The following is a 72,089-nucleotide window of genomic DNA, read 5'->3' on the forward strand; positions in this document are numbered from 1 at the left end:
TTTACGCGTATGCTTACACTTTCCAGTATATCAATTTTAATCATAACCCCTATTAAAGTTCAGTTCATATTTACCCTTAACCAGATGACATGTTTTCACAACATGAGTATGTGGGTGATCGATGGCTACATCAAAACCCAATGTTTGTAGTAGGACATTTTCGTTGAAGACCAAATCTTGAGCCTGTTCGATGTAGTAGGCATCCGTTGTAGAGGTAGTCGGCTGACTTAGGCACTTATTTGCCGCCCTTATGACATGCTCTAGTTTACGTGGCTGCTCCTCCACTTTGGCGGCCAAGAACAGGCTTGCGGCAGCAATACTATTGCGATGAAACTGTGTAAACGAATGAAATGCATAGAAACGATGCATATACACGATGGCAGTGTTGATGCACAATTGTGAGCTAAAGGTAAAAGAATCCTCAATTAACAATGGCCATTATGTTGTATGCGCGTAGGTCCTCGACAATACTTACACTTGCAGCCTTTGGCCCATATCCTGTATAAGATAAGCGGTCATCTGGCGATAAGACAATTCCTGATCGGGTGAGATGCCATTACGCCTGCTGGGCGAATTGGCCAAATCCTCTGCCGTAAAATACCACATGGAATCTTTGTCGCGGTCACCATTATTGCTGCGAACAGGTGACGGACTTGGCATTCCACTCATGTTTTATCACAACCAAGCAATTGGGGTATATAGGAGACTGGATGAGGAATAGCAAAGTGGTGGTGATGATGAGGGGGAAACTTCAAACAAAACACGGGGCAAAACAAACTTCAGCATTTAAACACTAAGCATCACTTTCCAATTTTATCTCTTAATTGTTGTTTTTGTTGCTTTTTTGTAATATTTTTTGCTATGCATACATTGGGAAGAGAAAAAAGTACAGGTATGCTACTATTACGACGACGACAACCACGACGACGCTTGCTCTGCTGACAATGAATGCCGACGCTTGTTATTGCTGTTTAGTTGCGTTGTTTTGATACGATTGCTGACGCTGCTATTTAGAGACGGCGTCGACGCTATGATCCGCTGCTGCTTCTTCTACTGCTGCCTGTGTTTTAATCTATACACACTACATGCATCCAAAATCGATCAGGAATGGTTATTTTCCCTTTGTCAAAACAGATGACAAATTTCTCGTAACCAAATTGACGGAATTTTTCGACACAATCTATAGTGTTTATTTCGGGAGGGGGTTTTCGTAGTTTCCACGAATCTCAAGGAACAAATTTTCCTTTTCAATTTGCCATGAAGAAGCCACGAGTATTTCAAAACACACACAAACACACGCGCATTTGTACGCGAACGTCTCTATATTATTTCTTTCTTCGTCGTTTTGTGAAATCACTTTTCACTCACTACCGCCACTGAAAACTCCGCAAATTATGCAATCGGAAGTTCAAACGCGGACGTATCGGCTGACAAATGTGGAAATACACATTTATTTTGTATTTGCGTGCAAAATATATGCACTAATTGCAATATTTTCCAGAATTTTTTGTAGAAATTAACCACTAGAAAAAATATATCGCCGACGACAAAGCACTTTAATCGCTACAGCAATACGGCAACGCTTGCCGCAGAAGTACGGCAACATTGACGAAAGTGGTTGACAAGGGAATTGGTAATAATATGGCGGTGGGTTCGCCTGTGTCGATATGTCTCACGACAACAATTTGAAGGCAAAATAGTTGTAAACAATAAGAAAAAAAATTCATTTATTTCAAATTATTATATTTTTCTATTTATTTTCCAACAAATATATTTTAAAAATGCGTTGAATCTTTATTTATTTCAATTATTTTCAAAATTATTTTCAAAAATGTTTTCTGAAATAATGAAACCAATTACTTTAGTCTTTGTTTGTAAACACTGCAACACTAAACACCGCGAAAGTCAGAAAACAATTAAATGTCATATTGGCATGACTGCAACAAAAAATAACAATATTTCGATAGCATCATTTCATGTCAAACAGATTTACCTGTATTTATGACTTATTGTTGATTATTTGTGTGCTGTTTAATTATGTGTTCAAGAAATTCTTAAGTATTCTGATTCGCTGAAAGTCATAAAGTAATGGTGTACAAAATATTGAAACTGGCAATTTTAAGAACAATAGTTTAAATCCTAAAAGTGGGAAATCCACTGTCCATATGTTGTAAATGAGCTATTGTTCTGAACGCATATGAGCATCTACCTGCTATTGAGAAACTGCAGGTAGAGTTAGGGAACATTTTGCATCCTTTCAACATTAAACAACGAAGTCAATTGAAAAATATTAGGAACGGCGTCGTTTAAAGAATATTTACAATTCAATTTCAATTTTCTTTATTGAGACTTCTTTTTATCAGATATTACAATTTTATATTTAGTAACAAACAATAGCATATGTTGATTTTAGTTCTGTAAACGTATTGAACTAATAAACTCTAACAGTGTTGACATCTTCAATTCGATACGAATTAATAGTTCTTTTAAAATACATTTAATGTAATATAGTGACAGTATAAAAAACAATGTTTGCTCACGACATTTACGGTGTTGTACAGAGCTTGGTCTGATATTAACAATATTAAGGGAAACAACCTAACAGAAAACAGGATAACAATAAATTTCCTGTAACAATAAAAACATGAAATTAACAATAATCGTTTTTTTTTTATAACAATGTAAATCGAAAGTACAATTACAGTATGTACATATACAAGTATAAACGGATAATAATCTTTATAATTGAGATTACGAAATTATAGCGTTCATATAATTGTATTATAAGCGTATATACAAAAAACATTAAAAACATATAATACTGGAGACGTAAGATTTTATCCTCGATGCGAACAAGGCACAGCCTTGATATAGAATTGAGGAGGTGAGGTTAGATTGACATTATTAAGATCTTCGTGAAGTATTCCTACTGACGATAGGTATGTAGACGAAGTCCATGTGGTATTGTGGTTTGCTTCAAAGATTTCGTTCATTAATGGATTTTCGTGATGCTCCAGTCTTTCGGCGAATTTTAGGTGTTGTTGCATCGCATAGTGACAGAGAGGTTTGATGGAAGCGTTGGTGTAAATGAATTCGTTCGAGTAACGTTTCGAAGGGCATTGGAAGTTTTTGTTCAAACATTTGCGTAAGACATTTCTCTCGAATATTTCCATGTTGTTGGCCACCACAGGAGAAATGGAGAACCAAATAGGGAAAGCGTAGATGAGCAGAGGTCGTATCGCTACCTTATAAATTAGAAGTTTTGTCTGTGATGGCATATATTTACTCTTGAGGATACCAGCATACATTCCAGCAACCTTTTTTGCTTTGGTGGTGATAAGCCGACCATGCTGATTAAATCGAAATAGGTAACTAAAGGTTACACCTAGATACTTTAATGATGTTTTGAATGGAATTTGGATACCATCAAGCGGAAGAGAGAGGTTTTTACTTTGCGGCACCACCAGTCTATGACATTTGCCACTTGCATTGCGAATGCAAATAGCTTCAGATTTTGTGGGGTTTATTTTAATGCCCCATTTTTTGTAAAAGTTGTTAATGATGTTGAGATGTGTGGCAACTGCGTTACGAGCTTCGTCTGGAAATTGGTTGTGCGAATAGATAAGACAATCATCTGCATACAGGATAGCTTGCGAGTTTAAGTGGCGGTGTGGGAAATCATAAAGATATAAATTGAATAAGAGGGGCGCTAGGACGCTCCCTTGCGGGACTCCGCTTCTTACTTCTCCAAAGTCCGAAATGGCATTTTGAATTTGGACACAAAATTTGCGGTCCTGAAAGTAGTTATGTAACAACTTAATGAGGAATGGATCAACATTAAGTTCAATTAGCTTGTAAATAATACCTTTATGCCAGGTCGAATCGAAGGCTTTCTGAATGTCTAATGATACTGCGACTGTTGAATTCTGCAATCTTAGGTTGTAGACAATATCCGAGTGTAGTTTAAGAAGTGCATGTTGCGTCGAATTTCCAGGCCTGAATCCAAACTGGTAGTATGAAAGAGGATTTATAACAAATTCATTTTCGATTTTTGATTTTAACACAGCTTCAAAAAGTTTTCCGATATTAGAGAGAAGTGAAATAGGTCTGAAATCAGCCACATTTTCTGAGGAGTTCTTTTTTTTAATGGGAATTATCTTTGAAATCTTCCACGATGGGGGGAAGTGCCCATTATTAAGACAGTTGTTGAAGACAATGACTAAGAGTTTTATGGCCGACTCAGGGATCTTTTTCAGTATGTAGTTCGAGATGTTATCAATGCTGCAGGATTTCTTGTTTTTAGAAGCGGCAATTATGCTTTTAACAGACTCCGAATTTGTGAAGTGGTAAAGGTCTTCATTATCGAGGGATGTGAAATCATCATTAAAGGTATAAATTTGACGAGGAAGGTTTTCCAAACAACGACCAATCCTGGAATCTATGTTTTCCACAGGGCTATCTGGGGCTTGCTCGCTGAAAACTGATCCATAATAATTGTGAAATAGGGTACATTTATCTTCATCAATTGTAGCCGATATGTTATTATATGTAATACAGTGGCTATGTAATGATTGTCTCTTACCGATGACTCTGTTAATCTGCTTAAAAGCCGATGGACCGGGGGTAATTTGTTGCAGGAACTTCCCAAACCTTTTAGCTTGCTCCAATCTGATTAAGTCATTGATAATTATTTTTAGCAAGGAGATCTGCTTTGACAGAATATTATATTCCGGAGAAGTTCGATTGCCATTCCGATGATAAATTCTCTTTAATTGTTTCTGCCACCTATGCTTTTGGCTTAGAAATAGTTTAATGTTTTCTTGCAGAGGCCAGTTGCCATTTTTTAGTTCGATTTTGGTGGAATGTCTATCAGCCATGTTTGCTAGGGTTTGAGAAAATTTGTCCACGATATTATCAATTTCGGGGTTGCTCAGATTCCTGTTGATAGGTGGCAAAAGGACTGATGAGGCTGCATCAAGATCTCTTTTAAAATGAGACCAATTGGTATTCTTAAACGATTGGAATGAATTAGATGGTATTACATTGAATTCAAGGTCAGCTAATCGCAATTGTAACTTTAGTGGGTAGTGATCTGAAAACGAAGCTAAAGATGAAATTTCGTAATTAGGCGGGTTAAAGGAGATAAGATGCCTGCTAATTAGGAAGTGATCAAGGTATGAGCTCCCATTTGGGAATGAGGGATTCACATCACAGATTCTGTGTACGTCACTTACGTTGTCCTGAAGCCAATTCCAAAGAGAAACTCCATTCGGGTTTTGGATACGATCTCCCCAATAAGGGTTTTTTGAGTTTAAATCACCTCCAACAATCATACCATCATAATTATTAGCAAGGTTGAAAATTTTATCAAGACCTGAAATTATGTCCAATCTGGGGAAATTTGAAGGGATGTATAAGGATCCAATCATGTACCTTTTCGCAGCACCGCCATGTTTAAGAATTATTTCGAGAAAAATTGTGTGAAACCGCACATCTTCCAATGCTACTCGTTTGAAAAAAGTGTTGTCCTTAATTAAAATTGCTACACCCAGAGGACTATCGTCAGAGATTAGTTTGTATCCTTTAATGTAAATTCGCCGTTTGTTTTTCAGATGAAGCTCTTGTAGGAGGCAAACATCAATTTTATTATAAAATAACATATTTTGTAATTCAATTTGCCGCATCTTGTCTACGAGCGAGCGCACGTTAAAAGTCATAATATTAAGAGCCTTATAGACCATTTTTAACTTTGTTTAAAATACGAAGAAACTCAGCCTTAGCTTCACTTTTTGGCATATGTCGGTATTCGTTCAAGAATCTCTCGATTTCTTGTTCTAAGGTCAGAACTTCGGGCTCCATAAAATATTTTGACAATTTTAAAAACTCGTCAATCAATGCATTTGATTGGGAAGTTGGTGGTGAAGAAAAACAACCGGAAAAGGACTTACCAGGAACAATCATTGCAGAAATCGACTTCTTAACTTGCTGGGCCGCTACCTCTCTCTGCTCTCTGGATTTTCTCAATAGATTTCTTCTATTTTCCATATATTTTTTATATGAGGAACAACCCCTCCAGCTGGCAGGATGACCGGCTTCACCGCAGTTTGAACACACAGGGACATTGGATTCGGCTTCTTTTAATGAGCAAGCACCTGGCTCATGACTGTCGCTGCACTTAACGCATTTAAACGGGTAATTACAATTTTTGGCAATGTGCCCCCAGTGTTGGCAGCGCCTGCACTGAATGACCTTTTCCTTGTTTTTGGGAACTTCCCAATAGACGGTTTGATGTAAAATTCTATTGATGTGAACAATATCGTTTTTGGTTTTGCTTGGGTGTAGCGTAACTAAAAAAAGCCCGGTGTCATAGTTGTTTTGTTTTGAGTGTTTTGTCACCAACTTCGAGACATGGGCTACAATGCCCGGCGCCTCAGAATCCAAAATGTCCTTAACCTCAATAACGGAGGAACCACAATGCAAACCACGCAGCACCAAGGAAATTTGTTTTAGTTCAGTAGGGGTAAAAGAGTATGATTTTACTTTATTTTCTCTAAGAATCGCCATCATTTCGCTATGCAGCGAAGCGTCGTTAAAGTACAGTTTACTTTTATGTTTGTTCACATTTTTTATTATGAAAGAGCCGGCTGGCACTCTCTCTTCCAGTTGCTTTGCCAACAAGTTTATATCTTGATCATAAATGAAGATGGGTGGACAAAACTTATTTTTTGGTTCCACGTTGTTGGGACTTTTCTTGGCGGGCCGTTCCTTACGGCTGTTGGCAGCTGGCTTACTTTCACTCAAATTGTTAGAATTACCTTGGCTAGATGTATCGACAAATTTAATTTTACTCAAAATTGAGAAGCGGTTTTGGTTGCTAACGTCATAGGAAGTCACATCAACCTCCTCGTCATCAAAAGCACGCCGTTTCCTTGAGTTGCAAGCGCCTAACAGGGCGTTGTCACTAATGATTGTTTCTTTCATCCTGGATTCCTGAAAATTACTTACAGCCATAAAAAAATGGCGTAAAAATTACCAGGAGGCACCACCGGTGAAAATTTCTTTTCAATTAAATTGAAAACTTTAATAAAATAAAACTTTGAAGCGGGACACGTGTATTCTTGTTCGTTGCCAATTCTAACCTCCAAAGAATATTTACAGATGCTGATTTAATATGGTAGTAGCATAAGCACAACTGTTGGTTACCAAATATGTCACTGTAAGGAAAACAAAAATAGAATTATTAACGGGTGTTTATGTCTATTTCCTAAACGTATATGTGTAAAAATAAACGAATCCGTTTGTTTTTATAAAATATATCTGACATTCCATTGTACTACGATAGCTGTTTTGTATTCGATTGTTTATGCTACTATCTTATTAAAGCGAATGACGAACATGAGAGAACACACTACCAAACAAGCACAAATTGTGCAAGAGTAACATTCAAAAATATTAGTGTGTACATCGCCTTAAGCGGTGTACACACTATCACTTTTGAATCACAGTTTTTTATCGATTACTGACTGTCCAACAACCATGAATATTTTTGTGGTTGCTTAATGAATGACAATCATGAGAGGCCACACTATCAAACAAGCAAAATTTGGGCAAGAGTGTCATTCAAAAATGATAGTGTGTACACCGCATTAATCTATCTTGATTATTATAAACATTAGTTATCGATAAACAAAACTGATATGTGATATATGCATTCCGTTAATAATTCTTTGGTAACCAACAGTTGTGCTTATGCTACTACCATGGCCTATAAATAAGGTCACCAAGGGAGACCAGCTGATTATCGATACCTCTCAAGTTTGCTGTCAAAATACATGAATTGACTTCCATTATGAAAACGTAAACAAAGTCGAAATTTTTGACATTAGACTTGAGAAAAAACAGCTGTTTTCCGATTTCGATTGTTATCTTGGTGACCTTATTAATAGATCTTAGTAATCGATTGTTTATGCTACTATCTTATTAAAGCGGTGTACACACTATAACCATTAATATTTTCGTGGTTGACGAACATGAGAGAACACACTACCAAACAAGCACAAATTGTGCAAGAGTAACATTCAAAAATATTAGTGTGTACATCGCCTTAATCTATCTTGATTATTTTAAAAATTAGTTATCGATAAACAAAACTGATATGTGATATATGCGTTCAGATTATAATCGTTTAATGGTGTGGACATTTGGTCTGTTCCCGTTTGATGGGCCAATACATAAAAGGAAAAAAATCTTAAAGGGAACATCGAAAACATTGTTTATTAGTAGAATATTCTCGTAGTTTCTGAAACAGTGCATCAGCTACAACTGAACGTTTTGCCAATATTTAAATTTTTTTTTATATTGATTCTATCAACTGACTCAAGTACGATTATAAGTCCTGATTTACATTAGGCGAGTTTACTAGCGGCAATTATTATCGTTCTCTTTTGAACTTGCTTCATGCGTTTATACAAGGCAATTCGGTTTCAAAAATATTTCTTTTTTGAAAATATTCTTGATTAGTATTTCAAATTATTGACACTACAAACAAAATACACAAAACGAATTGCCAGAAAATTGTCGGTACGAGCAATTTTTTTCAATTTCTATTCCCCTTGCCCCTCTCTCCAGCAAACAAAAACTTGCCGCAAGTAAACTCGCCTAATCTAAATTCAGACTAACCATTAAAATATTTAAAGAGAAAATCGAAAACATAAGAAATGGAGACTAATGTAAGAAGTATGTTTAAATTGTGCATGATATTGCCTAAGGGGGAAACACATTCAGTTGTTCAGTTGGCTTCGTATGAATTGTTAATTTATAAAGGAATATCAGAGTAAAATTTGAACTTGGACACCGTTCTCCTTTATTCTTTTACAATAAAAGAAGACAACTCAAAAGGGGGGAAACACATACGAGGATTCAGGTTTGGCCTGTTAAGTTGGCTTTGTATGAAATGTCAATTTATAAAGAAATATCAGAGTCAAACTTAATGTTTGATGAAGCCAACTTAACACGCTATTCCTGAAGTCCTGTTATGTGTTTCCCCCTAATACGTCCTCTCAAGTTTTTCCCCTTAAATCAAAATGTCAATAAAGGCGCGGTCACGAGCCTTCATATCTGAAAACTTGACACATCGTGTGCTCCTTAAGGGCTAAGCAGAATGTTCGCGTTGAGCGTTTTTTGTTATCGCGTTAATGCACGCAAAAAGTTAAAATATATTTAACTCCGAAGCGCAGCGCACATCAATTTCGAGCGTTTGTGTTATCGTTTGCTTGTGGTTGTTGTATTTTCCATAACATATAACGCGACGGATGGCTCAACGCGAGCATTCTGCTTAGCCCTTTATGAACAATTGCATCGCGTTACGCGTTAAATATAATAAGTTAAAATATATTTAACTCCGAAGTGCAACGCACATTAACATCATCCCTTATGCATTTAAGGATAAGCAGAATGAGTCCGCTGACCTATCCGTCGTATTATAAACTTTCGAATTTGAGATTATCCAGCTTTTCATTGAACCCTTCTGATAGTAAACAAACACAATATGTTTATGGTTTATTTTAAATATACATAAGTATAATTTTATTTTATTGTATTAATATTAAAGACATATAACAAAACTTATATAATATAATAATTTTCTAAACTTTTTGGTTTTTCAAATATTATTCTAGTTGTATTATTTTTTGTTTGCTTTGTGTTGTTTGGATGAATTTAAAAATACATATTTACTAAAATGCTGTATTATTATTTAATAAAGTTTCACTTGTGTTTTTTAATAAGTATTAAGACTAATGAGGTTCTTGGGGTCACGCATTGTTCATTCTTCCGTCGTCATTTATATATGTATCGTTGAAACCATTTTAAAACTATTCTGAGGAAAAAACAAATACATTTCTACTATAGAAAACTTATTTATACACATTTGCATATAAAATATTTATAAATGGTTTATGTTGGGGTTTTTTGTTCCAAAGGAGTGGCCATGTAAATGAGTGGGAGGGATCAGGAACATGGGTTAATAGATTTTATTTTCTTTTTCAAAAGTGCATTTCTTATGATCTTATTTGTATTTTAATATATTTTTCAAAATTTTGTTTTTTTAAAGTATGAGGTCCAAATGTTGTGTTTTTTTGCTTTCATATAGAATAGAATAATTTTCGTATTCTTGTCCCAATTATGCATTAGCAATTAATTATAAATTTTTAAGTGCATTCTTAAAAGTAATTGACTGAAATATGCATTTTGTTTTTGGTTTGAAACATATTAATGTTGTTGTTGTTGTTTTGTGGAATTTGTATTTGTTTTGAGGTTCTTTTAAGTGTGTGGTTCAAAGGTTATGTTCATAAGGTTTGATTAAGTGATCATTTGATATCGCTTTGTGGTAAATATAAATATATTTTTTTGTTCTTTTCTTATATAAAAATGTTTAATATATTTAGTATTTAATATAATTTTCTTTGCTTTTGTGATAAATGTTTCGTTGTACTTAATTTTGTTTTTGTTATTTTCATACTTTCGACTTCAAAGGTTGTACATTAATTTCCATTTTAAAGTTTTCATAAAGGGCGGGGGTGGGGACTTCCTATGGGATTTTGTGGGTTTGTGTTCTCTCTTTATTAATTTGATATAAAAATTATTTTGCTTATTTGAATATATGATGAAAATGTATTTTTCATATTCTCTAATGACGTGTGAATTATTAGAATAAATGCAAAGTTACTGTCTTAGACTTAGCTACATTATTTGCTGTGTACCTTGCCTTTTTCAATCAATGTTTAATCATTTGTTCTAAAGAATTTATTTAGCTACGTTAATAAAAACTTTATAAATATTATTTATAATGTTGTCGTTTTGCCATATACTTATATTTCAAATTAAATATCAATGAATCAATAACAATATCTAGAGGAAATAGATTTTAGGACTGATTTGTAAATGTTATTTAAGTATTATATGTATTACATGTAGAGCGAAAAACATATGTATGTAGTTGGAAATTAGGATAATCATGTAAACATATATATATATATATATATTATAATATATATATTATAAATAAATAAAATATATACAAAGTATAATTATATATTTACAATCAATAATGTTTGAATTTATACGATAAAATAAGTTCTGACCATAGAAAAATGTAAATGATGTATATAACATGTAAAGAAAGAACAAATATTCATTAATTTGAATATTAATTATACCCTCATTCCTTATGCCTAATGGGGTTACATTCCTACGGCTAAAATGTGTCTCGTCGAAAAATTAGGTTTAGATAGTGTATGCTTTGTTTAAATTTAAAAAAAAAAAAAAATATTCGATATTTAAAATATATTTGAGCATTCACATAATTCTAATTTTCTCTTATATATCGCAAGTTTATATATGTATTGTTAATATAGATTAAACTTTAGAATTTCTTTCAACCATTTGTGCAAATTTTATGAAAATCGGTTAAGTAGTTGCTGAATTATTTGCATTTGAATTCAACGGTGTTCCGAAACATACTTACTATTCCGTGCTGGGCGCCTATTACATGTAAATAAAAAAACCACACAAAAATGGATGTTTTAAAAACCGAAAATTTTTCTTTCACAATGGCTGGCTGATGGTTTGTTTGTAAAGAAAAATATTGCATACTTTTAGGCCAAACACAGTCTGTAAGTAGTCCGTTTTTTAAACATCGATTCTAATGTAAATAACTGAGCGACTACTTAACCGATTTTTTTTGCAAATTTTGCAAAAATGGTTTGTGGGGATTATACAATTTTATTACATATAAACATATACATATGTAAACATATATTTTATAAGAGAAAATTAGCATTATGTGAAAGTTCAGGGATATATAAAATATCGATATTCCTCACCTTCGAAATTGATATTAAATTTGGAGAAAATATTACAATGAATGTATTCTTTACACATGCATTTTCATTTCAAGTTTCTGGAGAAAAATGTTTATGAAAACATTGAAAAACTTATAAAATCATGTTCTGGAACAGAACTAAAATAGCATTTGCATTAGAACATTTTATCGGGTTAACCTATATTATGAGGATTTAGTTGACATATGACAATGGAATTGACAATTTAAACCCATTGGGTTAACGAAATCCGATACAATGTAAACATAGTATAAGTTTTGTCAAAACATATTCCCTTAACAAAATTAGCACTGCATTATGTTTGGGATTCTTTTAATAAACAAATTAACTTTTGTGTATATCCGAATATGTAAAAATTCCAAACTACGTCTGTAAAATATCAAAAATAAACAAAACAAATAATTGCAAATTTTGTAAAATAAAAATAATTTTATTTTTAAATAATATAAAGTACGTTTGTTGTTTTTTATTACACAATTAAAAATATATAAACATTTTCTGTTTTTCAATATTTGTTAAATATATAATATAAATGAAAAATAATAATAATAAAGAAGAAAATAAAAAGTAAAAGCAAAATACATAACCAAAGACGTATGAATCACAATAAAAAAAAAATATAAACAAAAAATTTTAAATTTTGAATAACAAAACAATTTTATTATTTTTAATTTATTTTCTTTATGAGAAATATAATAGTAGACTTAAAACGAAATATATAGAGAAACGAAAATAAAACATTAAAACAAAACTTATTAATTCTTAACAGATTGCACTTTACATTGTTTATAGGTTGTATGCTTTGTATTGAATCGAGTGTAAATTATAGGCAGTGTAGGGCAGTTGTTTCTCTTGTTCCCTTGCTAATTTCGGAATAAACAGTCAATGGGGCTATTTTATTCTTAGAAAGCTAGCAAAGGGATAAATGTACAAAAACTTGTTATTATATATATTATGTTATATTAAATAAAAATTAAAAAACAATTTACTATTAAAAAAAAACATTTACAAATATTATTGCATATAGTGTACAGATACATATTGAAAAAATAGGGAACAATGGAAAATATTTGTTTGTATATTCGAAAAAATTAAAGTCCAAAAAACAAGTACTTTGTTGTGGATATTCTATGGGCAGTGTTTGTTTTAGTGGTTAATAGAATTTTGCGTAAAAGAACAAAAATTCCCAACAGAAGTCTATTGTTTTTTATATAAATGTTAATGTTCATACATGGATATTTTCCGATAATGATCTTGAATAATTAATTGTTGGAGTTAAACACTCGATCATGATATATTTAACGTAAATTGCCATGTAGATACACCTAGTTATTTGTTAGAAAATAAACAATTTTTGTTTTTTGGAAACACAAAATGGTGGATTTTTCTGCACAGTTGTTGCAAAGTTAAATTTAGTATTGCCAAAAAGGTTAAATATATAGAAATTATTTTCAGTATATTGTCATAAGTTGATAACAAAAAGAGAATAAATTATCTTGGCTCTCCAATAGGTTATTTAACAAATAAGAATTTTTATTACAACTGGGATAGTCCTGACCCTGTAAAAATTTGACAATTTTAATGAAATAAAAATAATAAATTTGGAATAACATTTGTGTGAATGTTGAAAATTTGACATATTTTCAATCAAGTATAAAAACTGTCAAGTAAAAATCTAATGTTCAAAAATGGGTGGCCAAACGTTTTAATAACATGCCACAGAATGTTTTCAAAAATGATTTTGAAATAAAGTTATTTTTTGCTGTTTATTGATTGATTTGGGAAAAATCAAATTGATATTTATTTAACTCGACCTATGCATCCCTATCCCAGCTGTTTCATACTTTGACCACATATGTATTTATAATATAAAGTGTTCATTAATATTTGGATTTTTCTATCACATCTAAACTATGTATGTGGAGATCATTACTGACTTTTAAAGTCATGAGAATTAAAGAAAAGAAAACCAAAAACAAATTTTATAAAATCACTTGTTTATGGAAGTGTAAGTATGTAAGGGTGTGTGTTTTGTAATTAACTTGGAAGACTTGTTTTTGAAAACCGTTTTTTTTTGTGGCGAACAAAAATTCTTAATTTGTTAAATAACACAGGAGTGTAAATAACAATATTCCTCTAATTGTTTTTGTGTGTTTTTTTTTTCAGTGGACTATGGACTAAAGTTGTTAATTATTATTGCATTTTTTTGGAAATGAGTTTCATTTAATTTTGTTTTTTTTTTTTATAATAAAACACATAAATTCAATTAATTAGTGATATACATACAAAAAAATTAACATTTTGACAATTGTGTTTTTTTTCTTTGTTTTAAATAAAAATAAGCAACAAAAACAAAAATTATGATACAATTGGATTTTTTTCATTTGTTTTTTTAACGTACATTTTATGTTTGTTTTTTTTTTACACTCAATGAAACATAATAATATTAATAATAATAAAATTAAAAATAATGCAAAAATATATATAAAATACACATGTTTGAAATTATGCTAAACAACTATAATTAGAATAGAATATTTATGCTATTAATAATAATATTAATAAATCTTAAACATTATTAACAATTATATCAATAATTAATTCATAGTAATAATAATAATAAAAAACTGTACTGTAATATTACAACACTATATCCAACATATCCCTTACGAAACTAATTACATCTTATGTGTATTTTTTGTTTGTTTTGTTGTTGTTTCTTTAAATTTAATATATAAATCAATTAATTTACAATTATATCATTGCTGATAATTAATATTACAAATGATGTTCCAAAGAGGAGAAGGAGTTCTGACTCCTCTTAAACTTGTATCTTCACTTTGAGTAAGCATTGCACGGTTCCTTGAATGGTTTGGAGAAAATGAAAACACCAACATAATTTCAAATTACAATTAACTTTTTGAAAGTTATAACACGTTTGTTGTTGTTGTTTTTTTTTGTAATTTGAAAAAGACATTTGGTTTGTTGTTCTACATAGATTTCTGTGTTTAGCTAACAAAATCTTAAGCTAGGCTTTAACAAGGATTTTGGAACTTAGAAAGCTACTGTCCTTTTGTGTGTTTATTCTCCGTTTTTGTTTGTTTGTTGTGTTGTAATGTTGGACGTGAGGGTCTTACTAGTTGTGCTGCTGCTTCTTTGTTTTGGTCAATGGTTGTGTTTTGGCCAAAATCCAAAACACTACTTTGTTTTTGTTGTTGTGATCCTTGTACGATCTTTACACCTTTCCATTAGCATCAGTGGGCATGTTGCATTGAGTTGAATCTCTGCATATGGGATAATAATTTCACTTCCCCTCCAATGACATGACAGTGAGAGCGCAAGTATATCCCAAATGAAAATGCATCATCTTCCAGGGCATTAAAAAAGTGAACCCAAACCGCCTTATTTTTTATGGTAAAATCTATAAGTAAACATTTAAAAATCACACAATAAATAAAAATAAGATTTTTGCTGGATTTTTCAATATTTTCCAATTAAAATTTGTTAATTTTGTTGATACTTTCAAAAATAACTCAAACAATACAAACAAAAAATGAATATCACTTTTAATAGACACCTACCAATTTGGGGATCGTTGTGTGGGGCCAGCCAATATCCAAAATATTCTTTTATTGTAGTCGCTAATAAAGGGCCATGGTAGGTTAACCAATTTCGAAACAGTTAAAATTTGTATCTCTCGTATTTTGTTATATATTTTGGCTTGCTTTCTCTCCTGGGGATAATTATGGTTATGCTATTGCTATGCCTATTTAAACACCATTACAATCGATCTCCACAATGTCCTTGGGAACATCAACAAACTGATAGACCAAACGTTGGCCATCAACCTTGGCCAATATGCCTCTTTGATAATAGTAACGTAATGCCCGACCCATTGTCTCATAATTCATGTCGGGCTTATTCTTATGCATGCCCCAGAGGCGTGACACCGCCTTGGAGTCGACCAGTTTGAAGACACCCTTCTCACGGTTGGTCCACTTAATAAAACGCGGACAATATTCACGATCTTGTAACAGTTTGAGTAGAAATTCCCACAGATATGTGGTGGATCCTTCACGACTGCGTCGCTTGACGCCCATTTCAATTTTGGGTTTGCGTGGCTTTTTCACTTTACGCTGTTGGAAGCCACCCAGTTCCAGCATATAAGAGAGATCATAATTAACACTCGATGTGGCCGGTTGTATAACGCTTTGCTGGTGAGAAAGGACACCATTGGAGGTAAGGACACCGTTGCTGGTCGAACCAACTGTGGGATTAGAGACGGAGGAATGCTGTTGGTGTGTGTGCAAAGCATGTTGCTGATGTGGATGTAGGGAATGATGCGAAGCCAAACCGACGGCGGCACGAGGCGGAGAGGGAGTTGTAAAGTAGGGCGGCGCACCGTACGAACCATTGGGCGCTGTTGAGCTGCAGGTTAGGTTGTTGTTAACCACTGGGCCGTTGTTGGATGAATTAACACCGCCGCCGCCTCCGCCACCACCTCCTGCACCATTACCGGCCAAGGGTAAATAGTAGTTCTCAGCCACTGTAAAAAAAGAAACAAAGAAATTTGTGAATATTTTTTTTTTTCAATTTTTCGAAAAAAAAAATATTTAATATCGTTGTACAAAGAGTTAAAGTGATTTAAATCTCTCAGATCAAAGTATCAAGAAATCAGCTCGTATAAACAAATGTAAAATCAACTAAAAGCTAAATTACTTAAAATATTTTTTTTTCAATTTTAAAATATAATATTAGCGAAATAATTTCCGTTGTGTTTTTTTTTCAGTGATTTGTTGATATTAACTAGTTCCGTTGTATTTTATTCAGTGAATCGTGCAGTTGAACTAGTACGGTGGTGAACAACATAAGACACGTTTTATTGTTGTGAAAATGTCAAGAGTGGATAATGTTTGACAACAGTTTAACGTATGAGTAATAATTCGGAGTGATATATTAATCATACGGCATACAAAAGAGAGAAAGAGGCATTATTATTTAATGGTAGACGATCCGTTTTGAGTGAGCGATCGATCATATATCTCCCATATGTATCACTCGTTACAAATTAGCTGAGATTTCTGGGTTACTTATTAAAAATACTTATGACAATATGTAAAATGCGTGTATTATGTATGTCAATTAATATATCGATATGTTGATAAAACATATGTTTTAATAGATTACTTTCTAAGAAGAATGTCTGGGAATCGAAATAGCATCGAAATAAAAAACGTTTGTAATAAGTTTAAAAAAATTACCCAATTTATTTGTGATTGGGAGAAATAATGTTCACTTTTATTTAAATACAGATAAACTCTCCCCGGTCTTTCAAATCATGTCATTTGACACAGTCAAGTGGTTCTTTGTTTTTCATATAAACAACATTAATGACAAATACGTCCTTTTTTGTTTGTCACAAAGTAAATATTTTACTTTTTTGCAAATCTACCCCCCTCCTCAACACCCCCACCCACATTCACACGAAGAAGAATACTAATTAACAACTGAAATGAACAAGAAATAAGCATGACATGCATTCCCTGTTCACGCCGAATAAGAAGTATAACAATTGGCGCTGACTGTTGCTTACAACCACGAATGTGGCGGCGACATCCAATGCATTAAATGACTGACTGACTTGCTAGCTGGATAGATGGATGTACATATGTATGGCTTACCAAAAAACCAATTGCTGTTTGTTTTGCCTCATACACTTCTATATTTGTGTGTAGATATCAGATTGTACATACAAACACATGTTAATATGTATGTACGTTGATTTCTTGTTTTGTTGGTTTACATCCGGCGTCAAAATTAACGAGGAATGTTACAAAATATACTGCAATAAAAATAAAAGTGTTTTTGCAATTCTCGTGCACAACAAGAACAACAACAACAAATGCAACAACATCAACAAATTCAGCGATAATAATGAGGACGTAAGCACCACACACAAACATGTTTTGTGTTGTGGAATACCCTCCTGCTCTTTAAACCAGAATGCACAACCATTTCAGCTATACGTATATTTTGCAATTAAAAGGGGAATAGAGGGTCCAAAAAGAGAGTAAGAGATTATGAGTATTCAGTTTGCCTGTTTTTTTCTATAATTAACAAACTCTATAATAATCTGGAATAAACCAACTTTAGCCCCCAACTATCCATACATACATGGGGAAGGCATGACTATTTTATGGTAGTGTATGTTATGGGAGCAACTAACCAGTTCATTACTAAAAAAACCTTACCCAACATGAAACGTTGAGTGTGAGAGCTGTGGGAGAACAATATTTAGGCTCCCTATCTCCCCCACCACAAACATCCAAATACCCGTATAACAACAAATGCATTGCCTTGCAATCTCACCATTTCTACAACTACTCTCATTCTCTTACTCTGTGGTTTACTTTTACTCTGTCGCTGTATTGCTGTTGTTGGTGTTTTATTCATAACAGTATTGATATGCTGCTACTGCTGCTGTCGTTTAACATTCGTACACACACTCGGAGAGTCATATTGTCGTGTCGTTATTGCGCTCGTATTAAATGAAGAGAGTTGCATGTGGTTGTGACCTTCAGAATTTGTGCAAAGGCAATGTGTCGATGACCACAGATTCATACGTTCATACATATAAACATCCGACGTACATACAACAACAATTCAATGTACATATGTATGTTTATTTGAAATTAAAGAAGAAGAAAAAAAAACGAAATGAAAACAAAAAAGCGCACACAAACAACAGTGGCAGCAAAACGTTGAGTGTTGATGCAGCAACAGCAGCAATAGAGTCGTCGTTGTTCGTTGTTTAGCGTGCACATATTCAAACGAACGTACATTGTCGGATAAACATACATATGTACATACATATGCATGTATGTATGTTGGTATGATGTGTTTGATGATTATGAAGAATAGCAAAGAAAATCAAACAACAAGAAGGGGGAAATTTGGGAAAAAGATGTTATTATACATCCTCGTATAAATAGAATTTATTTATTTTTATTTTTAAATTTAAATCTTGTTTGATAGTTATTATAGTCGATTGTTGTTGTTGTTGCTGTCATTTGAATCAAACATTCCAAGCGCAGATACCTATGCTCCCTATCTACATATTTATTAACGATCATTATAATTGTCTTAAATTGTGATAAAAAAATAGTTGAATTGAATTTCGGTGAGTCAAAGTAAGAGCTAGTTTATTTACTATTGTACCCCTCTCTATTTCTAAAAATAACATTTAATTTTCTGTCAAAATTTTAACTGACGTATTTTAAAGTAGTGAATTAATAAAAGGGGTTTCAGTAGTATAATGTATTCCTAAACTCTGTTCCGGATATAATTGGCAAATGAAAATGCTCCGGTTGAGATATTTGAAAAGGAATTCAATATAATCTGTGACGAATATTAAACATGCACAAAAGGGAGGCTCGACTACAGTTTTCATAATTTCTGTCTATGTGTTTTGTGCATTTTTAGGCATTTTATTTCTAATGAGAAAAAGTCATTGCTTTGATTTCAACTTACTTCCACGATTCCAGATATTCCTGATTTGAGAATTCTGATATAGATTCGGATGCAGAAATGTACCATTCGCCAGATGAGAAGGATGCGTTGAACAGTGGGGAGGTAGACCCAAACGGGCCTTAAGTTCATCGCTGCATGGTTGGCCTCCCGAGCTGGAACTATCCACATCCGATACACCACTATCGGCCGGACTGGGAGGAAATGAGCCTTTAAACGAAAAGCAAATAGAAAAATAAATGAAAACACACAATTAATTTCCTGTATCCCATAACAATTCAATAGAAATGAAATTAAGCAAAACATATATCGCAAACATGTACTCCTCTTTACCTGTGGTCCCTGCACCATAACTTCTGTGATGTGAGCTGTGCAGCGAGCCACCACTTAACAAATTGTGCAACAATGGCCGGTGTGGTATATTCAATGACTGTAGACTATTGTTGCTTGAGGGTCCTGTTAGGCTGTTGTGTTGTTGCTGCAGATTAATGCCTCCTCCATGTGGCTGTTGTTGTTGCTGCTGCTGTTGTTGGTGTTGATTGGGTGAGGTTAGAACATTTTGCTCCGTTTTAATATTTAGAACAGATCCTGTTCCTGTGAACGCTGTTTGATTTCCATTTGGATGTTGTGGCGTCAATGGCGGCTGTTGTTGCTGTTGATGTTGTGTTGTCTGTTGGTGTGGATGCGGGTGTGAGTGTTGCTGTTGTTGCTGATGCGCAGCTTGTTGCGCATGGTGTGATGGTGGCAGGTTATGTAGATGAGGTCCCGGACTTGTTGATTGTTTGATAATAGGAATTTCAGTATCTGGAAAAACAACAAGAACAATGTGTGGGTTAATTATGGCTTAATAACAATAAATGTAAAAATTATTGGTAAATATAAAATAAAAAATCTTGTATATTTAAAAGTATAAATTATATTTTTTTTAAGAAAATATTATATAAAGTTATTGAATTCTTTATAAGAAAATCAAAATAAATGTATTTGTTTCATAAAAATTCGAAGGTTGTTTTTATTTAGTTTTTGTTTTTATGATAAATATATAATTTATTTATAATGATCTTTTGATATAAAAAATATACAATTTAATAGATTTACAAAATAATATTTTGTTATAATATATTTAAAATTTTATAAAAAAAATAAAATGTTTCCTAACATATGAGACTAATATATATATATATATATATGATATTAGATTTAACAAATTTATTAATTAAAAATACAATATGTTAAAAAATATTCAAATTTATCATTTCTGTTTTTATAAACATTAATATCTTATTCATTTTGTGAATTTAAAGTACGTTTACATTGTACCGGATTTCGTTAACCCAGTGGGTTTTAATTGTCAATTCCATTACGTTAACCTGGTAAAAAGTTCTAATGTAAGTGCCGTGTTATATTTTTAGATTTCCAAAATATATTTTTAAATCCATATAAAATATGTTTCTTTTGTAGATTTTTGCCCTCAATAGACCATAACTCCTTCATATATATTTTTGTGGTTTTTCACAATAACAATTACAAAAACTCACTTCCAATCCGAAATGACTAATTTCAATTTCATTTCACTTGGAGAATTTCTATTGTGGTTTTATGTTAAAAGTCTGTTTTGTTTTGCATTTGCTTGCCATTTGATGCAACAATAACAACAACAAAATACTTTTGCTTTTCACCAGTGCATGCAACGCCAGCTTGGCTTGCAGCGTGACAAGATGCAACGCAAAGGGAAAATTGTATGGCGTTTGGGTAAAAGTAAAAGTGCATTTTCACTGATTTCTTTCTGGCAGATGACTAGCAGGCTGTAGAGAAAAAAGAAACAAGCTATGTGGTTGGCCCAATCGAGCAACCAGCCAAACAACTCATCAGCAAACCAAACCAAAAAAAAACTGATATTACCGCCAAGAGATTGCATATAATGCCACATTTTGAAAAGGAAAAGTGTTAAGTCCATACATTTTTGTTCAACATAAATGTAATTTCGATTTTTCATAATAATTAAAATAAAAAATGATATTTTGAATTTGAATTACATTTTGTTCCTTAAGAATTTTATTCAACATATTGTGTTTTTATTTAATTTAAAAATTAATTTTATTAACTATTAAATTTATGACTTCTTCTTTACTTTTCTTCTTTAAAAAGTATTTAATATATTTATGCTAAAAAAATGATGGAAATGATTTTCCTTACACTATATATAGACAATAAATACGAATTTAAATTTTTATGATATACTTTTTATTTACTTTATGATTATGAAATCTGGACTTATCACATTTATACTTCAACAACGAAGATATGCGATATTGCATTGCTCTTATCGTTCCGTACGAAATGTGTGCATACATCGGCATGCTATATTTTCTTTCTTTCAAAGAACAAACTACCAATACCAATTACTCTTCAACAGCCATTTAACTTACAGGCCTATGGCAAACTTAACATTTACTCTCTTAACTTTATACCAGCTAGCAAAATCCCTTTTCTCTCTCACTCTCGGTCTCCCCACAACAGCCCTATTCGTTTGCAAAACATTAAAGGAAGTCTTAATGGTTGGTGCATTGCACAGAGGATGCCAGTGTGATTGCAACAAGATAGTGCATATTGATATTTAAGTGTATGTGTGTGTACACAAAATTGGCTGGTTGGTTGGCTGTTTATAACGAGCCTCCCTGTCACTGCGACCAAAAACGATCCCCCAACAACTATTATCCGTGCATGTTTGTATGTACGTGTGTGTGTGCATACATTTTAAATAACAAACAATTGGCCGCGAGAGAGGAAGAGAAATCAGGTCAAGGCTCGCTGTCGTTGTCGGTATTACGGTGTATGTGTGTGTGTGCGCGCAGTGTAAAATCGTTTACAATTTATGCTTGCATTATTGCACGATGTTGTTGTTGTTGCTGTTGGTAGTGTGGCTGCTAAAATTTTACCCATTTGAATTGTTTTGATGTTGTTGACGGCGATGATGGGGGTGGTTGGTGGCAGTGCTTGTGCTACTTAATTCTCATTGCAGGCATAGTTGTTGTTGTTGTTGCGGCGCTAACGCCCGTTGGTTTATTGCATTCATTTGACTTGTTGGCTGGCTGGGTGTTTTTGATGTTGTTGGGGTTTCTATGCAAAATTTGGTCAATTGCAGCAACTGCATATATCAACAACAACAAAAAATAGTTTCCTTACTTAGTGTAAATATCAAATGGAGACTGAGACCAACCAACACATCGACACTCTTTTGCGAGTGACTAACATTTCTTTCCGGTGAATTCCCCAAAAAAAGGTAAAGCGTGTAGTGGGAATGTGTAACCAGTCTGAAATGGAAATTGCCCAATTTCCAACACCAACACCTTTTACTTTAACAACCACTTGACACTTTTTGTTTTGGACAATTGATCGATTTGACTCGGAGCAAAACACACAAATTTGTTAATCATCCACACGCTTGTTGTTGCCGTCTTTTTATTGTTACAAACAGTCTATGTCGCTGTTGTTGTTTTATGTATGCCATACACGTTTTAATTTGCGTGTGTGTGTGTGTTTTATTTGTTATTTGTATAACACAAAGCAGCAACATGTAATTTAGTTTCAATTAAATTTCACAATACAGTTTTGAGTGGCTATGTGTAACAAACATGAATTAAAGTTAAATGTTTGTAAAAAAATTCTTCTTCCGTATAGTCAATTGTCGCCGACCACACCACCATTTGTAGCACCTTAGGTGGATAATAAAATTTGTTTTATGTAAACTTAAACACTGCATTACAGATAGCCAACATTTACTGTATTTGTTGTTTATTCCTATTATGTTTTCATTGTAAGCCAAAATACCAATGAATTTTTTTTGGTATGTTGAACCATAATTTTGTTTTTGCAAAATTTATGATTGCAACAACATTTGCAAGTAAATACTGTCACGTGTTAGTCATAATTACTAAGAAATGTTTTCGTTTTGTTAGTTTGTCCAAATAAAATAATAACAAAAAATAATAACAATGGTTATTGTACCCTTGAAATAGTTTGTAAACAAATAACCTTAAAAAGACATCGAACACCAAAAATACACAAAAATATGCCACACATGTTGTGTGTGTGTATGAGCAAAATTTGCAATTATTAATGCGTAATTAATAAAAAATTACAATAGATATAATAATAAATAAATAAAATATTGAAAGAAAAATTTCAATTGAAATGATTTTTTTTGGAAATTTGTTACAACCCACAAAATGATTACAAAATATTTTTTGTGATAGTGGATTTTGAATTGTATGTATTTGATGCGATTTGAAAGAGTTGTATTGGAATGAAGTAATAAAGTTCATGCGATACTTTAAAATTAATTAAATAATTGATATTTAAAATATAAAAAAACAAATTAAATAAATAAATAAAATTATATATTTTTGAAACAAATGTTTTATTATTGCAAACATTTGTTTCATTTTGACATTTGTTTGTTGGGATGTGTTTTTTTTTAATTTACTACTAAAAGTAGTTTTATAAAAATAAATAAAAAATGGTATTTTTTATAAATAAAAAATTTAACCCAATATTGGGAATTTTTAAATTACTGTGGATACCATTAATTTAATTTTGAAATATTACAAAAATTTAGTTTTTGTAATTTAGGCTAATAAATTTTTGCGAAACTTCCTAAACTAATTTTCCGTGCTCTAAATATCTCACACCACATTATATACATAAATCATTTCACATATAAAATATAATATTCAATAAATTAAATATTTTGAAAATTGCCCAATCCCTTTTATGAAACGATTGTAAAAACAAAACATTTTCTTGACCTTAGAATTTGATGTTGCATTTTTATGTAAATTTTATGATGCGTTTCACAAACGGAAGTTCAAAGGGAGAAGAAGAAGAAAAATATACCGCCCTCATTAACGGTATTTTCATTTCGAGTGTACGATTAACATTCATTCATGGTGCAGCCGCGGCAGCAGCTGCGGTACCCTTCAGAAAACAACGGTTTATTTATTGCAGATAACAAATATCCATCCATCCACCTTCATTGTGGGCTATCAAAAAACCCAACAACAACAAAAATTCGCATTTAAAAAAGAAAGAAACAAATCAAAAACTAAATAAATAATAAAAATGAACGGAATAAAATGGATATTTGCTTGGACTTGAAATTTGTTTATGTGTGTAAAAAAAAACACACTAACAACAACATCAGCAACGGCAGCAGAAAAAACTGTTATGTATACTTTTGCGGTTAAGCCGGTTACATCATATCCACACAGCCAGCCAGTCAGTCAGTCACTCGGAGAGGCGCAGACACACAAACACACTCACACACTTTTATAGGTAAATTTAAAGTTTTTTGGATAGTAGGTCAATGAATAAACTGTTGTGTGCCGACTTTTTTCCGTTATTGTTGTTGGCGTTGTTGTTGTTTCTTTTTTTTGGCTATTTAGGGCCAAACGAGTGAGCATGCGCAAATGTTGACTTACAGTTTTTTGGCGGTGGCGCAATGTGAATAAACGGACGTATGAATTGGATGAATGAAGAAAGAAAAACAAACAAAACAAAACAAAAAACTAGCCGAGAAAGAGCACGAACGTCAAGTGGTCTTTATGAGGGGGGGCTCGATGACGTCTGCTTAACAATGATATTAAAACAATAAATTAAAAACAAATTTATGAAAGCCAAAAAGCAAAAAAAATCTCATAGCACCCAAAGCCGAAATTTATCTGTCAAAAAATGAAAAAAAAAAAAACAGAAATGTGCAGAGATAAGACTTTTATGGATGTTTGTGTTAAAGCCCTGCTGTTGCTTGTTTATTATTTGTTTATACAGTCAGACTTGGGTATAATGAACTTGTAGCAGAACCCGGATGTTACACGAGGCAGGCGTGGATATTAAAAATTGAATCTTTGCAGAGAGTTCATCGAAAGAGAATTGTATCTGCATGCATACAAAAAAAAACCTATCATGATGACTTCGCAGATTGTGGATAATCTAGAAAAAAAACATTTGAAGCTTCAATCTGGATGTTTTCTTTTTTTTTTTGAAATTTTGCTATAAAGTTAGTAAATTAAATTGAACTAAAAAACAGCACTGTTTTGGGTATTAATATATTGAATTTAAAATTGCAAAACTCGGTTCAGAAGTTTCGTTAATTTAACCTATATTCGAAGAAGGTAAATGGTAATTTTTTTTATTATATCATTATTTTTTCGGCAAATGGCTGTACTGATAGATTTCTCGTAAAGTATCGTAAACAATTTCAGATTTATGCTCGTTGGAAGGGTGACAGGGGAGTATTTTGTTGTTTTTTGTTTGGTGCATTCAGTTGTGAGTTACAGGGTGTTAAAAATGGAAGTGAACAAATAGCAAATTCGGTACATTTTTCAATTTTTTTTGACAAAGCCGAAAATGCAAGCCAAAGTCTAAAATTGTGAATGGTACTGTTACAGCCAATTATGTCCAATTTTGGTTTCGTAGATTCCGCTCAGGATAAAATCGGAGAAATGGTCGTAACGTCGCCCAGGAGCTGAAAATCGACCATAAAACTGTTTTAAACCATGTACAATTGACCAGAAACGGTCAGAATTGGCCAACAGGAGGGGTGTCGTGTTCCACCAGGACAACGCTGGGTCACACACATCTACAGTGACTCGCCAGAAACTTCGGGAGCTTGATTGGGAAGTTTTAATGCAACCGCCATACAGTCCGGAGTTGGCACCAAGCGATTACCAACTTTTTCTTGCATTGCAAATCTCTTTATTGATAAAAAATTGTTGTCTAGCGAGGATTGTGAAAATCTATTACTAGAGTTTTTTTGCAAACAGAGAGCAGGCCTTCTATGAGAGAGGCATTATGAGGTTTCCTTTAAAATGGCAACATATTATACAACAAAACGGTGCAAAGTCTGTGAGATTTGGATTTTTTAAGAAGATTTGTAGACATGCAGTTTTGGAGTTTTTTTTATTATTAAAGTTTATGCTAGGTATATGTGGAGTTTAAATAAAATTTGTTTATTTAAAAAATCCATGTTTTAATGGGATTAATGTACCAAAACATTTCGTGGCCAAGTAAAGTGTTTCATCGTATATGGCAGAGCTATATACGTTTATTGAATATAGGTTGTTCTAACTTTACATCATGTGAAAATTTTAAAATCCATACAAGGAACTCTTTAATCCATAATATGAAGCTAGGGATTTCAAACATTTTTTTCGAACTGATATAAATTCCAAAATCATTAATTCTAGACCTTAAACAACCTATTTTCCCTTGAATACTATTTCATAAAGTTAACACATTTTCTTTATTTTGACTGTAACTCTTCAAACTCTTCTAACATAACTATGAGAGCTTGACAAGCTTTGTGTGTGTGTGTTTGTCTGATTTGAGATTTGTTTGATTAAATTAATGTTGAGAAAGATGATGTGTGAATCAACGCGACTTGTTTGATTGCTCAAATGCATGCGACAGCTACACTTCATTGTTGTTAGTTTATTTTTTTGGTTTTCAGTTTGGTTTTGTAGCATAAAAAAGGGGAGCTGTTAATTTTTATGAGATGTTGTCAAATTAATGTCTCTTCGTTATTCCTTTGCTGTGTGTGTGTTTTTTTTTTTGGTCGCCATTAACTTGGGGTGTGTGTGCGAGAGGGGGTCCAAGATTTATGTTAAATTAGCCACGCTATGTTTAAAGTTATGCAATTTGCTGGTAACATATATGTGTACGTTTCACACAAACCAATGCTAGCCAATGGCTAACAAATGAAACAAGACATCAATAATAATGATTGGGGGTTTTATGCGAAATTAAGCAAAAAACACCAAAGCAAGCAACAGTTACCATTTTTTTGTTTTATTTCTTTTTTTTGCCACTTTGGTATATTGACCTGTGATTAGTCCTGAAATACTATTTCATATGAAATAAAGAAAAACCCGTTAACCGCTAACACTTTTTTGTTGATTTGTTTGCCTGTCCCAAACCTGATCAGTTCAAACAAAAGATATTGTTGGAGTTTGATGTTGTAGTTTGTAATGGGGAATGCCTGCATGTGTGTTGTTAATGTTGTTCGTTTTCTGTGTTTTTTTTTTGCTGGGGTATGGCAAATATTTGGTCAACATGCTTCATTTTTTTTGGTTGTTGAATTGTTGCCTTTTTTATTTTGATTTTGGGATACTCGTGTTGTGCTATTAAGCCACAATCAAATAACAAAGTCATGACTGCTTGAAAAAGAAAACAAACAAAAGATAAAACAATAATAATAGTAATAAATAAAAAAGAAAAAGTTCAATGATATTGATCTATATTTTTTTTAATTTTTTTTCTTCTTCTTCTTGATCATAAGTGTATTGTTTTTTTGCTATTATTTTGCACATGACTCGGTTTGTTTGTTTGCTTTTTTTTGAAATGTACCATTACTTTTGTTTTGGAGTTTTTTTTTTTGTATTTTTTTGGACTGAGGTAATGTGCCATTCATTTTATTGGGTTATCTAGTGGGGGTTGATCGCCGAAAAAAGTGGCATTTCAATCATCATTAAGTGGCCCAATACTTGTATGATTTTATGCAATAATTTATTGTTATAGCCACGACATTACCCATTACAAATGTTGGTGGTAGGTAGCAAACTGAACAAAAACTGTTAGACCTTGAAGTTTTGAAATGTGTTACAATTTGTAATTTCCTATTTGAAAGTGTGGTTTGTTTTTTTTTTCTGTCGGGATGAAATTTGATATAAATTAAATTTGAACAAAAATTATAGTTGGAGAAGTTGTAAATCCTAATAATATAGCTATTAAAAAATGGATGCAATACTTAAAAAAATGGAAATTGTCAAAAAATTAAAATTGGATTTTCAAATGAGAATTATTGGTCAAAACACATTAAAAGTCCCAGATAAAATGCTAAGTCGAACATAGAACATGGTTTTATTTTTTAACGGTCATTTTGACCACTTTCCAATTTCAAGTACAAAAGCAACTGTGCATTTAATGACACTTTTTTTTTTTAAATATGGTGACTTTTTGTACCTCATAGAATTACGTTTATTATAAAAAATTCACCAAATTTTGAAAAAAAGTGTCATTAAATGCACAGTTGCTTTTGTACTTGAAATTGGAAAGCGGTTAAAATGACCGCCTTCGGCGTTCTAGTGTTAAGGATATATATATATTTTTAAATCCCGACACAATTATAGATGTTAATTTAAAAAAAAAAAAATATTTTTAATCATGTGAATTTTGAATTTTTTAAACCATAGAATTGATTTTTTTAAATCATAGAATATTGAAAGTCTTGTTTTTTTTGTTTATCAAAAATAGGCGTAAAGTTTTTGAGCCTATTTTGTTATAATGTATAATTCCAGATTTATAGAAAAAATGTTGTATCTAAATTTGTTGTTTTTTTATAAAACAACTGTTTATTTATTGAATATGACCTTCACCCTTTCCATAATTCATTGACATAAAATTATACTATGGAAAAATACTGACCTAATAATAAAACCGAAAATTGCATTTGATGTTGTGTCCAAAAACAAAACAACAGCAACAACAATAATATCGATAACCAGAAATGCAACATATTCCAGTTGGGAGTGAGTGAATCTCCAATTATAGTTCGGTACAGTGTGACCGAGACCAGCTCATATGCTAATTGCTACTATTCAAAACACTATTTCATATCATATTTTGGTTTTGTGTTTAATTTAGTCAGTAAATAATTCAATTTGAAAACTAATCTATTCTGGTTTAATGACCACTTGTTTTCTTCACCCCCCAATATTCCATATGAAAATTTGTTTGTTTTGGTTTTTTTGAGATTATAAATTGAATTTTTAATTTGGGATGCAATCAATGATGATGAGTCATGCATATGGTTGTGGAGAATATTCCAGAAAAATTGAAGTACTTTTGTTTTTATTTTATTTTATGTCGAGGGATTTGAATAATAGCAGGAAATTGTAATCAATAAGATAAAACGTGTCACATTGAAATATATTTCAATTCATATATAAATACATATATAAATAAATGAATACATTGTTTTCCTTAAATATCTTTTTTTTTCAATTTCAATGCTTACGTTTAAAGAATTTCTGTCAAATGTCAAAAAACTCAACAAAACGGTTTATAATCCAAATTGTCTTAGAAAAATGTGAATATTCTCGAGTAATTTTAAAAATAATTAATATCCGTTTTAAATAAAACCAAATGTTAATGCACATGTCTATGCGAATATATTATAATATATTATAAACAAGAACAAACAAACAAAATATATAAATTTGATAATATTTTTTAAGGAAGTAAAAATAATTTGGCAAAATATATTTCGTGTTTTTTTATTTTCTATTTTTATAATTGTTTACGTTCAGAGAACCACAAAAAACAAATATGCATTCATAATAAACAATTGTAAACACACATACGTACACGCATACTAAATGAAAAATATACATACACACACACACACACAGATGCATATTAAGGGAATGAGTAAACAAAATATCCATATTAAAAATATTTCTATATATTATATATTTTTATATTATTTAATTTAAATTTAAGCAAATTGATGAAGCGCCTCCTCGCAGTATTTTATATCATCTGCTGATGTGTCTATTGGGTGTGGTGTGTAAATATGTAGGTATGCCGAATTAATTAGTCAGCTTATGCTTTTTATATATTAATTGGCAGATGTTGAAATTTTTTTGGGATATATAGGAAAATATGAGGCCTCAATTAGGGTTATAACAAAAATTGTGATGAATAATTTTGAAATGGTAGAATCCAAATTTATGACTAAGGTAAGGGGTCAAGGACTGGGATTATAATAACCTAAAAATTATTCCTATCGAATATTGTTAAAGATGATATCAACTGAGACCTCAGATTTTTTTCTATAGAAAAAATGCCTCGGATAACTGAGGCCTCAGATTTTTTCTATATCTCAACATTAAACATGTCCATCTGGAATAAACGTAAAAAAATTGGTCGATTCTAAGGAGAATAACGCTTAAACATCTTTAGACGTAAACTTTTGGGAATACAAATTTTAAATTTTATTTTCGAAATATGTGTACTTAATAAATAGAGAGAAACTCCAGAAATTATATAAATTCCCAATAGGGGGAAATTTTCCTATAATCGTAGATAAATTCCCCAATTGTTTTGCCTACTCTATATAAAAAAATAAAAATTTGAAATCGATGTCTATGGGAAAATTTTCCCCAAATCGATTATTCATTTGAACGTGTGTACCAAGATAATTCGTTATAAAATATATATTTACACAAAGTGAGAAAAAAGTCAAGATTTCACTATAAATTCCCATTTGCGGAATATTTTCCTCCACTTGGGATGAAATTACCAACAATGCATTTTTGGTCGATTTTCAACTTGCTGATCGGAAAAACTGTTTTACTTAAAATTAAACATAAAGTAACTATAATAGACGGTAAAACTACTATATTAATATATTTTCAATAATTAAACACTGTCACATCCTAAAAATTAGAAATTAAAAATTGGGGCAAAATCAAAATCGCAACACGAAAACTTCCAAATGTGGTGGCCGTTTTTTTGATACAGCGCCATTAATTGTTTTCTATAAAAGTGCCATTAAAAAAACATAAATATACAACATAAAAATAATATATTAATTAACATAAATATATTAAAAAATAAAATGTAGAAGTTGGGGAAAGAAAATTGTCCGACCGGCGAAGGGGAAAAAACTTGGAGCTCAATATTCAGGCAAAAGCATTTTTTGGTGGGAAGGGAGAATCTGCCACTCAATCAAAAAAAAAAACTCTACTTGTTGAAACACACAAAAACTACTTCCATTTCTATTTTTTCTAATTTTTTAAATAAGATTTTCGAAATAAAATAAAAATATTATGAAAAATCGTATAAACCGGATTTCAATTTTTTATTGAAGACATTTTAAAAAATTGACGTCTGACGTCCTTTTTTTCCCATCATCATAATCGCCATATCCATCATTTGCATATGTGAGTGTGTGTGTGTGGGTCTGCGTAATTTCTGTTGATTGCAATAAATTTGACTGGCTGTGTCGAGTTCATCTTTATTTTCATTATAATTTTTTATAAGTTTCCTTTTGTACATTGGCAGGCATTTTTTATTTTTACACGGTATTGGTGTGACAACAAAATATACTGTGTATTTCTGTTTTGGTTGATTTCATGATGTTATTATTCCTTTCCTCATTCCGCATGTTTTACGTGTGCAGTACACAGTGTATTTGCCAACAACACTTAGCCGTCCGGCCAGCCAGGCATTCAGGCAGGCAGTAAATGCTGACTGTTGAAATGATGCAGACACCGATCGACCAGTCGTCAGTTTGTATGTTAGGCAGGTCTGTTTTTGTTTTCGTTTTCGAAAATTCTTCTGTATTCAGATTAGTCAATTGTATATCGGCATGACAGTCTAACTGACTGACTGACGGGCTGGCTGGCCGACTGGTTGCTGGTTTGTCATTTTGTTTTTAATTCGGTTCTTACGGTGAGTTGATGTGTCAGTATGTTTGTGCCAACAATAAAAAACAGACATTTAAAATACAGCCAGCCATCCAGCCAGTCAACCAGTAATACAGTTTTTTTATTGCGAATTTTTTTCCGTATATACGACAGACACACAAACCGACCAACCAACCAACAGACATACATACACATGAAATGTACCAGATATGTGTGTAAGCATTTTGGAAATTTAGTCTCAAGTTCAAGGCCTTGCGGATAACAAATACATACACAAACATGCCGACAGAAATAAAACACACAAAAATAATAAAAACAACAAAATATCTGCCTGTTGTGAGTGGGGAGCACACGACAATATCAGCAACAGCGGCGACAGCAATGAGAACGACAATGGCAACAACAACAGCAACAATCATGATGATGTTGCTGTTGACAATACTTACGAAAACGACGACAACAACAACGACGAAAACGTAGGCCGAATTAAGGCCGATTACGACCCAACAGGGAAGAATGGGGAATATTGGGGAAGAATTGAAACCCGGCAGCAGCGACAGCGCCAACGACAGTGACTTTAAGCAGCGAAATTCTTATTGTTGGTGTTTTTTATTTTGATTCTGATAAATTGGGAGTGAATGTCATTAAAAGAGGAACTAACAAGAGAGAATTTCCGGACAGGCCCCAAAGCGAGGGGCGGGTGGAGCAAGAAAAGGGGGAAAGAAATTCTTCAAAAAATACTTTAGCGGAAGAGAGAATAAATATTGATGAGAGAGATGAGTCTGAATATTTAACTTCCCACTTTACTGTGTTCTTTTTTTGTGGACAAAATGCCTTTGATATAAGTCTATGAGTGTGTGTGTGCGTGTGTTTGCTCTGAGTATTAAGAAGAGCACAAGAACCTAGAATCCCTACTCTTTTGCTTGGGATTTTTGCTTTCTTTCTTTTTTGTTTATTTTGGCTTCTTCTGGATGGTGATTTGTGTGAGTTGTCTCCACATGTGCCTGTGTGTGTGAGAACATGGGGGTATTAACATCTACAAACAAAATGCAAGTGGTCTGGGTGTAATTTATAATACTTCCTGATAAACAGTGAAATAAATATTTATATACAAATAAATACCTTTGCCAGCTAGTATACTATGTATGTGTGAACATTCCTACATACAACAATATACTATTTGAATATTATTAATGTTAATTTTGTTTTATTTTTTTGTATAATTCAATTCCATTTATTATTCTTGTTTTTTGGAGGGATGCAATTTCAGGGTATTTGTGAATTTTATTTCCATACAAAGAATACGTGTTGCTGATGTCACATTTGTATATGTATACAACACATAACAATAACAACTAAGTGAAAAAACACTGTTTTATTTATTTTGTCATTGTTTTTATCATCGAAAATTCAATTCAAAGCAACAACAACACCAATAATAAATACTTGCCTTTAATTAAATGAAATGTAAAATTTTTTTGGTTCTTTTATTTTTAATTTTTGCCAAAATATCGATATGCATTTTATTGTGGTTGTTGTTGTGTTTTCCTGTTCTTGTTATCATTGTCAATATTTAATCGGTCTTTGTGTTAATCGTTAAAAAACAAATTGTATTTAAAATACAACAAAACCCAAACAAAACAAGTTGATATAATAAATAACAAATGCTGTAATAAACAATTAACTTTTATATAAATACATGTGTGTGTGTTTACATGCATTATATAAATACAGTAGGCGTTCAATTTAGGCTATGTGGGAAATAAATAAATATATTTTGGTTAATTAGAAAATATATTTCAAGTGAAAAAATTAAAAAGGGAAATTAAAAAAAATTTGTAAAATATATTCCAAAAAAACATTTGAGACCTTTTTTTTTTAAAGAAATTTTTTTTATGTTTTAAAAAAAAATTGTGAAATTAAAAAAAAATAAATAACAAGTTTAATTGTAATAGGAAAATTAATGTTGATGGAAAGTCAAATTTTCCATTAAGTAAATGTCTTATTCTTTTAGATTTTTTATAAATTTTAAATTAAAAAAAAAATTACATATAATTATAAATTTGAATTGAAAAATAAAATATGTTGTTTAATTATTTTAGAGTCATTTTTTTATTATGAGAAACATATTAATAAAAACATAAAAAAATTGCAACAAAGGAATTTTTTTCCATTTTGAAATATTTTTAGGGTTTTTTTAGAAAAGTTTTTTTTTTCATTCGTACATAAAAAAAGAAAAAAAAAAAAAAAAATAAAAAATTAACGTATAATAACAAATTTTTCAATTTTTTTAAGATTTTTTTTTTTGTATTTCCAAAACCGAACTCATACTGTTACTGTCAGCCATTCAAATAAAAGTAATTAATAAATCACAAATTTACAATTGTAACCAGTAGTCTTTGTTTATTGTTTTATACAAAAAACCGAAATTTTGTATTAATTAAGAAATAAAATTTCAATTTAGTCCTCAAAAATTAATGTTACGCACTGGCTGACTGACACCATTGTGGCATTTGGTGTCAGTAGGCTATATTATTGAAATCCAACAAAACAAAATTAATATTAATTATTTTTTTAAAGAAAATACTTAAATTATTGCACAAAAAAATAATTAGCATTGTTTTAATTAAAAAATCCAAATTGAGGCGGAAATAAACCTTGTTTTTTTGACGTTGTGCCAAAGAATTATACAATATATAACCGGTTATTTTGTTAAAATTATATAAATTATTTGAGAAAAAAAAACAATTTATATTTAAATGCTGCGAAATACTTTCACTGACATTGATACTTATTTTTGTTCATGTCACTGGACCACTTCAAATGTGTATTTAATGATGTCAGTGTAACAATTAGATATTTTTTTTTTGACAAATATGGGTTCCCATGAAGGACAACAATATTGGACAATATATTGATTCATAATTTAATTAATATTACTAAACAATAAGCAAATATTTTTAAAATTCTGTATAATTTAAAATAAAATATAAACATTAATTTATCCCCTTAAATATACACAACTGAAGCTCCCTTTTCCTATGGCATCTATAAAAGTCCCACTCAATCCCATTACACTTGAAATTAAATGATGATGTCACCAATGCCCTTATTATTTTCTAAACTATTTGCTTCAAATAAATGCTTTCCCTTAATAAATCGTTTAAAAACTTATCAACAGAACTAATAACTATTTTTCCCACCTTACAACAAATAGTTTACCACAATCAATTAACAATTCAAAATTTAAATATCATTTATTGTTGTAATTAGTATTTTTGTTATAATTATAACGTATCCAGTGAATAGCATACAATTAAATGTTAATTAATAACTATATAAATAGCAAATTCATATATAAATTAATTACCTCACACTGAATGTAATAATGAAAAGGGAAAGTGTATTTTTTCATTAATTTAGAATTTAACCGCAAGCAAACAGTGAAAGAGGGGCAAGAAGAAAATTCTACAAACTACATTTACAATCAAACCTTACATTTATTCTATTGCCAAAAAGATAGGCAGACAGAGAGTAATCCCTCTGATATTCAATAGTGAAAGTGAAAATTCTTTTCGTGTGTGAGATTACTCGTTTTCATTTTTATTTTATATTACATTTCCCTCATTGCTCTCTCTCTCTCTCGGTGATTTTGTTATTGGTTGTGTTTAATTTCTTCAATGGTTCTCCTGCTGTAAATTTACATGCCTCTGCTCGTTATCACATGCATGTAATTTACAAAAAACAATATATATGTGTGTAAAAAATCTCTCTGTGTATGTGTCTGTCTGATGACGACGACGCTTATTCTTCTATGGCCAAATAACAACAACAGCAACAAATATGGCAACAAAAATATTCCCAACCTACCTCAACTTATTCTACATTATGTTAAGCGTACAATTTTAGTTTCTGTTTTTTGTTGTTGTCGTCGTTTCTTGGTCTTGCCATGGTGTTGTTGCCGTTTGGTTTTGGTTTCTCTGAGATCTGTGCCTATGACTGTGGCTCATTTTAGGTATTGCCGTTGTTGTTGCTTTGAAATGTGTGTTGTGTCACTATACTACTCACAAACTGTGAGAGTTAGATTGTGGTAGATTATAGTTTTTTTTTGTTTTGATGATTTCCGTATGAGTATGACGGACAAGGGCTATGTGTGCAATGATAGTTGTGTATTTCTATATTATTTTGCAAAAAATTCTTTTTTTTTTTTGCACACGTAGTCTCACGTGCCTTTGTGTGTGTCTAGTTTCTGTGTAATATAGCCAGCAATGTGGTTGCTTATCGCTTTGACATTATTCTTAATAGTTTATGACAACATTGTTGCAAGTTATCTCTCAGCAAAAAGTTGGAAGATTTTTGTTTTATTTAAATGTAACTGATACTGATGTAGGTTTCATCAAATGCATAGAAGTATGGAAATATTTGGTTGATGTTATATAGTAAAGTGTAAGGTAGGGACTAAGAGATTCGACTGAGATTCATTAAACAATGTATATGAATTTAATATATTATTAGTTAGTATATAATTTAAATGGGAGGAGTATACATAATAAGAAACAATTAAATTATCAACATTTATTTTTATTATTTATTATTATTTTAATATTTCATTCATCGTTATTTCACTTCTTGTGAGATCAGATTATTTTTGACAACGAAAAAAAATATTACCAATGATATGCTTTCGCAGAAAATTAAACGAATGCATAGCAATCCGCAATATGAAATTTAATTATTATTTCAATATGTTGAAATAATAATTAGAATTAAAATTTGGAATTGCTATGTAACCGTTTTACTTTGTTGGGGCGTCCTTATAAATATTTGTTAAGAATTTTATATTTGGTAAATGTGTATCTATACGTATATACCTCCAATATATCTATTTCCCAAAAACACATATATTTTTAACTATCATAAAACATAAAAAAGGCTGCCAATAATACTGAATACTGAAAAAGCTATCCACATTTGTTAGAAAATATTACATAGACTTATTCTAAATTGTTGTTAAGGCTATAATTCCAAAACGATAATCATAACAACAGGATTTTGAAACTATGCGCCCTTCTTTGTGCAGTAGATGATGTGGTGAACGATGTTTTTTTACAAATCGTTAAATTTCAAAATATGAAAAATTTTTTTTCTGCAGCATAAAGCCCGGATTCGAATATTATATCATTGTATGTAAACAACCCGTCTATTCATACAAAGTCACTCCAAGCCCACCGACTAATAGTTATTAATCATAGAATATTTATTCGTTTTGCTGTAATTAAGATTTTTCAATGACATGGTGTAAGATATGATGTGGATTTGCAATGTCCTATGGTGATGGAACGTGACGTTATAGAATGAGTCACCTGACTCTGGCTTTTGTTTGTGATTTCTGATACATGAATGTCACATAAGTATGGAAAGCCCTGGAGGAGTTTAAATTCTTAAAATGAGTCATGCCAACACAGAATAATAATACATTGACTTAATAAAAATATTTGTAATCATATATATAAACATATAAAAATACATTATTATCCTTTATAAATATTTTCATTTGAAACCCCACTCATCAAATATTCATGTAACATAAACCCTATTCTGGCCAATTTTGAAGATGGCTTAAATGCTATTTCGTAAAGCCACAACATTTAGCATTTCGACAAGCCAACAAGTGATACTGGAGCATAAAAAACATAAATGAAAAAAAAAACAAACAACCAATTTTATTTTTGGCAAAATTTTTCGCTCTCGCAAAACTCTCTACTAAGTGAGAGATTAATAGGTTATGTTTTTGTTTTGTATTTTTTTTTGGCAGAGAGTAGTTCTAAAAGTCAATATGCGCGAATAGTAAAAGTTATGCATAAATGTAAGTGTTAGTGGCCTCTTAAGAAACGAACGAGTATAACGGTTAATGTATCTGTGAGCTAAATAAAGCAGGGAATAACAACCTGAAATGTGATTTACCATTAATAAACTATTCAAGTCAGTCACCATACCAACACACACACACTCGTACACATAGTCACTAAATAAACGGAAATGTGCTTGGAAGAGTAAATAAATCAAATCGATGAATGCCAAACCAAAGAAATAAGAAACAAAAACAGAGACGAAAGAGACAACTTCGTTTTTAAGGTATTGCCAAAAAACTAAGACCTGTTTTTACGCGCCCAGACAACGACAAAAACAAAAATCCAACAAAATATCAACAGCCAGCCTCTGTTTAGTCAGTTTTTTGCGAGCATGGGGTTTTTGTTTTGGTTAAGAAATTTTGTCGCTGTTACAACGTTAATCCCCTCTTACCATGCGATTCCCGCCATACTTCAAACTCTGTCGACAGAGTACCAAATTTACCGTGGGAGAAGTTGCAGAAACGCCACAGTACTTTCGGGCCCATACGTAAATGTGTTATTTTTGGGTTGTGGGGGTTGAGAGGGGGTGTTGGGCATATTTCATGAGTACTTTAGGCCATATTCGAATGTACCAAAAAATAAACCCCAAATATTCACTTGCCATGGTTAGTAGGGAAGTATTGTGGACAAACATCGGCGTTGCTGTTCTGCTCTGTTTTTTTTGTTGGTTGTCGGCGACGTTGTTGGTCGTGGCGATGATGGTGATGACGGCGGCGACTGACTACGTCGTTGTGTTATTTTCATTTTTATGGCAAATGCCGGGGCTACCACAACATTGCCTTAACCAAAATCAATAAAATTGTTGAGGTGGGTTAGGAAACTGTTACGCAGCCAAAAAAAAAGTGAACATTTCACTATAAAAGCGCACACACACAGACGCACACACACTGACGTACATAGGGTAAAAAGAGCATGTAGGCATAGTCGATACGCATAAAATTTTTTTTATATTCAGAGACAAATAAATTATATTAATGAGAGCTTTAAATCTCCAACACAAAAAAGAGAGTCACATGGAAGGTATGTTGTAAGACATTTAGTCAGTCAGTCAGCCAGCCATCTAGGCTGGATGGTTGGCAGACAGACAGACGAGTGAATGTAAACAAATTCGTAATTTGTCGTTGGTTAGTTATTTCCATGTGTTATAGTGTTTATTAGTTCTTACACTAAATTGTGTGATGGGTTAGTGAGTTGACAGATTTCTTGATATTTCAAAATAAATTCATTATTTTGTTTTAAGAGAGAAGTAAGTTACAAAGATAAAATATTTTTTTAAATGGTATTTTTATAAAATTATTTTTTTTATATTAAGATGTTAAATACTTATTTTTAATTTAAAATTTTCTAATTTTAAATTATTTTAACATTAAATTTGAACATTTCGCTGGTGCCTCACTTCGAGGTTAACAAGGCATTAAGAAACAATACCATGCCTTTGCCACTGTTGTGTGTCACGTCGCGACAAATGCACAAAACGACTTTGTTGTTCTTTAAATAAAATATTTTTTTAATATTAAAAATGTTGCGATCAAACATTAAAGTAATTTGAACATAGTTTTTTTGACGTTAAAAATTAAATGTTAACAATTATTTTTTAATTAAAATAATATACAATTTGCTCAATGTATTTAAAAAGCCGAACATTTTTAATTTTATATTAAAATGAGAAAAATTAAAGTACAAAAAATAATGGAAAAATTAACATTTTGAAATATTCAAATAAAATATATTAATTTCTATATTTTCTAAATTTTAAAACATATAAAATTATATTTTTATAAAAAAGTGATAAATATCCATATCCTTATAATATCCATCGATTATATGTGTACCCATACTTTTTTTAATTTATATCCACCATAAATAACTATGTCAACCATTTGCCATTTATTTGTTCGATTTTTTTCTCGAGTGTATAATTTCACTTTCAGCTATTTACCACCAACACTATTTTCTTCATTGCAACTTAACTACTTTCCTCTACTATAGTATAAGTGTATGTTTAGGGTGGGCGTGTGTATGTGTGTGAATCATCAACACCAATACATACATAGAATTAAAATTATGGTAATTTGTTGTAGTTGTTAAATTTCCTAAGAATTTCCTTTCAAAGGAAATTGTTTATTTTAATGTTTGCCATGGTTGTTGTCGTTGTGGCTGTTTAGTCGGTGTAAATGTAACTGAGTGTGTGCGAGTGTGTGTGTGTGACTAGATTTCGCAAAAATATCCATTCATATGAAAAACCGGAAATTGTAAAAAGCTAAAGTTGATTAAAAGTGCATGTTTAATAACAGGCAACAACTGCTGGTGCAGTTGATGAGAATCGTGTTGTTGTTGCTGCTGGTTTTGTTTGGTTCGTCGGTCGGTCGGTTGGTTGGTTTGTTGGCTGGTTGGTTGGTTGGGTCGTTTGTTGGTGTGTTGCTGCAGTTGCTGCTGCTGATGGCCTAAATTATGGCATCACATGACATATAACTTTGCCTTGCATTTGCCACACTGTGTTAAATGCAGGCATACATACTCATAACCTCCCTGCCGACAACGGAACATACGTACACACATAGTAAGTACAACTACACAGAGCGAAAAAACACATGCATAGACTCGTGTGCATTATAACCCCCGCCTGTACACACAAACAGACACACTTACACACATATTTGCCATATAACATGGCACATGTCATGCAATGCCTTCCTTCCGCATTGACCCAGATTTTGTTTTATAGAAAAAAAAAACAACATCAGCAACAACAACAACTAGAACTATGAAACAGAAAAAAAAACATTTTTGCACTTTATGCATGTTGGTTTATAGTTCAGGTCGGTCATTGTAAGTGCATGTTGGAGGTTTTTTAGTTATAGTTGCTGTTATTATTGTTGTTATTGCTGGATTCTAGTATTTTTAAATGGAGCTGGGGTTAGTTTGTAGGTGAACTTTTACTCAATCATCATCGTCATCTGCAGCAGCAGCAGCAGCAATAACATCAAAAACAAACTTTCAGAATCAACTCTAATGCTAATGATTTTATAGGCTATAAGGCCACCGATTATTGAATATCATAATGTTGGATGGGTTTGTTTTACACAATTCAAAATAGGGGGAGAGTATTTTTTGAATAAAACAAACCATAACATTTTATGGTTTTTGAACATTTTCAGTTGTTTTCTTTTTAATGAATGAATGGAATCTAAGAATTCTGAGGAAAATAAAAAAATCGGATTAAGGTATTTATAGTTGTATGGAAATGATTTTCAATTTTGATTGAATATTTATAGGCATATTAGGGATAGGAATAATTAAAGGAAGTTGGAAGATATTATAAGGTAGGCAATGTAAAACAAAAGTAGTTATAATTTGCAAAATGAATAGTTTTTGAAGGTCAATTTGATGGATTTTAGAAAATGAGAACGCTGATTGTTTTTGGAAATCATCAATAGGTAAATAATTATAATAAAAGGAGAATTGTGAAATAAATTGTATAAATGTTAACTTAACCGAATGGGATCTATGTTTCGTATGAGTATTAAAATTTGTATTTATTTTAAAATTAGAAAATTCTGATATTAATATTCTGAATGTATTAGTGTTCTTTATCCTATTTGTCATGGCCTCGAGGGAGTTGGAAACGCTCCTGAAATGTTGTCCTCATATAAAAGAAATAGAGGAATTTATCTTCCCAAAATTTTGAATGTTTGGCTTAGGTCAATCCTTTGAGTAAAGTCAATTATTTATTTCTAAGGCAACTAGAAGGTTCTTCGAGCAATGGGGCGTATGATCATTATAATTTAATTTAATTCAGAACGAATACAGTCGAAATCGTGTATAACGACAGTGAATATAGCGACATATATCGGTTATAACGACGGTATCCAAAGATCGGAGGAAATTTCTCCTCTTTAGTTCATATCGCTTATATATGGCTGGTCCATTGACCGTCTTTATATACGACTTTGGCTGTATTTAAATTTTGTATTTAAATAAATACATGTGCATTGTAATAGAATTAAAAAAATCTCAAAAACATTTTATAAAGAAAAATTTATCTAATTTTCCATATTACTACATAGTGCGTATGATTAATATAAATTTAAAATTCATCGTATATTAAGTAGACTTCAATGAATTGGAGATTCGATCATTTGTTGCATTTTTTATAGTATTCATGTGAAGTAATCTAATTTTTATAGACTCGCTGTCCCTTTGAGTTGTACATATAGACATACTGCCCTTTTAGTCCTATTTGTAGAATCATCAGCCTTTCACAGACTATTTGATTCGCCCATATGACCGTTTTTGCTCATCTGCATGTTTTCAGCAATATGGAAACCCCATAAACAATATTCAAAAGAAATTCTTCATTGAAATTGTGTGCGTATGATGAATTTAATATTTTCAAAATCATCATACTGAAAGTTATAATGGAATTTAATGTATTTCTTATAGAGGACGACATAATTTTGTTGACCCCAAATAATACTCAAGAAAGTTCATTCAAAATCTATGTAAAAGTGCATCAAGCGTTCCATAAATATAGAACGATGGTACACATGATTAATACAAATTCATACATTTTTTAGTTATCGCTAAAAAAATTTCAAAATTGGATTTGTCGGAATGTATTAAAAAATGATATGATTTAAAGAATGATAAGTATGATTAATTGATATGTATGACATATTTTTAATTGATATTCCATTCTATTTACAACATATTCAAAAATATTCTTACGAACACACCAAACTAAAATCGCATTAAAATTTCTATAAATTAAAAATTATATTTGTTGATGCAAAAAATAAAATAAAAATATATAATTTATCTATCCTATGAGAGAATACCCAATCAAGACAAAGAGAAGAAAAACGTATCATTTTTTTTTCTCATAAGCCATACTTCTGGTTTTGATCTAAATGTCATTCGTCGAATAGAAGACAAGGCAAGCGTTTTTTGTCATCTTTAAGAAATGGGGTTGTCTACAAGGTAAACAGTAGCTGTCAGTCATCGGTGTATTGTACGTATGTATGCATGTATACATCATAACATCACGTTTTCTCCCACCAACATTTAACATATCATGATATAATTGGTTTTGTTTTTATATGTCAATTTTCGAAAAAAAGTTTCGATTCGGTTTAGAATGTGTGACCTTTTGAAAGGAAGATATTATAGTGAGAAATGGATGGGTATTACAAATCTAGTAAGGGAGGATACATATGATACATTTTAAACAAAAATTCCAATTAAAATGCAATGTGTAAATTCCTAATTCTGTTCTATTCTTGCAATGTGGCGTATGAATAATAATAATTTAAAATTATTTGATCGCTTTACTAAATTTTAAACTTACGATGATGATTTTAATGAACTTTAATTTTCATTTAATAATTTGTAATTAAAATGATTCTCTGGATACGTATGATTAATATAATAATAAATTCTTAAACGTCAAAATACAACCTCATGTACGAAGAATTATAGAGTAATTCAATCAAACGTTAAGAGATGAATTGCGTATGATTAACCTGTTATACTCGTATTTATATTAATTATACGCATTTTAATAAACATTTTCAATATCCCATTCATTGCAGAGAGAAAGGGTTCACTCTATTTTTCAATGTTTGTGATTTATATACAATATCAATCAAATCAAAATTTCATTATTTTAAAGGATTTTGAAGAATGCTTGTATGTAAAATCAATAGATTTTAAAATTACCCTTTTTCAAAATTTTAAATTTGTAAACAATAAAATATATTTTGATTAAATATCACCCCATTTCGCAATGGGTTAAAATCAAATTATTAAAAAAATATGTCTTGTCAACTTACAATATCTTTTCATTAGTGACTTTTTGTAAGCAGCTTTACGTTCCTCCGGCTTTAGGCGACGTGCCAAACCTCCAACTCCTCGTTCCCCATCATTCAAACCCGATCCCGAATCATCAGAATCGGAACCGGAATAGGTATGGGAACGATTTCTGGCAAGTTTTGTTGGCAGCGATAAATCCAAGGGGGCTTCATCATCGAAATCCTCTTCCTCGTCCTCTTCATCGGTGTGATAATGATCCGAGGGAGGATGACCATGTGTCAAATGGTGATGGTGGTGATGATGCGTTGGCGGGTGATTAGGATGTGAATGAGGATCATAGTGTCGTTGATCATCGGAATCCTTGTTGTTCACATTATGTTCCACAGAGGCTGCCGATGCTGATCGCTCTTCGGACAAAGAGTCCTCTTCCTCGCGACTGGTGATAACCGATCGCCGTATGGGCTGTGGAATGGATTCGGTGTCCATTGAATCTGGACGTGTGTGTTGTTGTGTTTGTTGCCGTAAATGGTTGTAGAGGACGGCGAACTTTTCACATGTCGAAATGGGATTCGTTTCGTGGTTATCCTCATTTCGGGACTTTTCGTCCGCATGCTTTTGAACTTGTGATGATGAGCAGGTTGTGGTGGAGGAGTGATGCGACAGTGCCGGTGAAGTGGCTGGCGTGTGCTGGGGACTCTGTGAAGAAGCTTTGTGCTTGTTGTGGTTGTAGGTCATGTGTTCTTCCTCGGGCTCCTCTTCATCGTCATGCCGTTCGGCTGCTGCACATATGGCACTTGGCGTTTTGGGATTTATGTTGCTTGCATCTAAAGGCGTTGTACGCATATGAGTTGCCGCTGCGGCTTGGGACCAATTTTCTTTGACCTCATTTGTATTCCTGTGCGGCGATGACATCAGACAGCTGTTGGACGAGTTGCTGTGGCTGTGATTCGAATCCAGGCTACAGCTTAGTTTTGAGACTGCCGCCACCATATCACCGGCTGCCGGTGATGATAGGGGTGAGCTGGCTATTGTCTGCTGTGATGTGGATGCCGTGGAAGCTGTGGGCGATGCCAGCGGGCTATGCAAATGGCCATTTGTGGCAGGTGGCGAGGGTGAAGGCGAGGCTGTGGCGGCATTGGCTGCATTGGCAAATGTATGGGCATTTGCTGCCACCAAATGTTGCACCATAATCATGTTGCTGTTTGTTTTGTACAGTATTTTATTTAGTTAATTAAATAAATATTCAAAGGATTGTACTGTGGGTAGAAGTTATTTTTCCAACGAAAACATTTTGGTTTTGCTAACACCAATTTTCAATAATAATTTTCTTTAATTAGTTGATTTCTTTTTTAGGCAATGTTTTGTAGAACTTTTGTACCTGAGACCAGATTTTATTTCTTTTTTAATTTAAATATTTATTTTCTCTTTAATAAAATTTTGTTTAGAATTAATGGATTTTTTTGAGGTAATTTTTTGTACATTTGTTGTTAGATTTAACGGACGAGTTTAGTTTTTTTGTCACTTTTTCAATATTTTATTTTCCTTTTTGTTTTCGGAATGACACAAACAATTTGATACACTTTTCTCTTAAATAAATTAATTTTTAATATTCAAAACACTTAATTTTGTTGTGGTTATTTGTTGTTGTTGGCTTCCTGTCCCAATTAAAATCCAGTCCATAATTTTTGCATTGCTTAATTTTTTTAGTTGTGTGCCACCAGCTATTGATGCTGTTGTTGCATTTGTTTTTTTTTTTCGTTTTATTTAGAACAAAAACGACCGTGACTGACTAAAGAACAGAACACTGACTGACTGACGACAACGATGACAAACAGCATCATATAAAATATTACACATGGAAAAAATTCACAACAATTCTCGCATTTAACACACGATTTGCAATAATTCCGAACGTTGCTTTTGTTGTATCCGTATCCGCAGTAAAATTACAATTTCAATTTTCTTTACAGAATTTTGTTTTTCAATTCATTTTTTTTTTCAAATAATAATTTTCAATTTTATTTGTCTTAGTTCACAGTTTTGAATCCAAAGAATGTGTGTTTGAAATTGTTTTGAAATGTTTGTTTGGTTGGCTGGCTGGCTGGTTGGTTTTCGCTTTCGAACGTTCGAACACAAACGTCGTTTATCTCTTACGGTATCAGCGAAACTGAAATTTGTAGTTTCTGAAATAAGTTGATTACGGCTGAAGTGGCTGCGACTCGATATAATTTTTTGTTGTTTTTTATTTCATTTCAGTTTTCGTCGTTGCTGGTGGCTGCTGCTGCCGCTGATGTTGTTATTCGTTGTCGTTGTTGTCATCGTCGTCTTCGTTGTGTACACATATAAGCATGCGCTGCCATAGTTGTTGTTGCTGCTGCCGATGTTGCTGTTGCTGCTGTTTTGTTGGAGCAGTCCCACAATTGAATGGCTGGCTGGCTCACTGACTGGATGACTGGTTGGCTGGCTGCCTGGTTGACAGACTGCTTACTTGTTTGTTGCTGATTGTTAGCTTAGATGGATGTATGGCAGGCAGGCTGGCTGGATGATGGTGGCAATGTGATGATGTTGATGATGAGGGCTTTGGTTTGTTTGCTGGATAAAGACTGGTGACTGTTGACTGCTTCACAGACTGTTAACCAATAGTCTGGTATTTGCAATGGTTATTTTGACTGTTGCTCGTTTTCATAACCGAGAATTGTTAACATTTACTGCAACAACATTACAACTTTACAAATTCTAATGAATTTTTCTCCAGTTGTAAGAAATTACAAAGAGTCAAAAATAAACTAACTACGAAGACAGTTTTTGGGGAATCTTATTAATACACCGTTGAATTACCGCCACCGCTATATGTACGGACCAATGTGTGTGCATGGGGAAGAAAAACGATGACGACTGTTTGGCTGCAAACACAACACACAACGTTAAACGGTAGAAAAACATTTTGCAATCAAGCAACGAACGAGTGTACGATTCCAAAACATTGTTGATTGTTTGCTAAACTCTCCATTGCACACAGAAACACACACACAATCGTATACTTTAATATACGACGCACTCTCATATAGCCAAACAACAACAAACAACGATTGCAAGTGGAGGTGCTCCAACACGAAAGAGTAACATCAATATCAACAAATACTCAGTTTTATGCAACCCAACCAAATGCTATCTCACACTCACCACTATTAACATAACAGTTCTCTCGCTCGCTCTCTATTTTGTTTTATTTTACTCCCCATCACATTGGGGAGCCACAATAACAGTTTGTTTTCACTCTCACTTGTAATCCAAAAGTGCACAGAGTGCAGTGTGTGGGGCTTTATCTACGAGTGTAGATGTGTATGTGTGTGTGAGTATTCGGTTCCGTTTGGTTTTGCCTCTCATGCGCATTTTGCATTCGTGCCATGTGTCTGTGTGTGTGCGCGCTAATAGCAAAACAAAACAACAAACAGAAAACCAAACCAAATTAAATGAAATTGTTATTGTATTTCATTTGATTTGAGAGAGGGTGGCAGCAGGGAGATCGGCTTATTCCACATAAACACACACAGTTAATACACAGGAAAATCCATCAACCATCCGTTGTATTTGCTTTCAATGAAAATGACACACAGAAGCGACACCAAAACCGCCATCATTGTCGTCATGGACAATGAAGACGACGGCGACGACAACGACGACCCAGACCCACTGTACCACTCTTTAATTCTTTTTGTATTTCCTTTCCGTCTCCTTTCTTTCTTTTCTTTTCATTTCAATTTTCATTTTTCAATTATGTTACACTTTTGGGCGCATGTGTGTTGCCTGTATGCGTGTGTGGTTTTGTTGTAATATGGTCTGGTTACCCTAGTTTGGGCATTGAATGCTTTGGAATTTTTAGAAGTCCAGCAGAAGAAGTCAGCCGGTTTTAGGGATATGACTGAATTGTCTATTTTTAGTTTAAGGAAATATTTTATTGGCGTTTTTTCATTCAAATGGAATATTTTTATTATTGTTGTTATGACTGACTGACTGACGTCTGTTAACAAAGATGAAAAACATATTTCGAGAAGTTGAAAATTATACATTTTTTGACGCTGAAAGAAATTTTGAATAAATAAAAAACTAAATTTACGCAAGAAACACTTTAAAATAATATAATTTGACCCAAGTTTAACCGAACTTCGGTTCCATAAATATGCATTTAAAAAATGCATATAATGTACATAGCTTGTCAGAAGCCTTCAATAGGATTCATTGGTATTAGGTTTGTAGAACCGACTAACTGTTTAAAGTCTTTCGACTACAGATCCATGACTATTAGAAATAACTAGCAAACAAATATCCGATAGATCAGCCAAAAATGTTTGTACAGATCCATAAGTGCCCATAAAAAGACCCATGATCCATTACAAGTGTGAAAATCCACCTTCAGAAATAGGAAGTTGAGATCCCCATTTTATTAATGGTAATTAGAGCAAAGTCATAAAGGATTCTGGAAAGAGAAAGTTCACATTTCCAACTTTGAAACTTTTTTTTTGTAATTTTGAATCATGGATAAGGTTACAATATGGAGGTATTTGCAAGAAACTAATGATTTGCTTGAAATCGTAAAGCTGATTTTTTCTGCTTTAACCTATTAAAATAGATCGTACTTAAATCGCCGCAAATCAAATGTGGAATGAGATATCTAATTATTTTTTTTTTCAGGATACTATCTACGGTTTGTTTTTTGTCCAACGTTACAACGTAAGTTCAAATTAATAAAATTGATTATACCTTTCCTAGGCCAAAGATTAACCATTGTCAAAAATGTGCAAATTGATATATATGAAAATGGAAAAAATCGTCTCCAGATTGCCTAATGTATGCTCTATATATAAATGGCAATTCTGAAGACAAAAAAATCGTACCGTGGGTTCTATTGGCAGGCATAAAAGGTTTAAGGGCAAGGTAAGTGTTAAGGCATTCGATAGAGACCCAAAATCACCATCTTAGCTATTTTGAAGGCCATCTATCAGAGTTCGAAAAATATTAGAACATGTGTTGAAGTCGTTATTTCCATCATAGAAATCTATTTAAGATCTAGAGGTATATTCATATTAATCTAGACTGGCTAGATATATTTGAGGACATACAAATCTTCTGTCTCTTGAAGGGGAAGTGACTGTAGTTTCTCTTTCAAGGCGATTTTCATTCACAGTTTTTTCGATGTATATTTATAGCAGAAAATACTTCTAGATATCTTTTATAAATATAATACCCTTTCGGAGATCTTCTATAGGTGGAAGACATTTCTAGAGCTTTTCCATGTAAATCTACTCTTTAAATAGAAACTCTTCAATAGCTTTCCACAGTAATGTTCATCCTCTACACATATTTATTTTTTTCAGAAAAACATGATCATAAGATCATTGTATTTATAGATACTGCTGAAGACCCATAATCATTCCAGTATTTATTGTTGAAAATTCCTCTTTTGGAGATGAAATGTATGCTTTAAGGTTCTATTACCAGTTTCGATTTTAGACCAATACTCATCAGGCAATTCTCAAAGTCCCTTTGAATTGCTGACCAAATATATATTAAATATATTTCACATTTTCCCATCATAAACTATTAGAAAGATCATTTGGCATTTTGAAAGCTAATCGGAAAAGGAGGCCATAAAAATAGGATAAGTACTACCAAAATGGAACACTGCAAATGTTAAGCATGTATCGGTATGTGGTTCGCTATTTCTCATATTTACATAGGTCAGTCCAAACAGCAGACAAAACAATCAGTAACAGAATCCAATTTGCAAACAACAAACGGATGAGAGGCCAAACAACAGCTGGTTTTATTTTCCGCGAAAAAAAAACGTAATGGGAAAACAGAAGAGAATCTCTCTCCTCTATGTACATTTGCTGTTTTCTTTTTTATTAATTTTTGCAAAGGTTATGAGAATAAATGTAAATACAAATGTTGTAACTGTGGTTGATTGAGTGTCTGGTTGTTGTGTGTGTGTGCGCGCCTCTCTTTGTCTGCCTGTGTTTGTGTAACATTTTGATGTCTGTTGAGGATGTGTTGCTGTTAAAGAGGGCTAGGTGAGGGTTTGTGGCGGCAACAGCCAACATCAACATCATCATCGTCGCTGTCGGCAACAGCATTGAAAATGAGGGGGAAGAAGGCCGACCGACAGTCGTAATTTTGCTGTTGTTGCTTTCGTATATAGCCACACATTTTCACTTTCCGTTTGGATTACACACAACTGACTGGCTGGATGACTGACTGACTGGATGGATGGATGGCAGTGCAAACATCTCCCTGCTTACAGCCCCCCTATAGATGTTAAGGATGGAGCTTATGGATCGTGAGGATGGATGGTTGGGTGAATGTGTTTGTGTGTACGTGTGTATTGTTGATAGAGAAGCTTCACCCATACACTGACCACCTTGGTTATTGTGTGAGTCTTGTACGAGTGTATTTGCTGTTCGTTTTCAAAGACAAAAAAATGTCTGCTGTCGCAGTTACTGCTGTGGCAGGCGTCTGTTATTATTGGGCAGTGTGGAAAGGCATGTAGAATAAAGAAAAAAAAAAAACACAATAATAACAAGTAAGGAGGGATCTCTAGGAAATCTTTTTAAAAGTAATGCAAGCATCTGTTGTGGGAATGTTGGAGGTTTATTTGTACATCATCTACCACGTAGCGAAGAGACTTCCTTTTTCCAGCCACACAACGGCATGAGTGATTTGGGGGTCAGAAACAAGAAGCAGCAGAAGCAACAACAACAAGGACATTACAAATAGAATTATAACTCTGCACACAAAAGGCAAACAGCTAGTCGTCGAAATGAAAATGGTCGGTGGTGCCATTTACGTCTCAGACAAATAGACACGACAGACCCACATAATCGTTACCACAACCGAATGCAGTAGTGGTGTAGTGGACCCCCCACCTCTACCGCCTGCATTTACTTCTTTTTGTACATTTTGGATATCCTTTACCTTTTTCCGGCCACCTGCAATATGATATTTGGAAGATGAAGACGAAGAAGAGCAAAAGTACAAGTGAACCTATTCAAAGGCAAAGAAACCCATTTAAAAACTAGACGAACTACGAAGAAGATGGTTTGGTAGTTAAATATACATACATACTTATGTATGTGGATGGACGTGGCTTCTTTGCCTTTTTTAGACAACATAAAATATAAGATTGACGACTGTGTAGAATGTATATAAGCGACGGACCGAACTGTCAGTGTCCTCTTTTGGCCTAGGGCGTTTACTGTTATTGTTGTTGCTGGTGCTCAGTATTGTTGTTCTTTGTTTAAATGAAAACATTGGGTGAATTGGCATTATTCCCATTTGGGGATGAATCCTTGAAATTAGAGGTTTGATAGAGGGACCTTAAGGAGGTCTACTATATAATAAAAAGCATTTTCCAGGTGTTCTTCAAAAAAGACCTACCTAGAGGGGTTTTTACCTTTGCATACAGGTCTTTCTCTAAGTAACTCTTTTAAAGACCTCCTGCAAGGACTTCTAAAGAAATTTTATAAATATATTTAATTTAGACGCCTTCCATAAATAGAAGGCCGTATATTGATAAAATAGACTTCTGTATGGGGGTCTAAAGGTCTTCTTCTGAAAGATTCTTCAAGAGGTCTTCTGTAACAAAATCTTCGTTGCAGATTTTCTATAGATAGAGTTATTATAAATAGTATATTAATTTATAGATAAAAGACCCTATTATTATATTTGTTATAAGTCAAAGACCGTTTCAGAGTTCTTTTACAGATCGAAGACTTTTCTAGTGCTATTTTATAAATATAGGACTCTTCTAGCGATCTTCTGCAGACACTTATAGATAAAGAATGTTGGTCTTCTCCTGATAGAAATCCTTTCCAGAAGTATTCCATAGACAAAAGACGTTTCTAGTAGTCGCCCATATGGAGAATACTCTTTCAGAGGTCTTCTAAGGATATAATACCCTCTTAAAAGGGAGTTATTCATCGTTCTTTAGTATATACTTCTAGAGAAAGATCACCCTTCTGTTGGTCTTCTTGGTCATATAGAAGTTCTTTCTTGAAGTATATTTTAGGCCAAGGAAGCTTCTAGAAGTCTTCTATGGCGACAGTACCCTTTTGGATGATTTCTATATAGAAGACTCGAGGTCTTTTATATAGAGACTAGACGTCTTGTACAGGTATAAAATGTGTCTAGAAGTCATCTGTTGAAGACCTTTCCAAAGGTATCCTCTGTATATTCATAAGATCCTAATAAGGTATTCTATCGAGAGAATACCCGCGTAGAACTTACTAAAATTTTTTCTATGACATAGAAACTCATTCTAAATTTATTCTGTCGATAGAATACTCTGGAAGGGGTATTATAATGATAGAAGAATATTCTAAGGATGCCCCTGGAATATAAGAGCATTCTAGGATTTATTTATTCAACGAATAGACCTATTAAAGAACTTCTGTAGATAGATGGTTCTTCTCGAGATAATATCGATGTTTTTGAAGGTAGGCTTATATGTCGGATACTTTTAGGGTATTCTATAAAAAATTGACTCCTATGAAGATATCATATAGGTTGTCAGTTATTTTCAGGGGACCTAAATAGAAATATGTGCCTTTGCAAGGGTTTTTTTTATAGAAAGAATATCTTTCTGGTGATATATCGACAAATATTAAAAATTGTAACTCATAACTACCTTTCATCCAATGTGCGGTACTTTTTTCTTTTCTTTTCGACGATTCAGCCAAAATTGGTGTCGATGAACAGACGACACCTTTTCTACCCGTTCCAATATTTCCTACTTTTTATCACGACATGGAGCTTTAATACTGGTGGGGTATTGCAGCAGCCGACAACCGTTTGAAGGTTGTCGGTTTTTTGTTTGGTTTGCAACGGTGGCTATGAGATTGAAGGGAGAAATGTATATATATATATATACATATTTATGTACAATATATAAAATCCTGTTGTTTTTGTTGCAATTTTTATTCTTCACATTCTGTTATATGAATTTTGGTTTGGTCTGTAGCCGATTTCTAGACTCCCGAATACAACAAATTGTATATAGAACAGTGTATCGTCGTCGCCGCCGCCACCGCCGTCGTCGTCTTTGCTGTCGTTATACATATTAACAAATTAAGTGAATCATGAAACGAGACACAACATTCAACACAGTGAATGACCTGAAAACGATTTAACACGCGCCGTCTCCACATCTCACCCGGCTTAAAATTCGTAACAATTGTCCCCAAAACAACAACAGCAAGAAAAATAAAACACAACGCGCAGTAAAAGCTGAGAGCTGAGATACAAACCAGAAAAAAAAGAAGCGAAATGAAATCTAAAAAATATATAAATTCAATATTTCGGGAGGATATGGTGTTGGTGTTAGTGGCGCTATAATGTGAAGCCTGCTGTTGCCATCATTGGGAATGGTTGGATGATTGGTGGCTGGCTGGCTGTCCAAAAGATGTTACTATTTCAACTTTTGTTATATATTGTTGTTATTATTGTTTGTGAATTGCATTTAAATATGAATTTAATGAATTTTTTGGGAGAATTGTTTTTTTTGCAATGTGAATTGCGGGGAATTGCGTTTTAATTTATTTAAAAAATAAACCAGGCTTCTTTTTGTATGTATTCACCCAATATTAATGCATAATATGCCAATTATCGCTTAATTAAAAATGCAATGAATTTTAGCTGTTGCTGTTTTTGCTGAGTTGCTGAATAAAAATCAATTGTGGAGAATCAACAACAACAAATACATACAAAATACAGGAACTTATTTTTTGGCGGAAATATTTGGGTTACTGCAACTTCAATTAAAACATGACATAATCTAAAATAACAGTAACCTGATATGTTGATCGATTGTGGATCAAATCTGGGTCAGATCAGCAATTTTGAATCCATGTTGGGTGGTAACTACTAAGACATGCAAATGTTTCAATTAATGTCGTTTTTTTAAGTTAAGAGGACAATGTGTGTCTTGTTTTGTTATACAATAGTTCAATGATTGGCTCGGATTAAAAATAAGTATTTTTTATTAAAATATTTTTAGGTTTATTTAAAATTTTTGTAAATTATTTTTCAGAATTTTCAATTAACTATTTTCAATCAAACTATGGTAATTAAAAAATAATACTTAGGTAATGAAAACAACTAAGTATTATTTTTTTCATTACCCTAGTTTTTATAATTGGTTTAAGCGCGATTCTTTAAATTTTTTTCAGAATTATTTTTTATTATTATTTACAAATATATCTCAAGATTATATACGCGTTGATTAGCAAAACCATATTAGTTTCAGGATAATATATGCCTGATTAAAAAACAAGTTTTAAAAAAAACAATTTTAAAAATTATATAATAATTATAATTTATATACAATTTCTTTCAAAAATGATAAAAAAAATCCATAAAATTACAGGGTTATTTATTAAAAATATAAAAACTGAAAAAATACAAAAAAATTGTAAGTGAAAGCGATGACTCAACAAATGTTGACAATTTTCTCCAGAAGTTTTAGACATTATATAAGAATCGATGTTACCTGAAATAACATATAAAGATAGACCCAAAGCGAAACTACTCAATGTTCTTCCGAAAGGTTACTTCTTTTTTTCGGCTTTAATAATTTTTTATGCAAAACAACGAAACAATAACATTTCTCCAAGTAAACAAAAAAACAGCAACAACAAAAACTGCAGTTTGTTTTGATTTTTGTGTGGTCGGTGGTGGTAACTGAAAAAGCTGCGAAATCAGCCAACCTAACCAAAGCGAACCGAACAATCAATGTCAATGGTAAAGCGCGCAATTTTTCGTAGCAATGACATTGAATCTCGCTGAATTTCGTAAAACAAATCTTTTTTGTTTGTAAATTTTTATATTTGCCGTCTTCTTCTTCTTCTTTAGTTGTTTTTCAATGTGAGTGTGTGTATGCGACACTTACTTTGCCACCACTCACTGTCACTGCCACCGGTGTTAAAGATATCATTTGTATGCAATTGCATTGCAACACACACACACAAACACACGTGTTACACACACTCGTAGATGGCTAATTATTAACTTCCACCATGTAAAGACCTCAACGACGTCGAACTCAGCAAAAACTTTAACCAAGAAAAAAAAATGCAATCTTTTGCAAAATAAATTTGTTTACTTCGTCTCCACTTCATGGCACTGCCCCCTTTGGCGGCAAGTATATTACCTAGACTTGATGTGAAAAACAAAATAGCAGCCATGAAAGACAGACAGACAGACAATGGGAAAAGTGCAGTCGAATGTAAACAATGTAGACACTATTGTAAAAGTGGATAAAATTTCTTTTTTTTTTCAAGGGCTATTTGACCATTGCCTTGTTGCTGTTGTTGTTTTTTGTCTGTTATGCATAAACGGCTGAATGTCAATTTGGTTAAGGTAGCAAATTGCATAAATCGTCAAAAAATTGTGTTGATAAGAATTTAGGTGTGCTATTTTATTGTAAGAGGTACGGTTTTTTTCCTACCAAGGAATGTTGAAGAAAATACTTCCGTTTTTTGAAAACATGAAGTTGTGGCAAAACAAACTGACCAAGAGCTTATATTTTATTATTAATAATTTAAAAACATAATTTTGTGAGGTAAATTGTATGTCAGAATCAACAAGATGAATCTCTTTTTATTTAAACTATTATCTGTACATGGAACTCAACATGCCTATTATATCTATAGTATATAATCTATATAATACAAGTATATTTATATACGAGTGCTAAATTATATTTCTGGCTTTATAATGGAAATGCGAATATTTGTCATCGAAAATTGATAATCTCCAGCAAAGTATTCATGTGTTCAAACAATTTGTCGAACTTGTCCTCGACTTCGATTGAAACATTTTCCCAAACATGGTATGTCAAATTCAGGCGATGAAAATCCTTATTATGCGGGAATAAAATGATATCAGGGCTGTAAGGCGGAGGGCCCATCGAATCCACGTTTTGGCAGGTTAGAATAGTGCTGATTTGGGTCGATGTCTTAAGGGTCGAATTTGTATACCCTCAGCCATATGGACAATTAGGATATATAAATATGCCTCATCGAAACATTGGTTTTAGACTCCATGTTTCTTTGGACCAAATGCGTTTCCTTCTGGTACCTCCTCCACAAAGGGTCTAAATTTTAAATATATTTATAAATCCAATATCAGGCGAACGGAATTTCCTATTTGAACCAAACTTTGCACAACCCATTATCCTTACCAAGCCTAGATCAAGTCCGAAGTTGGGACGCTTCTGTCCTCTTTTATAAACTTTTAAATTTAATTTGATGCGAATTGAATAGCCGATTTGATCAACATTAAATCAGAATTGACCTTATGCGTTGCCACTATATCTTCTCGAAGAAGCAGTCTCTTTACTTCGAAGAGCTTCTTCCAAGAATTTGGAATTTGTATTTGGATTTACTTTAAAAGTCCTCTCGGTCGATTGGTGTTTTGTATCCGGGTCATAGGCATAGATCCATGATTTGTTACCTGTTATTTTGATTTGATAATTTGTCACTGTAAACAATACAATACACGGCCGTACACAAAAAAAAATCCAATAGAAAAGTCAGATGGCGCCGGGGAAATTTTTCTGGATCTAAAATTTGTACAACCTAGTTTTAATACGACCTCCAGGTCTATTTTATTCTTTCTTTTGTCCAATCCAATGTCAATCCCGACCTTCCCATATATTTTTTGCCCTTGACTTCACAACCCCCTCAGATTATGATATAAATATTAAATGACATTCCATTATTTCCATATCGGAAATGTTACACATTTAGTTACTGCAAACAGATGCCGCCATCAGTGTTGTCACAACTTTTCTTGAAATTGAAAGTGAAATGAGCTGGGCGATAGAAAAAAGCGTCACGTTGACCATCAACCAACAACTGTGAAAGTGAATGCAGCATCCAACCATCCAACAAGCAACAATCAACTGATGCAATATGGCAACATTTTTAGGATGCCGCATCAGTTGTACATGGTGTGAACGCCATTGAGAGGTGGTGATGCAGCTGAAATGATGCGACAACATCATCCACTAGTGGAAAATTATTTTTCACTTTTATTTTTGTCCATGAATATTGGCCATAAAAACAAACAAACAAACATATACATATTGCCAATCGCCTCGTCATCATCATCCGTTTATGGTTTTAATGTTGCTGTTGTTTTTGTCGATTTTGGTTTTCTGCGAGCAAATTGTTTTATTTTCACAGATATTTAACCACAAATCGCAACAATGCGTTGCAAACGTCAGCGATTCACTTCACTTTCATTATGAAGTGATGCGTATTAAAGCAAACCGACAGTTATAGCAACAACAACTACAGCAACGCAGAATGACCATAACAGCCCATGCCTCTAACATGAATCAAACATCATACCGAAACAAGCTTCTTCTTCCAGTCAGTCAGTCAGCCAGCCAGGCAGACATATCCACCACGCCATACGAAGGAGGGGTGTGTGGCACTGGCAGCAGCATCTAGACGACACATAATGTATAATTGCCAACAACCACCCAACCAAACATGTTATAGCCGGGCCAAAACAGGTACTGGTTGCACACCTCTATGATATTGCTGCTGTTGTTGGTGGTGTTTGTCTAACGAAGTAATTTTCTTTTTGGCCATGTTGCATGTTTGAAGAAAAAAGTGAGTCGTTTTTTCGTCGATGGAAAACTGCAGCAACAAACACCATAACGTGATGAGTTACCAAATGATGCCTGAGCTTGTTGTTGTCTTACATTTGGTCTGGTGGGGGAAAAGATTTCCAAACGAATTTGGCCAAGCATGTGGTGGTTGGTTGGTTGGCTGTACCATCAACTGTTGCTGCTGCTGCCGATGTTGCCGTTGCCATTGCATTCGAATGCAAAAGAAAAACGAAAGTTTTTCCATAGTCCATAAATGCAAATAGAAAGTGCAAGTGCAGTGTCTCACCAGTTTTTCCGACAGTTAGTCAGTCGGTCATAGAAGAGAAATAACAACAATAACAAAAAGAAAAAAACATGGCAATGATGGATGCCAACCACAATGCACAAGACAGAAAAAAAGATGAAGACGATGCGGCCTGTTTGTTGTGTTATTGTTGTTGTTGATGTTTTTTTGTTATTAATAATACAGCAGCAACGACAACACTCCAAGCCAGTTAATCAACAACCAAACAATAACCAGTTAAAGTCTAATGTTGTTGGGCATCATCATCTGCGGCAGCAACAACTTGGTTGTTGTTGTCGTCGTCATATGGTATAACTAACCTATAAATATAGTTTCAGTGTTTTTCTATTGAAATGAAAATGAAATGAAAATCCATGCAATGTTGTTGTTGCTGTTGCTGGCATAACAAGCCCATTGTTGCTGTTGTTGTTGTGGTTACTGTGAATGTGATGACGATAATGCTTGTTGCTATTATTAGTTGTTGCTCCTTCATCACAATTATAATCGAGTCTGAGCTACGAGATTGGCGTGTGTGTGTGTTCGTATGGATGTACAACATTATTATGGTTGGAATGGCGTGTATTGGGGTGCTGTAGAAACATAATAGAAATATAGCTCAACAGATACACGCAATGATAACAATAACAAATTTAGATAGATGCAATATTTATATTTACAGACAACGTCACCAACACAACCACCAGCATCACCAGCATCATAATCATCTGATTCATAGAAACCAACATCCACCACAAAAAACTTGGCGCCCAAGCTTTATTGGGGCCAATTTTTTTTTCAAACAATATTGGGGAACAATCATTTTTGAGGGAAAGAAGAAAGGAGACAGAGGAAAAGAGAATGAAAAACTAAATAGCCCGCCATAAAATTCAAAGAAAATGTGCAGTGAAATTTTTCTTTAGGTTAATCGCCGGAAAACATTATATGAGTGTGTATGTGTGAAAGTTTGCAATTTTCCAAAGGAAATGTATTTAACTGGACTTGAACAAGTGTTGCACCGAAAAAAAAACAAAACTGTTGTCCGTTTCAGTTTTCAGATATTTTTGGGAAGAGAATAAATGAAATGGGTGTACTACCCAATTGGAATATGTATCAAAATATACTAAAAACAAGCTTCAGATAAATATTATGATTTGTATTCATATATTCAGCTAGGTTGAACATTAAGAAAACTCCTATGTTCACACAAAATCTAAATTTCGAACTGCTTATTAAGGATTTTCCAATCATGCTGATGATGAAATTTCTATAGAAACTCACTATTCAACAGATTGATTGTTTCAGCTAAACTGGACAGTGTAGAAATTTATATTTAGCCAAATTGATTAATAAGATATTATACGAAAGCTTCAATTTTTAGGATTTTCTATAGAAATCCGTAGAATTGTATATTCACGCCAGCTGAATAGTTATTTTTTAATAAAAATCTGCATCCAACCAGGATGAAGATTAGTTTTCCTATTCCAGTCGAATGCTACTTTTACTAAAGAAACCTCTGTTCAACTAGGTTGATTTCTAGTTTTCCTAAATAATCTGAATATTAAATAGTAAATATATATTCAACCAGATCAAATAGTAGTTTTCCCAAAGAAATTTAATTTCATTCAGGCTGAATAGCCGGTTTATTACTAGTTTTCCTAAATAATTTAAATACTGAATAATAAATCTATATTCAGCCAGACTGAATAGTAGTTTTTATAAAAAATCTAAATTAAGTCATGTTGAATTATAGTTTTTACAAAAAAATCTATATTCAGCCGGGCTGAATAATAGTAAGTCATGTTGAATTATAGTTTTTACAAAAAAAATCTATATTCAGCCGGCCTGAATAATAGTTTTCATAAAGACATCTATATTCAGCCAGACCGAATAGTGGTTTTCATAAAGAAATCCATATTCAGCCGGGCTGAATAGTAGTTTTCATAAAGACAGGCTTATGTTTTCATTAAGAAATCAATATTTCATAACGAATTCCATATACACCCGGACTGAATAGTAGTTTTCATAAAGAATGCCATATTCAGCAGAGCTGAATAATTGTTTTTATAAAAAATCTATATTCAGCTAGGCTGAATGATAGTTTTCATAAAAAACCTATATTCAGCCAGGCTGAATAATAGTTTTCATATAGATCTCTTTATTCAGGAAGGCTGAATAATAACTTTCAAAAATATATCTATATTCAGCCAGACTGATTAATAGTATCAATATTCAGACAGTACTTTTCCTTCATAAATGGGGTGGATAGTATTTTAATAATGGATATATTCAGCCAAGCTGAATTGTAAATTTTCCTACAGAAAATGTATATTCAGCAAAGTTAAACTGAGTTTTCTTACAGGTAACTGTATACAGCAGCTTGAATAATAGAGGTCTTATGGAAAGTTATGCTGAATAGTTATTCTACTACAGAAATAAAATTGTTGAATTGTGGTTTTCCCTAGAAAACTTTTGTCCTATATATTTACATTCAGACAATTTTTAGTATAACTATAAAAGGTATTTCTATAGGGAATATATAATTCATCATGGAATTTCTTTAACAATTCTGCATGATTCTGAGAAGAACTAATTGCCTTAGAAAATATGTCATTTAGTCCAGCTGAAATTTCTATAAAAATCGTGCATTCACCATGGCTGAGTAAGAAATTGTGTAGGAAATAGACTATTTACCCAGCTGAATAGTATTTCTTGATTATGTTAGTAAACAAGCCATTCTGCTTTGCTGAATATTGATTTCGATATGACAACTGTCTGAATTGAGATTTCTAAACTAAAATGAATTTTTATTTATGAATACTATTTCCTAATGCTATTATGATTGGCTGAATATTTTTTGCTATACGAAAAATAAACATTATACAGACTAGCAGAATATTTGGCCCTACAAAATTACCATTCATTTATTTTCATATTCGATATTTTCTGGATATTAACTTCTGGAAACCTCATCTTTCAACATCTGTTGCATGACCACAATTTTCATTCGAAATTGTTTGTAGCAGAAAGTGAAAATTGCCGTTTAAATTAAAATGTTTTCTCGAAAATTCGCCAAATAACAATTCAAATGCCTGACATTCACACCCTTTTTGGTTTAGTTGCAAAGATAAAAGGTGACAACAAAACACCACCCATCCCGTTGTCACAGTGGGATATCAGTTAATACGGTCAAACACTGTCACAGTTAATCAATCAGCGGCATTAAAAAAACGAAACGAAACGATCGCTAAAACGGAAATTTAACTATTAAAGGATTATTAAAAGTGAAACTTTTCGCAAGTAAAAGTGAAAAAGTCCACATGAAATGGAAAGAAAGACGCAGAGAAATAAATGGTAATAAAATCATCTCATGCATGGGATGGATGTTATTATGGGGTATGGACACTGTTGTTGTTGCTGAGGATGATGACGATGACGACGATGGCGACGTTTGAAAGCCCATGTTTGTTTGTCAGTGTGTGTGTGTTTGTCTGCAATTGTTTGAACGAAAACGAACTTGACATATGTGTTGCATAGATGTATGTATGTGTGTGTTTGATGCCGTATGTGAATGTTCGTTCGTTCGCTCGTTCAAATGCATGTTGTGCACACATAGTTTTCATTTTCATTTTCAATGGGAAGCACTTGGCCATGAGCCCAATTAACTCACAACATAAATGCAGATGCAAGTTGGCGTGTTAGTGTCCATTTGGTTGTTTGTTTGTGTGTGTGTGTGTGTTATTCAGTTTTTTGGTATGACGTTGTATGCAGCATTAACGTTGCAAATATGCTGTAAGCCGGTTGTTATTTGTTTGTTGCACTGGTAGACAGACAGACAGACAAACACTCACTCACCAAAAAACACAAATCATTCATTCGCATGCAGCGATTGAAATTATTTCACAAAACCTAAAGAGAAAAACAGCAGCAGCAACAACAACACCAACGAAAACAACATTTCGTTTTCATTTTCTATTGCAGTGAAAGAAAGAAGAAAAAAAAACGACTTTTCCAAGAAAGTTTCACCGATTAAATGCAAAGGCAACAAAAAGTACACAACGCACACACACAACCACACATACAAGAGAGTTTTAACAGCAGCCATGAACAACAACCATGGTAGCAGCAGCAACATGAAAGTCTGTAACTGCAATCGGATGCATGTATTTATTACAATGGTTAACAAATATTTTTGTTGTTTTATGGAGAACCTAAAGGCATTTTGGAAATAAAAAATATAATTCAGAATAAGGACTTGCATAGGGAAAATTCCTATTTCTTTGGTAAAATACAATTCAGCCTAGGGATTTAAATACGAAAACTACTTTTCAGCACAGCTCAAAATAGGTTTGATTAAGTAAACTAGTATTCAGCAGGACTTTTAAAATACAATTGAGCTTAGGGATTTAAATACGAAAACTACTTTTCAGCACAGCTCAAAATAGGTTTGATTAAGTAAACTAGTATTCAGCAGAACTTTTAAATAGGAAAACTACAATTCAATATGACAACATATGAATTTGTATAGAAAAACTACAAACCAGCCTGCTGAATTTTCATAGGAATGTTACTCTTCAGACGGGTAACATTTTTATAGGGAACATAGAATTTAGGTTTGCTGAATAAAGATTTTCTTATAAAAATATTATTCAGCTTGGCTAAATACTATAAGCAAAAGAATTTTATTCAGCATGGCTGAAAACAGTTTTCTATAAGAAAATTAATATTCAGTCCAGTAGAATGTACATTTGTAGCGGACAATTACAATTCAGCAGAAATTAATATTATTGTCTAAAAGAAGTGTAATATATAGCCCAACTGAATAGAGATTTCTATTTCGAGAATATAAATGTCAAGAGAAAAGTCCTTTTCTATATAAAAAATAGTATTCAGCAGGGCTGAATTGAGTATTCTGGAGAAAACTACTGTTTTGGAAGGCTGTATAAAAATTTAAATATAAGTTATATTATTCAAAGTTGAAGAATGGTAATTTTAATAGGGAAGCTACTATAATAAAAACTTCAATACCGATTTTCATGGGAATGCCCAAGTACTCAATAGGAAAACAAGTACTCAGATAGACAGAACAGATATTTTAATATAAAAATTATTATTCCCACCTCGGCTGAATATCGAGTTTTATAAGAAAAAGACTATACTGCCTTGCCGAATATCGACTTTCATAAAATAAAGCATAATGAATTGTGGCCAAATATAAATATTCATCAAAAAATGTAAAACAATTTTGGCTTAATACAGAAAAATTGCTATTTTGGTAAGCTGAATATTGAATTTTGCAGGAACATTGCTATTAAGCATAGCTGAATATCGATGTTTGCATAGATAAATACATTCTGCATAGCTGAATATATATATATATGTTAGAAAACAACTTATGTATATATTTTTTTTTTGCAAAAACCGACAACTCAGCTTATCTGAATATAGATTTCCAAATTGAAATCTTGTAAATCAGTGTTGTAACAGTTTTTTTTTTAATATTCATCCCAAGCATTCGAGACGCCAGCAAAAGTAAACGTGGCCAATGAAAAATTCAAGACAAGCCCCAGCTAACAACAAAATCTCCCTGCTGCAATCACACCGCAATCGAATGACAACATTAGCTGATTTAGCGATGTTGTTGCAATCTAACACTGTCTCCGCTGCAACTGCGGCAGCTGGCGTTGTTGCGGTTGCTGTAACGCTTACAACAACGAAGTATTCAATAATAGTGCAAAAATGGAAAGCAACGAGAGGGAAAGTGCTTTGTTTTTTTTTGTCTTTGCCACTTTTTCACGTCTTCAATGAATGGCTGGTTAGATGGATGAATGATGGCTGAGTGACTGGCTGGCTGGCCGGCTAGTTGTTGGATGGTTGTGTGGGGATGGTTAGATGCTTGCAATTCATATGCAATGATGGCACAGCAACATCAGCAACAGCAACAACAACTGATACTCAAGGCAATTGTTGGCTTTTCATGCTGACTCTGCTAATACCAGTTTTCTGCATTTTCTTCGTCGTTATTTATTTTTTGCACATTTGATTTAAAAACTTTTCATTTCATTTTCCACAAATGCAAAAAAAATGAAGTAAGAAAAAAGACAACAACACCAACAATGAAAACCAGACGAGACGACATTGGCATCACAAATCGCGTACAAGAAAAATCACAATAGCAACAACAACAACATCAAAACATTTGAATGGTTGAAATAGAAAAAAATTCGATGTAAGTGAATGAGTCACATGCCACATGATCGCGACCCAAAGATGGAAGGACGGACGGACAATGCAACGATGGACGGATGTTGTTGTCAGTCAGTCAGCCAGCCAGTCGCATGCGGAGCTAAAAACAAAAGTGGAATAAATAGGTGGCTACTTCAATTTAAAATATATATGTGTTTTGTGGAAACTTGATTAGATACTTGTCATCGACAATCTGCCACAAATTTGGCCCAATAACCAAGTGGTTTTGCACAGCCTCCCCCATCTGCGCCTCGACGATGTTTAGTTGAGCTTTGTGTCCCTGAATTGTGAATATGGCTAAACAAAAATAATACGTTTAGTGTGCCATCCACCATGTTTGCAACAGCAACAACGAACACTTAAAACCATACAATTTATACAGCGGCAATAATGACACCACAACCAACAACAACAAAGGCGAATACGACCAGCCAGCCACTAATAGACACACGGTGACACTGAACATATTGAAAATACCATTGTTAGAGGTTGTTGCTGCCGCAACTGGTTAAGACAACTTTTTTTCTGCCATGACTTAAACGGAGGATGGTCGTCGTGTGATTAGCAGGCGAACGGAAAGCCATGGCTCAAATGACACTTGGACAAAATGTCAGTAGCCAGTTTGTGGATGTTGGTTGTGCTGTCAGCATTTGAAGATATCAATGAGTAGCAGAGACTACTCGCACTTGTCGCAATACATTAAATCAAACCAAACATCTGTAGGGCCAAACGGGTGGAAATACTCGGAACATTTTGCTCATTACAATGCAGCTGGTAATGGCCAGTCGACAAAGCTTAGGTGACAAAACACAGAATTCGCTTTGTATTTATTCTTGCCACCCTTAATGAGAATTTATTGAAATTGATTAACTGATCAGAGATGCAAGCATAAATTCGATTCTCAGTGTTGTGGGGATATTCAAAATGATGTGAGAATTTTTAATATCTCCGTTTGGAGATAAATCCGATTGAAAAATTTAGAGATCAGAATCTGTCTTTCGCGAAAAATGTTAAAAACGTTCATTCCATAGGAAGATGTTTTATAGTAAATATTCCAGTTTCCCATAATCTAGTCGAGTTGGAAGGACAAATTGTTCTACAAATATATTCCCCAATCTATTTCACTGCCAACTCAAAAATTAAGAGTAATGTCAGCAGAAAACGAGAATAGATTTATGGATCACACCCAAAATATTGTTGTATATTTTTTAAAAAATCGTCGTCGCTCGGTGTTTCCCACAGATATATATTGTCAGACTATACATGTCAAACTATATTCTATGAAATTTGCAATGTTTTCAAAATGTGGGATTGCGAACAGAATGCGAGGGCTGATAGACCCCTGATCTAGATTTGGTAAATAAGTGATATATACTAAGCTTGGATTGAGTCGGATACTTAATTGGATTCATACCAATTGAAAAATTCAATTGGTAATATATTCAAACTATATCTAGAGGTGGTACAAATATTACGATGCGCAAATCGGACATCTGAAGAAGTAGACCAATATATTCCATATTCACACTTAAGGGAACCCCACCCATTCTCGATTTTAATTTTTCAAGATTTTCAAAGGGCTGGTAAATCAATACCAATGCTTGTTAAGGTATGTAACTTTGCATATATATATTTGAAGATGTAAAAGAGAAGAAAAATAATTTACAAAAAATTTGTGTTGTTGTTGTTTTTTGTAACTAAAAAAGTCCTTATTTTTGATGGCGGGCATGATAACTCCTCAATGGAACATCGGAATCCGAAAACTCCAACGGTGTTAGAAAGAGTACATGTCTGGCTCTCGTATGAACTAGGTTTATTGACTTCGCTCTAAAATTAAATCGCCGATTTTTGACCAAAAACTAAGTTAAAAAATAAGGAAGATCTTCAGTTCATACGATAGCTATACACTTACAGAGAGGGGGGGGGGGGGGGTGTATACAAGAGTGGAATGCTAGTTTCCATAATCGAACTAATCGATATAAGATTAGAGGAAATATTACGAAGTGAACATTTGGATCAAATCTCTAACACCTCTCGGCAGCTATTTTGCGAACCAGTCAGCTAGACAGACAGACATACTTTATATTATTGAAACAAATCTTGTGTAGTTTTATTTTTTTCTAATGACACAATGAACTCTTTACCGCTTATTTTATATTTTATCGGCGATTAGACATTTTAAATTTCTGGAAAGTGTTAGACATATAATTTAATGAATTTTGACAATGATTTGTAACGTCGCTATCTTCTATATCTTATATATTACTTCATGTTATCAGTTATCAGCAGGAATGACTTTGATATTATGAAATAATCTAAAAAACAACAACAACAAATGCATTGTTTTTAACAAATACTTCTTGTGTTATTATCAAATTCAAAATGCAATCATAGGTCAACAACAAGAACACAACAAAAATGGTAATAAACAATTAAACAGCAACAACAACAAAACATCGTTAGCAGGAAATTTTGTTGTTTCTTCAATTCCATAATTTTTGTTTTTGCCACTCTTTTTATTTTCTTTTTTGGGTGGTTGGTAGGTAGTAACCACAGCTGATAATAATTATGACTGTATCTAGTATATGCACAAAATGCTACATACTTAGGGATGTTTACGTCAATATACATTCCAAATACTACCTTATTTTTATTCTGTGTTTTTTAAAGGTCAATGGCATCTTATCTTAGCCCAAAAATCGGAATTATTATCATTCCAAATGCAAGTGTGTTGTTTTGTTTTTGGTTTGAAAATATTCAGCAAATAATTGCACAAAAAAGTAATGAAATGAAATAAAAATGAGAGCTATAAATGTTTGTCATTTTGTTAGTGTTTATTTTTTCAGTTTTTTTTTTTAAATCAATGATCATAAATAACGGAAATATTTTGTGAAATTAAATCCAAACACATGCTTTAGTTGTTTCTATTTTTAAAATCATTAAAAATGGATTTTAAAATTTTATATTTTTTAATCCGGTTTTAATATTTAATACAGAATATAGGGAATATAGGGTAATTATTATTTTGTTTTTGTGAAGAACGGGGATTTTATTATTATTATTATCGTTAGATAAATTTGTTGAAAACTGAAACATGGCGTCAATTCTGTCAATGTGTCATATTTAATTTCAAGAAATTCTATCCAACAAAAAAATATTGCATACATAAAAAAATATTAATTTCTAATATTGAAAGAATTTCTCCTTTGGTAAATATGTACTGACAAATAAATAATACGGTTTGGGAACGAGGAAAAGTCTATACTTTGTAGTAATTCCATACTTTATACCCAGTCAAGTTCAATTTTGTCTTGTCTTTTGTAAGACTAATAATAATATTGCAGCTTAGATACTACTGCTGCTGATAGGCATAGACCCGAGAAGCTGTAATATATCTGAGAGGTGTTGTTAACCTTTAAATTGATGTCAATTTTATTGCTGCTTTATTGCTGAGAGTTTACATTAAATACTTGCATGTCTCTACGTATTCTTATATTGTCTAGTCAACGAAAATATGTCGCTGATGGCTAGGAAATTTCGCATGACTCTATAATTTGCAATGATGACCAGATGATATTTCGGATATGACATGCACCGAAATCTTTATTTTTAGCTGGTTTTCTAGTCGTTCAATTAAGACGAACATATTATCCATAGGGAAGACGATATGACCAACTAATTCGAATAGCTGCCTTGATAAACCAGGACAAATTAACCTTTTTTTGTTCAAAAAAAAAACAAAATTTTAATCTTATGGAGTAAGGTTTTATCCGGAAAACATAATTCGAAAAAGATTCCGCAGAGGACCTTTTGACCTCTAATTGGTCAATAGAAAGCAAATATGGCGAAATATTACCCAGACTCTGAATATATATCCGCTGAAACGTAGAGCTCAGTGGTCAGGTGGTAGGGTCTCATATGGTCGGCTCCGTCCGACTATACTGCTCTGCTCATTGGTTGAAATATTGGTTTTAGAATCCATTTTTCTTTTACCAAATTCATATTGGACAATTATGCGTCGATACACTAATCCTGATTTTTGTGAGGGTGTTACCAGAGTTAGTAAAAATATTAAGGTCGGATACAGGTTTATCTTGGTTTGGTAAAAATATTGATATGTGTAAAGTTTGCAGGAAATTGGATACTTCTTTCGCTTCATACGAGGTTTAATTTTTTTTTTCAAATTTTGACATTTTGTTAGGTTTGGTAAAAAGTGGATGTAAATCGACTCGGAAACGGATTTGGAATAAAGAAACTTGGACTTAAAAACCGTTATATATTGATGAGGAAAATTTGTAATATAAATATACCCTCATTAGTCATAAGCTGGAGGATTTAGAATATTACCATGATTTTGAAATATATGTATAGATAGGCTTCAAAGGGTCTTCCGTGAAAATTAATAAACCCTCTAAAATGTTTAGTGTTACGTGACACGATGGTATTAATAGGCCGATGCTATTGCTGCTGGTCTTTTGTGGATTGGGTGACCATAAAGAACGGACATGATTTGCATCCATATAAAATAATTATTATTGGAAAAAATTGAATATATACACATGCATCAGTACGTACAAAACAATATACGTATATATTTAGCAGACAAAACCAAACGACTGACACTATAACCAATACAATAACAACAACAACAAATTATAGTGCAGCTAAACAAACGTTGATTGTCGTTTATAGTTTTATGTTATTTTCTATTTCTATTATGATGGTGATGATATTTGTTGTTGTTGGCGGTGTTGTTGTTGATAGTGTCGCTCGTCCGTTCGTTCCGTTTCGTTCAACTATTATTACAAAGACCAACACCAGCACATTTCAACTATTGCCACTAAATGCGTTAAATGTGAATAGAACACAAAAAAACAACAAAAACGACGACGACAACAACAGCAACAAATATTCAAACGCGCGCGGTTGGCATTCAAACAAACGGAGTCAAAGTTCTGAGAGAAGGCGACAGATAGCACGTCACTTGACTTAAATGGGGACATGGACATCAAGCTAATACCGCTTGCATCCCACTTGCCAGTTCTCATCAACATTTTTGTACACCGTTTGTTTACATCATCGCCTCGGTCGCTATGGTTGGCTGTCTGTCTGGCTGCCTGGCTGGCAAAATGGCCACTCTCTTCCTCCTCCTGCTGCTGCTGTTGCTGCTCCACCTTCTGTTCTCGTTTGTCCAATGGATATTGTTGTTGTTGGTCGCTATATTTTTTTGTTTTTGCTGTTGCCGTGTTAATGTGGCTGCTGTTGTTGTTTCTAAAATTCTAATGCCAGTGTAAATGCACTTCTGCCCCTGCCATTGCATATTTTGTTGTTGTTGCTGTTGTTATTATTGTTTTCATATTGCACTCGACACTGTGGCAATTTGTGTACATTAAGTTATTGTTGTTGCTGTTGTACGCAAAGTGTAAGGCAAAATGAAAAGCGAATGTACTGATAAATGTTTCAAAGGCTAAACAGCTAACAAAAAACAAAACTACATAATAACAGCACGGATGGACGGACATAGAACATACACATGGACACATACGAGTATGTGTGTAGAATTTATTTCTCATTTTCGCAAGAATGTGATTAAATCCATTACTCTGAGACTAATATCATCTTTCAAATTACAAAAATGAAAATTGCTGTTGTGCACTAAACTTAATAGAAAATCATGGGTAAAAATAAATTTCTCCAGGGAAATCTCGTGGTAATCGATTAATAATATATTCATTACACCTTAACAAAGGACTAAATCATAAGAAATACACGATCCTATTTAAATTTGTAGTTTTTGGTAGAACGATCACTGCTAGATTCACTTATGTTATACTTATAATATAAATAATACTAAGCGAGTAAACTGTTACATTAATTATACACATGTTTATTTTAAAACATTAATTTTACCTGAAATGTTAAAGATATTACTTCGTTTACATAGCTTACCTGAAAATAAATAAAAAATTGATTTTTATTAAAATAAAATTAAAAATATTTTATATAAGTTGTTAAAACGTCAATATTATACTGAGCATTGTATCCTCAAACATTAGGGCCTGTTTAGGCCTATCAATAAATAAATAAAAACAATATTAAAATGGGTTAAAAACCACTAGACAGTTGTTCATTTTATATTAATTGCTCAAAAACTTAAAAAAATACTCAAAAAGAAGAAACTCATCTTAATTGCATATATTTCAATTTGGTGAAGTTGATACTGAACATTTATGTGCATTTATTTAGTCCAGGGGTCGTCTAGGTTCTGAGTATATTCCAGCCACTCGTGTAGGTGACATTAACAATCGACAAAATTTAAAAATCCACTATTATAAACCAAAGAGGGTAAACGACTTAATATATATATATATTGAAGATATGGACCTCAAGTGTATCTGAGGTCAAAAATATACAAGTAAACATTTTTTCGCATAAAAAATGTATAACTTTAATACAATAAAACTGCTCCTCTGTGGATTATTGTAACAAATGTTGTAACGTTACGACAGATACAAAAGAATATTTATGAACGTTAAGAGGACAAACCTGGATTTGGATTAAAAAAAATAAATGTTGGTTTTCTATTTAATTCGATTCATTAATTCAATAATGTCCCTTTAAAATTTAAGTGAAAATCTCAACAACTCTGGAAGATATAGACTTGTGTTGTTTTTCTCGGAACAGTTCATATTAGAGTCAGACATGTACTTTTTCGAATGCCGTTGGAATTTTGGGATTCAGATGTTTCAGTGGTCGGAAATCATGCCCGCCATTGAACTTTTCATGCACTTTTATACAAAGGTACAAGTCTTCAATGTATTAAACCTTAATTTGCCAGCTGGTTGAAAATAATAAAAATATGAACCCGATGCATATGTTTCTATAGAATTCAAGATTTAAAAATCGATATTGGGAAGATTATGATATATTTACCACTATACTATAATAACATTTATTATTCCGTAGATTCGGATCCCTAAAATTTTGAACCGGATTTTGGGATAATAAAACCTATTTAATCTAAAATAAAACGTAAAGAGCTAAAAACATTGCTAATCATATTGAATAAATTCTCTGTTTTCAGTCAGCACTTATTCTTTTAGAAACGCAACTACTGTAATTTTTGACTTAATCCATTTTTGTTTGTTAAGCGTAATGATTAGTTATGTTGCCACTTCAACAACACAACACAATGTCTTCAAAAACTATTCACAACTATTTCTATTTTTTGCTTCTTTATTAAATTGTTTGTCTATTTTGTTTTGTTGTTGCTTCTCGTTTGCCAATTAAAATGGTATTTTTGTATTCCAAGGACATGAAAATGATGATTTTCTAGAGCAGACAGGAAGAAAGAATTTAATTTAGATGGACATTTATATTTGAAGGAAATGTTAGAGATTTAAAGAAGACGGCACAGATAGTTATGATACGAAAAATAGCATAATTTGCATGGCATTGTATATGAGGGTGAATTTTGGAAGAAGAAAACATGTGTGTTCTGATAAAGTTTAGGCATTGTTATTTGCTTAAATTCTAAAATTTTTAGACGAGACAGTGGAGGAGAAAAAAATCTTCATATACAAACTGAAAATTTCTGCAAATAAAATTTCTTAATGAGTGTTCGGATAATAATATATTTTAGTCAAATTTAGTCCCCTTTGGAAATATGCATTTATTTCGTATATTGAATCCTAATGTATTGAGTGCATAATTTTATAGGAAGTAATTTCTCTATTAGTGCTGAGACATCGTCTTGCCAAGATTTTTTTTTTTATTTTATAGGAATTCAGTTGAAAGAAATTATTGGTGATTTGTTACTATCATTGATACTGGATCGGCGAATATATGTGTTATCTTAAGGACATTTAATATGTTCGAATATATACATCTTATACTACAGGTTTTCCTCACACGCACACACACGCACAATACTTTTTTTGTATTCCTATGCCATTTATGGATTCTATCTTTGCCAACTAAATCTTATCCGGTCCGATCTCAAAAATTTTACCTTTAGCGATTTTACCCATTTGCGTTCTTAAAATACCCTGCCAGGACTTTCAGTTGCCTCCCCTAGTTAATAAGCTTCAATTGGAGTTACTGATCATCACTTTTATTTCCCCATGAGTAAATATACTAAAAAGGAATCAAGGAAAAATATGAAATATTATTTCCTTAAACATCATCATCATCATTTTCCACAGGAAATCCATTGACAGAAATAAGCCTAAAAATTTACTCCATGCTATG

At 32.7% G+C, this 72,089-nt stretch overlaps 2 protein-coding genes across 2 annotated transcripts in view; both read right to left on the minus strand.

Moving 5' to 3' along the window:
• LOC133335349 (cyclin-T) overlaps nucleotides 1–991 on the minus strand; it is a gene marked incomplete at its 3' end in the record, with an annotated part of 4,617 nt that extends 3,626 nt beyond the window's left edge. The window contains exons 1-2 of the mRNA XM_061543632.1: nucleotides 476–991; nucleotides 75–403 (exon numbers count right to left, since the gene is read on the minus strand). Of these exons, the coding sequence (XP_061399616.1) occupies nucleotides 75–403; nucleotides 476–669 (523 nt within the window). The remainder of the gene's footprint in view (nucleotides 1–74; nucleotides 404–475) is intronic.
• A 14,679-nt stretch (nucleotides 992–15,670) lies between these two features.
• Nucleotides 15,671–44,841, minus strand: LOC133335350 (ecdysone-induced protein 74EF). Its single transcript, XM_061543633.1, has 4 exons — nucleotides 43,659–44,841; nucleotides 19,761–20,231; nucleotides 19,431–19,637; nucleotides 15,671–16,446 (listed from the first exon to the last, which is right to left on the minus strand). The coding sequence occupies exons 1-4, from the start codon at nucleotides 44,830–44,832 to the stop codon at nucleotides 15,671–15,673; spliced, it is 2,628 nt and encodes an 875-aa protein (XP_061399617.1). The 5' UTR covers nucleotides 44,833–44,841.
• Between the last annotated feature and the right edge of the window lie 27,248 nt (nucleotides 44,842–72,089).

Source organism: Musca vetustissima, unplaced genomic scaffold, assembly GCF_032173495.1.
Source record: "Musca vetustissima isolate MV318-11 ecotype Yass unplaced genomic scaffold, APGP_CSIRO_Mvet_v1 utg7685, whole genome shotgun sequence".
In the NCBI taxonomy this organism is placed as follows: domain Eukaryota; kingdom Metazoa; phylum Arthropoda; class Insecta; order Diptera; family Muscidae; genus Musca; species Musca vetustissima.

Excerpts from the sequence above, each read along its gene's own strand:
- LOC133335350 (XM_061543633.1), bottom strand. The coding sequence starts at position 44,832 with ATGATTATGGTGCAACATTTGGTGGCAGCAAATGCCCATACATTTGCC. Across the intron at positions 20,232-43,658 it reads GTCACTAATGAAAAGATATT|ATACTGAAATTCCTATTATC; the intron begins GTAAGTTGACAA and ends TTGTTTTTCCAG. Across the intron at positions 16,447-19,430 it reads GAATATCTGGAATCGTGGAA|TGGCTGAGAACTACTATTTA; the intron begins GTAAGTTGAAAT and ends CTTTTTTTACAG.